The 69,354-nt window shown below is 58.0% G+C and overlaps 2 protein-coding genes across 2 annotated transcripts; both read left to right on the plus strand.

Annotated features, from left to right (window-relative positions):
* The first annotated feature begins 2,362 nt into the window (after positions 1-2,362).
* Positions 2,363-26,310, plus strand: LAPTM5 (lysosomal protein transmembrane 5). The gene is made up of 8 exons (XM_079778404.1): positions 2,363-2,539; positions 17,489-17,582; positions 18,279-18,355; positions 19,640-19,768; positions 20,478-20,600; positions 22,583-22,678; positions 24,321-24,413; positions 25,825-26,310. The coding sequence occupies exons 1-8, from the start codon at positions 2,456-2,458 to the stop codon at positions 25,912-25,914; spliced, it is 786 nt and encodes a 261-aa protein (XP_079634530.1). The 5' UTR covers positions 2,363-2,455; the 3' UTR covers positions 25,915-26,310.
* A 12,733-nt stretch (positions 26,311-39,043) lies between these two features.
* On the plus strand, positions 39,044-48,769 carry MATN1 (matrilin 1; the record flags this gene model as incomplete). The annotated part of the gene is made up of 8 exons (XM_079777867.1): positions 39,044-39,137; positions 40,835-41,181; positions 43,541-43,763; positions 44,939-45,064; positions 45,482-45,898; positions 47,015-47,167; positions 48,027-48,122; positions 48,726-48,769. 8 exons carry the CDS (start codon positions 39,044-39,046, stop codon positions 48,767-48,769), a joined length of 1,500 nt encoding a protein of 499 aa, XP_079633993.1.
* Between the last annotated feature and the right edge of the window lie 20,585 nt (positions 48,770-69,354).

The following is a 69,354-nucleotide window of genomic DNA, read 5'->3' on the forward strand; positions in this document are numbered from 1 at the left end:
CAAGGGCCTGGCCTTTGGGATAACAGCGATTCCTTTCTCAGGAGGTTTGGAAGAGGTGAAAAAAAGAGGACTGGGCCTCCGTCCTTAGAAAGCGATGGAGGTCGCCATCAAGGGACCAGCTGTTCTGGAGGCTGGTGACCCAGCAAGGAACAAGTGATCTGTCAGAACTGTGCTTCTGGGAGGGAGCCGGCCTGGGAGATGCCGCTTGCTCAGGAAGAGGCTGTCCTCAAGGTCACTGGCCCCTCCTGGAGGCGTGGCCTGGGACTGCATCAGGCCAATCTGGGTTTCAATTCCAGCTCTACCTCCCGCAGCCTGAGGGGGGTTGGTGGGAGGGCAGGGAGGGGAGCCGGGTGGGCCAGGAAGGGAGGAAACAAACAAGCTGAGTTTGCACATGACCTCATTTCATTGTCACCAAGGTGGAGCTTCTGCCTCTGTTTTGCAGATGTGGAAACAACAGCTCAGAGACATCAAGCATCTTGTCTGAGATCACACAGCGACTGCGAGGTTTCTCACCCACCGGGATCCCTACACCCGTGATGCCCACTCCCCCTCCATGGCTGCTTGCCGCACCTGCCTGCCTCCTGGCCTACGGTGGCTGTGATGTTTTTCTTTAAATCAATTTATTGCCCTTTTTTTTTTTTTTAACTTAAATGCATCTATTTTAAAATGAGATCTTATATCACTCCCATACATGGAAAATCACAGAAATCATGAACTGGGTATGTGTATTTTTAAGATGCCCATTTAAACGAATCTGCCATCCGTAGACCACATAAAACAATCTCACAGGCCAGCAGTGGGTGTCAGCCTTCTCTTGGGGAATTGGCTCCAAACCTGTCTGGTTTCACCAAATCCTAACATTACCAACAGCTATCATTTATGATGGCGTCCCACTGTCAAGGGGCTCTCTAGCACAAGGAATCCAGGCTTCTCAGCACGCCCTCTTTCCTCACTTCCAGGCACTCTGGTCCCGGCTCTTGGGCAAAGTGGAACTTTCCTTGCTGCATTGGCTGCGCAGCCAGAAGGAGCCAGGATGTGAACCTAGGCCGTGAACCTTGGAGTCCAAGCGCTTAACCATTACACTGCACCACCTTCCTACAATATCTCGTTTCAGCAGAGCCTACGATGAAAAATGTGCATCAAGTAGGGAAGGGATCTGCGGGAGCCCCGTGCTGGCCTCAGGGGCAAGCAGAACGTTTTGATCAAGTGCACCAGACAAGTTTTGTGGATCCAGCAGAGAAACTCCTGTCCAGGGAGGGAAGCTTAGAGATCTTTTATGACCTCTCCTGAGGCAGAAATGATGGGCGGCCGTAGTGGCCAATCCCAACTCCACAATCTCATGTGTGGGCGGGACTTCATGGTAGGCCCTGCAGGGTTCTCTGCCAGAAGCCTTACTTTGCAAGTGAGCTCAGCATCTGGGCAGAGCAGACTTCCTACAGGCATTTTGCAAGCGCCTCACATTCCCCTCCCTTATTGTAATATGGATCATTTATCACCCGAGAGGGAGTATAAATCCCAGTGCTGCTTGCCTAAAGTCATGCTTTATTAATTTCAACCTTTTCAAAGAGTCAGGTGGAAAAAAAAGCCCTGATTGCATGTGATCACTGGGGGCTTTGAGCCCACAAGGGAGGGGGGGTTCCCAAATTGCTGTGAGGCATTAATAACCCAGCGTAGGAAGAGCCCAGCTCCAGGGCCTGACACACAGCGGGTAGATTTGCTTAGTGATTATTCTTCTGTTGGGGCTTGGACATACATGGCTCAGGGAGAACATGGCTCTCTCTGAGGGTGCAGGGAGGCTGGAGGGGCGGCCTCTGGAACCGTGAGCTCTGGTCCAAGTCTCCATTCTGCCACGGGCTCCTGTGTGACTTTGGACAAATCCCTCCCCATCTCTGTGCCCCCGGTTCTTCATCTGTAAACCAGGGACAATGAGAGTACCTCCTTCAAAGCGTCGAGGTGAGGATGAAAGGGTTAATCCGGACGCATGCTTAGAGCAGGCAGGAGTGAGTAGATAATAGTTATTTTTGCAGCCTTCCAGCCCTGGGTGTGGATTCTGCCACCAGCATGACCTGCTGTGTGACTTTAGGTGAATGCCTTGATCTCTTTGGACCCGTTTCTCTCTCTGGAAATGGGCTTGGTTACAATTCCTGCTTCTAAGGGTGGCGCTGAGCATCCAGCCTGCAGGCCGGGTGAAGCTGCTTAAACAAGGTAGGCAGGTGCCGACGGTGCAGGGTCTGCCCTTCCCGGGAAGCCCCCTCTGGGAGGGGCAGGGGCCAGCGGCCTCCCAGGCGGGCGGGGGCCCTCCTCAGCGGCCCCGCCCCATTGTGACGGCCTTGCCCCTGCCTGTCTGAGGGGCAGGAAGGAAGTGAGGAGGGCAGCGGCAGCTTCCCCTTTTCTGTCCTGCTCCCGGAGCTGGGCTCTTCCCCCTCAGTGCCTCGGCGGAGGGGACAGCGGCACCATGGCCCCCAGCACGGCCGTCCGCCAGACTTGCTGCTGCTTCAACGTCCGCATCGCCACCACCGCCCTGGCCATCTACCATGTGGTGAGTGTGGGCAGGCCCGGGGGGCCCGAGGGAGTGTGTGTGTGAGCGAGAGAGGGGGGACCCCTGGTCTCCTGAGCCCCTCCAGCTGGACGGCCGCTGCTCCCCACCTTTCTGTCGGCTCCTGCTGGGGTGTCAGCCTCCCTCCCTGTCCACTGGGGGGAAGGGGACCTTGTAGCAGCCGCCTGAGCAGAACAATGGTGGAAGGAGGGGTCCTTGTTGGCAAGATAACGTAGCTCACGTTCCCTCTGAAGCTCAGTGTCTCCCTCTGTAAAATGGGACAAGAAAGCAGCCACAAGGTCAACCGGATGCGCACGGAACCCCAGAAGGGAAAGTGCTCTGGGAGCCAGGACGCTTGGGCGAAGGGGGGCTGGGACGGCTGCCCGGAGGTGGGGCCAGGCACAGGCTTGGCCCCCCTCTTCCCCGCCACCGGCGGCTACCACGGGGCATCTCCCTGTGCTCCTCCGGGAGGAAGGAAGGAGTCCTCTAGTTTACAGTCAGCCAACCACTGCCTTCTCCGCAGGAAACCTTGAGGCTAAAGAACAGGGGGCTTGCCTGGCTCCGTCTCTTGGGGGGCATCCCGAGGGGGGAGCAGGCCCAGCGGTTCCACTTTGGAGGCTGGTGTGCACCTGCCCGGTGTGGAGCCTTGACTCGGGGGGAGTCACAGCCCCTGGGGCCAGTGCTAAGGTCTGGGGCTCCCCCTCCCCCTCCCCACAACTCCGAGCCAGGCCCGGCCCCCCAGGCCCAGGCGCCTTCCCCCCAGGGTGACTCATGGCCGGTGGGGGGCAGTTCTCTCAGGAGCCTTGGAAGGGCTTCCTCAAAACCAGCCCGAACCCGCAGGCTGCGGTGGCTGCGCTGAGCTCAGGCCTGGTTGCCCCCGCTTCCTGTCGAGGCTGCAGGCCGGGCGGGTGCGGGAGCCCAGCCTGCGAGGGGTGATGATGCTCTTCGGTGAGCACGGCCTCTGGATCCAGCGTCCTGGGTGCACGTCCTGCCCCCGCCCTCCGCCCTCCCCCCTTCCCCCACTTCCTAGCTGTGCAGCCTTGGGCTTCTTGCTTAACCTCGTGGACCTTCAGCTTCCTCCCCTAAGGAAGGGCCATCACTTGTGAGGGGCACAGGCGTTACCTCCGGGCAGTGCCTGACGCAGGCCGTGCCTCCTTGTGAGCAGGGTGTCGGACGGGGAGTGTGCTGGCTTGGGGAGGCGCTCGGAGGTCGCCCTGCCTGGCTTCTGCCGACGCAAGAGTGATTCTGAGAGGAGTGCCAGGCAGCGTGGCTGTCCCCACACCAAGTCCCATGGCCCCAACGTTCTCGGCAGATCAGTGTGGTTCCGCAGAGTGGGCCCCGTGGGGAGCAGGCCCCCCGGACCCTTACCCCCGCTCTGCCACCAGCCGGCTGTGTGACTTGGACAAGCTTCACTCCTGGGCCTCAGCTTCCCTTTGTAAAATGAAGCCGGGGGCGGGGGGTAGGGGGTGTGGACCGGCTCAGAGGTCTCAGACTCCAGCACCTCCGGGGACCGGGCAGTCATGGGAGTGAGTGTCGTGGGGCAGCCGGACCTGCGGGGCCTGGGGGCCTGTTCCGGGTCCGCTCTGGCAGCTGCTCTCCGTTTCCGCCGATTGTTGCCGTGAAGGAATGTGGCCCTGGCAGGGGCTCTCCTGATGTTTAGAGAAGCAGGGAGCACGGGCTTTGATGTCTTATCTTCTGATGTTTCCACGTCGGTGACTGCTTCGAGGTAAAAAAACACAACAACCGTGTGCAGGCCAAGCCGAACCCACCTGCCGGCCGCCTGGGCGGGAGGCTGCCCGACAAACTCTGGACTCTGTGATCTCAAGGTTTCTTCTGAGGTCCTCACCTGTACGCGACGTCAGTGCCACGACACACATGACAAGTAATATCAGTGCCTGCCCACAGAGCAGGACCATCTGTGGGCAAACGATCAAGGGAGACCTCTTGGAGGTGGTGTCCTGGGCAGGGGTATAGAGTTCCGTTGTGGGGGGTGTGGGTGGGGGAGAAGGGGTGTGCCGGGGTGTGGAGGCCGAAGGACAGAGGCTTGTGCAGGTGACACTACACAGACCCACCTCGAAGCTTCAGGTTGGGGAGCAGGAGGTAGGAGGGGCTGGGAGTGACAAGCGAAAGAGCCTGGACTTTCACTGTTGATGTTTTGGGCTGGAGAACTCGTGGTTGTGGGGACTGAGCTGTCTGTTGTCAGATGTTTGGCAGTATCCATGGCCACTACCCACAGGATGCCGATAGCACCCTCCGGTTGTTAACCAAAAACATTTCCAGACATTGCCAACGTCCTCTCTGTTGAGAAACACTTTATGGTGTGAGACGCGGGAGACATGGATGCTCGAGAGGAGGAGGTATGAGCAGAAGCCTGGAAACCATCTGTCAGGCTCGAGCAGCTGTCTCTGGGCTTCGGTCCTTAGTTGATTCCAGTGTGCGTGTGGGGTCATCCTCCTGCCCCCTCTGTGACAGGGACTGGGGCGTCTCCTGTGGCAGATGTGCTGTCAGGGCCTTGAACATCTGGATGGAAAAAGAGAAGTCACCGCCCAGATGTGTCAACCACCAAGCTCGTCTTCATCTGGAGCCAGTCAAGGGTGACCGCCCTGCATATTGAGAGCTATTCGTGGACTTGGGCCTCTGGGGAGGGTTAAATCGGGCCCTTGGTGCCTTGGGTCGGCGTTCCACCCTGGGGAGTCACAGGGAGCATTATCCCTGGAGGGACCCTCTGGTGTCCGATGGCTGGAGGCCCTTCCTCAGGGTTTCGCTGGGTTTGGGTAGAAGATTCGCTGGGTCACAGATGATTTCTAACCCAAATTTGCGCAGGTAGGGGAGTGAGAGGACTTTCTTAAAGTGGCCACGTTGGTCCTGGCTTGTCTGGCAACCCCATGTACGCCCTAAGTCAATGGTAGGAGGTGGGGAGCCCTAGAAGGTCCTTCTGCCCAGATGTAGTTCCCTCCGTGACCTTGAATTCCATTAGAAGTGCATTGCCTGGGGGAGAGCTCACACCTGCTGTGATTCCAACCCTGGAGCAACAGGATACGGGCGAGGAGGGGAGGTCCCGCTGGTCCTAGTCGTCTCTGGGTGATAGGATTGTGAGCTGATTGTTCTCTGCTTTTCTCTATTCTCCACCTGGTTCCGTGGGCATGACTGCTTTTAAAAAGAACCTCTTTATTTGGAATGGTTTGGGTTTACAGAGCAGTTTTGAACAGAGTATCGAGTTTGTGTCCACTCCACACCAGGTTTCCCTTATCGCCAACATCTTGCATTGAGAAGGCACATTGGTCACAGTTGCTGAGTTGGTATCGTCCCCTATTATTAACTGAAGTCCGTCCTTCATTCAGATTCCCCCGCTGTCCCCCGATGCCCCTTTTCTGTCCCGGGAGCTCCTCAGGCTCCCTTGTCACATTGAGTCCTTAGGTTCCTCTCGGCTGAGGCTGTTTCTCAGGTTTTCCTCGTTAGCGATGACCTTGACAGTGGTGAGGGTACCGGTGATGCACTGTGTCAAATATCCCTCAAAGGGGCTTGCCTGACAGTTTCCGCGTGGCTGGACTTGAGGGACGTGTTTTTGGGAGGAAGACCGCAGAGGTAAAGCACTGTTCTCAGCTCATCATCACATCACATCACATCTCTGTTGACCTTGATCCCCTGAGTGAGTGCTGTCAACAGCCTTTTCCACAGTGCAGTTACTGTACCGCCCCTCCCCCCCCCCTGTTCTCGTGGGAAGGAAGTCACTGTGCACAGCCCACACGTAAGGAAGGGGGAGGTGTGCTCCCTTCTTGAGGGCAGCGTCGCTACATAAATTATTTTATTTTTATTTTTTTTTAAATATATTTTATTGATTTTTTACAGAGAGGAAGGGAGAGGGAGAGAGAGTTAGAAACATTGATGAGAGAGAAACATCAGTCAGCTGCCTCCTGCACACCTCCTACTGGGGATGTGCCCGCAACCAAGGTACATGCCCTTGACCGGAATCGAACCTGGGACCCTTGAGTCCGGAGGCCGACGCTCTATCCACTGAGCCAAACCAGTTAGGGCTACATAAATTATTTTAAATTCCTCATGGGACATTTGTTAGTTCTCCTCATTTATTATATAAATAAAGGGCTGATTTATGTTTTTATCAGCCCGGCCTCCTGCATATTTATTTTATACTTTGGGTTCTAATCCAATGCTGCTTTGTTTATTTGGCCGCTTGAGTGTACTACTTTTTAAATTGGAAAAAAAAATAAAGCAAAGCGGCCTCTGTGATGTCAAGAGTCTCTAGTGAGTACAGATACATGTCTTCCTTTCTCACGCTCGGCCCCAGGCCAGGGCCCAGGCCTGACTCATTCCTGGCCTCTGCCCTCCAGGGGTTCTAGTCCGTAACTGTGACCGTGACTTCGATGGATGACAGCGCTGGTTACCGGGTGCAGAGGAGGGGTCTTAACCCAGCCCCTGGTGGAGGGTGGGGCTTCAGGAAAGGCTTCTCGGAGGAGGCCTGAGGGCTCACTCTGAGCAGGACTTCGCTTGGGTCAGTTGGGGAAGAAAGGCCGTGCCAGGCGAGGGAACAGCATGAGCAAAGGCTTGGAGGTGGGGAGACCCTGTGACACTGGGACGTTATCAAGCTGGGCTGGAGGAAGGGGGGGGGGGCTGTGAGGAGGGTGGGGGAAACCGGAGAGGTGACCAGCGGTGGGACTGGACCAAGGCGCTCGCTTCTTCCAGGCTTCATAGCTAAAAGGGTGGACCTCTGGCCCAATTCTCACATTTTACAGAGGAGAAAACAGAGGTCCAGGAGGGTCCCCAACTTGTACCAGCCCCCCCGGGGGTGGAGGGGGTGTGAGCAGGGCCTTGCTCCAGGCTGTCACGACTGGCACACAGGTGTGGGGAATAAGCCGACAGTGAACAAATGAATTCTTTCCCTGGCTCACGGGCCGGGGGCGGCCAGGTATTTGGATGCCCTTCATTTCTTCTTGATGGTCCAGCTCACATGAAGCTTCCGCCTCCAGGAAGCCGCGCCCCCCCCCCCCCCCACCCCCAGGTTTTTTTCTTCTTTGAATTCCAGGGGCTCCTCTCTCTGTTCCACTTTGAGACAGAAGAGATCACAGAGGTGTCTCCATCACTTACTCTCGATGTGACCTTGAGCAGGCAGGCATCTTTGCTGGCCGGGCCTCAGTTTCCTCATCCATTAAATGGGGCCAGTCGTCCCTGTCCCGAGGGTCACCGTTTCCAGGTGTTGCGCGGATGTGGCCCCAGGGGAGTGGGCGGCGGGAGCTGGCAGGCGAGCGCCCAGAGTTGGTCGTCAGAGCGGACCACAGAGGCCGCGTCCTTTTCAAATCTCAGCTGTTTGGGGCCTTAAAATAGGCCCCAACGGTCAGACGGTGAAAGCCCCAGATGAGAAGCTGTTAGATTCTTTACCTTCACGCCCGATGCCCCCGTGTGGGGCAGAGAAGCCTTCACGCCCGATGCCCCCCGTGTGGGGCGAGAGGCCTGGCTCTGTGGGCCCTTCCTGCAGGGGTGGGGAGGCGGGGGGGGGGGGAGGGTAGGGAGGGTGTCTGCCTCTCCCCAGCACCGTGGCTGAGGGGATGAGTTGTGCTCCTCACCTCAGGGGTGTGCGTCCCACCGTCTAGCCCAGTGGTCGGCAAACTCATTCGTCAACAGAGCCAAACATCAACAGCACAACCATTGAAATTTCTTCGGAGAGCCACATTTTTAAAACGTAAACCTCTTCTAACGCCACTTCTTCAAAATAGACTCGCCCAGGCCGCGGTATTTTGTGGAAGAGCCACACTCAAGGGGCCAAAGAGCCGCATGTGGCTCGAGAGCCGCGGTTTGCCGACCACGGGCCCAGCTTATAAAACGTTGGAGGCCCACGAGGTGGCTGGACCCACGAGGCCAATGGGAGAGGCACGCGGGGCCCACTGTGGGAAAAGGGGGCTCTCCGTGCCGCGCCAGGTCTGCCGGGCTGAGCGACGACGGTCAGTCACCTGTGTGAGGTGAGCCAGGGTGCCCAGCCCCCAGCCTGGGCCTCCTCCTCTCCCCGGCGACCTGGATCTCAGGCCCCAAGAAGGGCAGGAAGAGCTTCTGGGAATGGCAGGCAGTGGTGGTCCCGGTCGTCGGGGTCGCCTTGGCTGGAGGGCCTCACGGCTGTCAGAGGGCCTCAGCTGGGGGAGGCCCCAGCCTGGGGGAGGGCCCTCCTGATGCAGGGGCTGGGGCCTGCTCAGACTGGCCTGCGGCTGGAGGGCAGGGCCTGGGGGCCGAGGTTTCTCAGTCACCACCCTGTCCCCGAGCTCCCAGGAAGTGAGGCTGTCATTTGCAGCCAGGGCAGTGGTCTGGAACTAGGACTTGGCTCTGAGGTCACAGTGAGGCCTGTGCTGGTCTCCCAGGGGACCCTGCCTTGACAGAGGGGGAAGCGGGGTACAGAAGGCCTAATGAGGCGTGCAGCTGAAGAAGGAGCCGTGCAGAGTGGGCCTGCTGGCTCCCTGCCCTTCCAGTCCTCAGCCCGCGGTGAGGCCAGTGTGTCCCTTCCAGCCTCAGTGTCCTCCCCTGTCAAATGGGGGTCAGCGACCATGACCTGCAGAGCTGCTCGGAGACTCCAAAAAAAGCAGGTGGCCGACACACCTGGCACCTAGTGAGCGCCCCACGAATGGCAGCTGCCACCGGAGCCCCCACTCGACAGAGGAGGAAACTGAGGCTCAGAGCGGCTGGGCTCTCCTGCTGCTCCAGTCTGTGGTGGTGGAGGGGTCAGCGGGGGGGAGCGTCGGCTGTAATATCCGGGAGCCTCGTCCCAATCGCTTTTTTGTTTTAAACAATCTTTATTGAAGTGCAGCTGACATGCGCATTACATCGGCTTCAGGCCTTGGGCGCAGTGATTCTGCGGGCTGTGCCTCAGGATGGGGCCACCGCGATGTGTCTCGCACCAGCGCTGTCACCGAGCCAAGTGATGCTGATGGTGCCGACTGCGTTCCCTGTGCCCCACCACATCCCCCCGGCTCGCTCCGTTTACAGCTGGGAGTTTGCACCTCTTGTTCGGGGAGCCTGGCTCTTATTAACACGGAGCCCTCATGGGAAGACAGGTCTCCATGTCCCCTGCAAAATGGGGCAGGTAGTCCTGATAGCAGAACCTGCCCCCCAGGACGAGGCGAGGGTGGAAGGTGGGAGTCGGCGTTCCGAGGAGGACCTGTCCTCCCCGAAATGCTCAGCTGTAAGAGCAATGCTTATCATCATGGGGGCGGGGGGAGGGGGGGTGGGTTTGCTCTGAATGGGAATAGGGAAGTCATGGTTCACCGGGACAGATTGCGGGGTGCGGGCCATTTCCCCAGAACCCGAAGGGGAAGAGGACAGGGGCTTAGGTCAGGCCCCTGAGTGGTGCCCATAGAAGGAGGTTTGATGACGTACTCTCTGCCCCCCCCCGCGTCCCCCCAGCAAGCGGAGGCCCCTGGAAGTCATTGGGCAGGAACTTGATCCTCCACGCCTGTTCCTTGCCATTTTGCCTTCTTTCATCGGGGCAGGGCCGGAAGGGCAGAGGCCAGAGGGCAGAGGGCATGCCTCGCTGACCTGCAGCAGGCCCCGCACAGGCTGTTCCAGGAGGCCCTGGGCCAGAGCTGGCCGCTCCCTGTCCGGGTGCTCCTGTCCCTGTTCCCGGCTGCAGGTGGTGCACAGTGGTGAGCGTTGTCCACACTGTGAGCTCTGCGGTCGGCGGGCCTTTGCACGAGCTGGCCTGCCGCCCGAGCGCTTCCCTCCTGTCCCTGCCTGCCCCGGAGTCACGCCTTCGGAAAACCCTGTGCCCCCCAGCATCTCCCACATCCTTCCACCGGCCCAGCCACACAGCAGCTACCATTTCCTGGCCTACTGTGTGCCAGGCACATGGATCACCCCCAGTCACAGCTCCCCGAGGGAAACTTCTTGCAGTTTCCTGAACGCATCTCATCCACGTTTGCTTTTCCTCCTGTCATGCCCTCTGCCTGGAGCACCTTCCCACGCCCTGTGGGAGAATCGTTAAGACTTACCACCTCTCAGAAGCTGAAGGCCCCGCTGTCCCTCGGATCCCTCTCAGAAGCTGAAGGCCCCGCTGTCCCTCGGATCCGAGCTCCCTGCACCCACCCCCTCCCAGGGCGGCTTGTGGCTGGAGGCTCGGCCCCAGGGTCTGACCCAGAGGAGGGGCCAGCCACTCTCTATTTTATTTTACTTTTGTAGACTTTTTATTGATGTGTAATTGACATATCATCAGCACACATCTGGATGAACTTCAACAGAGTGAGCACACCCGTGCAACCTCTTCCCAGATAAAGAAATAGGATAGGACCAGCACCCAGAGACCCCTAATTCCGCCGCCCCCCCTACCCTGCCCCACTGACTCCCCCCAACATGCGAGGCTCTAGGCTACACAGGGATGAGATCGCACACATGTGCAGCTCTTTTTCTCAGCAGTGTGTCTGCGAGCTTCCCCCGTGTTGCTGTGTGCAGCGAGCGGCTCATACCCCTGCTCTTGCCCATCAAGTACTTTGCTTCACGGACATAGAACAGTGCATTTGCCTGTTCTGTTGGGGGTGGGGGATATGGGTTGTTGCCAGCTTGGGGCAGTTACCAATGGAGCGGCCACTGCACGAGGACCTGGGGCTTGATTTCTACACACAAGTGCTTTTGCGGGCCAGTCCGTCCTCTGAATCTTTAACTTTGGGAACAGACCTATGTCACCTCACCCACCCTCACCACCGGTCTACTAGCAGGTGGAGCCTTCTCTCTGTTCTGCAGACGCGGCGACTGGGGCCCAGGGAAGTAAAGCGGCAGGCGGCGGGGACAGAGATGGGAGGACAGTAGGCGGCAGCCCCAGCGAGGAGCGGGCTCTGGGCAGGTGGGGTGGCCTGGCTGGGGCTGCAGCTGAGCCGCGGCTCTGGGAGGGGGCGTCGCGATGGTATCTGGGCTGCTGGGGATGTGGTTGCGGAGATAATGCTGCAGGGGAATGGCCCCCACCGGTGCCCCCTGATTAGCTGCGACAGGAAGTGTGGGGTGGGGGCGGGGAGCTTCCTCTTGCCGCTGATGCGTCTGGTTGTCTTCTCCTCCTTCCAGAAAACTTGGGGGGTGGGGTGCACAGGGAAAACAGGGCGAGCCTGGGAGGTCGAGAAGACTGAGCTGCAGGCTGAGGTTGACAGTAGCAATGACGGTGGCCTCCGTGGGCCGGAGCCCTGCAGCCCCAGGCCCCCCAGCGGAGGGTCAGGCTGAGGACAGGAAAGGGTGTGCCCTGGGGGCCCGGTTTGCAGCCTGCGTTATCTGTGGGGGACAAGCCCCGCCTGACTCCAGCTCGACCTCTGAGAAGTCACACACAGGCCCCGCTCTCTTCGTGGGAAAGTGGGGGGCCATCGACCTCACAGACTTGTTAGGAGGCGGCAGAGAAGTTCACGGACGGATTTGTGCCCTCGCACCGCGGGCACATGGCGGGGGCCCCCTGAGGGCTGTCTCTGTCAAGTGTAGCCCCTGAAATCTCAGAGCGGGGTGTCTCTGCCGGCTTCTGAAAGGCTGGATCCTGCGCCCCAGGAGATCCAAGAGAGTGGGCCCACCTTCTGGAGAGGGAAGTGGCATTTGAACCCCAAATGAAGGGGTCCAGTATCCCCATCGTCTTCATCACCACCCCCATATCCTGATGTCACCACCCCCAGCAGCAGCAAGGCCGTGTGTGATCACGGCAGTTAATCGCCACTCTCCGGCATCACCTTTATCGCCACCAGCGTGGCCACATCCACTGTCACCTCTGTAATCACCGCTCACATGATCATAGCTGTTACTGCCACACCAAACCCAGCGACACGCAAGCCGTCCCCACCTCCCAGCCCGGTCACCACGGTCGGCCTCACCCGACCAGACTTCCTCCACTACATTCAGCGGTGGCATCGCGTCCCCACGGCCGAGGCCAGGTTCAGGAGTGCCCCGTCCCCCCGCAGCCCGATTTCCCTCTCCTCCCACGAGCGCCTGCCCCTGTTTTTCAGCTGAAGCTCTCGGTTGCTTCTCAGAGCCACCAGGAAGACAGACAAGCGTGCCCACTGGCCACGGGCCCGCTGCTCAGCTTGGGGAAGTTGTGCTGGCGATTGAGAAAGAAGGAGCAGGGTGGGGGTGGGAGTGGGAACAGAAACCAGGGAGAAGCAGAGAGAAGAGCTGAAAAGGGGAATGGAGAGCGGGGGTGGCAGGGAGGGCGGTTGGCCAAGGCCAGGACTGACTCAGTCTTGCAGCCTGATCCCTGACGTGGCCCGGGGGGAGGGAGGCTGGTCCTGGCTCTGCAGCAGACTTCCCTGCGACCGTGGGCTGCTTACTACTTATCTCTGAGCTCCGTCTCCCCACGGGGACCACCTCAGGGAAGAGGCATTCCGCCCCAGTCCCTGGACCTGCACTGCCAGGCGCCAGGCCTTCGCACATGATATTCCCTCCTCCGGGAGTGCGTTTCTCTTTCCCTGTTGGGAAACTGCTCTTTGTCCGGCAGAAGCATCTCAAGCTTTTCCCGTTTGTGAAATCCTCCCTGAGGCTTCCAGACAGCGGGGATCGCTCCTTCATCAGGGACCCTAACGCCCTGTGTGTTCCTTGTCATGGCTCTGAACACACTGGTCACTTAATCAGTTTCCCCTGGGGACTGTGACACCTGCCCTCCAGGGTCGTGGCTTACCCAGGGCCTGGGCGTGGTCTGTGCTCAGAGAGTATTTACTGGAAGGGGAAGAATGAACACCCACACGGTTCACGAACACTGCCCCACAGTGCTGGTTTAGGGCGTGCTGGCTGTCTGTCTGACTCTGCGCCACCTGCCATTCGACCGGATAGTAACCTTACGGGGCAGGTCCGGTTATTGCACCCATTTCCCAGATGAGGGGACTGAGGCTCAGAGAGGTTAGTGGTTCACTTAAGGGCCTAGAGCTCAGCTTAGGCCCAGGACCATCTGATTCTAGCACCCTGTTCTTAACCACACGATTTCACCATGTAGAATTAGGGACTAGTGAGAGGGAAGACGCTGTAATGGAGGAACAGTGGGTGCGTGAGTGCTGTCTGCCTGGGCTTTGCAGGGGAGAAGCCCTGTTCCAGGAGGGTGTGGGTCACGGCCCAGCCAGGCCCTCAGAGCTCAGGGAGAGGGCAGTGCTGTGTCCTGGTGGAAACCGGGTGAGGGTAGCAGGCATGGAGGGAGGTGAGCGGAACGGAGGGCCTGGGAAATCGGGGCTCCTGGGTTTTCCAGGCCTCTCCCAGCAAATGCTGTAGGTAAGCCAGGTACTTTTCCGAAACTGCAAATGACTTGGTTCCAGGCTTGGGTGGAGCAGCGAGGGCGGTCGGATGAGCAGGGTGCAGCTCGGGGCTGGAGCCTGGGTGCGATACACCACAATTTGCAGAAGTTCCACTCCCCTGACTCTCCTGTGCTCCATCGTCCCAGTGGCCTGGGTGCAAACGGGGTGACTCTGCTCGTTGACTCGGGGGGAACACTGAGGCCAGGGAGGAGCCAGGACCTGGCTAGGCTAGGACAGCAGTGGGACTGTGGGGGAGGCCCCCCCATCATGCTGTAGCTGCTATGTCCTGAACTCTGAGTCTCTGGGGCTGGGCAAGGATGGGCAGAGAGTTGGTGGGACCTGGGGCTGGGCCCCGGAGCAGCCACTTGGCCCTGAGTGGAGCCCCGGGCCCTGGGAGCACAGGTACCAGGGTTCAAATCCCAGCTGGGCTGCCTGACCCAGAGCATGCGATTTCTCTCCTCTGAGCCTCCACTTCCTCATCTGTAACACTGGGAACACGTTGCCCTTCTTGTAGCGTTTGGCAGTTTGTGGTGCAAACCTGTGAGTACTGATCTGAGCACACAGTCGTTGCTCCATAAATGTCGCTTTCTCGCTATCCCATCTAGGTTGCGGGGTCTCCTCTCTTCCTCCTGGACTGGGGACGGGTGCCTTTGTGGAGGGTTAGGGGTCCACGGAGGGTCTGAGTCAGGCCCTGAGGTTGCCTGGGGCTGTGACCTGGGGCTGGTTCTTGCTCTTTGGAGCCTCAGGGTTTTCATCTGGTGAAAGGAGACGGAATCATCTCCTCCCCGTACAGGAATGCCGAGGAGGTGAAATGGGTGAAGTTGGGGGGCTCACAGGGTGCCCCGCTCTGGTGCTCGCTGCTGCGTCTTACGCAAGCTGCGGGAGGGACAGGGGACTCCAGAAGGAAGAGGACACGGGCATCCCTCTCTGACTCCACTGAGGCGCTGACATGAGAGAGGGGCCGGGGAGCAGGCCTCACGGAGCCGGAGGCTGGGGGATGCTGGGAGGACCGTGAGAGGGGGTGGGAGGATTAAGCATAGCCCCTTCGCTGGGCTGTGGGAGGACCATTGGGATGGTGTGGGTGGCCCACAGGGCCCACAGTGGAGTCAGGTTGTACAAATGCCCCTCCCCTTCCTTCAGGAGGGGTGATGGGCTGCTCATGGCAGGACTGAGGCATGGTGGGAAGGCACCAGGACAGCACCGGGAGACTTGGACTTCAGTTCCATCTGTACCCAACTTGCTGTGTGTCCTTGGGCAAGCCGCCTAGCCTCTCTGAGTTCATAAAACAAGCAGAGGGAGCTTATAAAATAAGGGGACAAAGGCTCTTTCCCGCAACGGGAGGTTGAGATCGTCTGACTCTGAGCTTCGTCCCAGATCTCGGACAAGCCTGGATTCTCGGGACTTCAAAAGGCGTCTTGTGCCACGCCTGGATGGGGGACGGGCGTCTCCGTGGACAGTTAGGGGCCTTTCTGAGCCCGGCTGTGACTCATCTGTGCCCTGCCTGCACACTCCCGGGGACGGGGAGCCCCGCTGGCACCTCACCCCGCTGGCACCTCACCCCGCAGGGCCCTGTTCCCGGTTCGGTCCTGACCGAGCTGTCCGCCTCCCTTTCTCTTTCTTTCACTGAAGGTGAAACTGGGAGGAGAGGGGTGAGGAAGCAGCGTTTCTCTCTCAGGGCTGTTTCTTATGGGTGCCAGCCGCCGGCCCCACCACGTCTGCCTTCCGCTCTGGGCTGCTCTCACCTTCCTGGTGAGACAAAGCCCATTTGGTTACCCAGGTGGAGGGGGCAGCGAGAGCAAGCTCACGGCCAGCCCCTGGCACCGGCCCCTGGTGCTGCCTGACCAGCCCTTGTCAGCTCGCATGCATCTCAGAAATGAGCCCAAAGCAGGTGATGCTTGCTGAGCCCCCATTGGCAGGCCCCAAGCTCAGTTCTTGGCAAACACAACCCAGTGCTTTCCTTCCTGGATCCGGTGATTGCCATGTGCCGATGAGAAAACGGAGAGGCGAAGTGACTTGCCCAAGGTCACTCAGTGACCCAGGTTCAAACCCGTCTCTGCCTCACTCTGGAGGCCAGCCCTGCGTTACTCCTCTGTGTTGCCCCTTTCTGCCCCACTGAACAGGAGGTAACGTGGCAGGAAGACCCGCCGAGACCTGCGTCGGAGCTAAAATAACCACACAGTCTGCAGGGGGGAAGCAGATGGTGGTGTCGGGCTGCCTGTCAGCTGAGCATGAGTTACCAGGGCAGGGCTGCCTAGAAGCCAATCTAAACATAAGCCGTATTAATAGAGGTAGGGCACCTACTGCGAGGGAGGAGATAGTCTTGTTCTCAGCGTGGGTGGATGGTGCCCAGAGAATTGTGTGTGTGACGGAGGAAGGGCAGAGGCCTGTGCAAGGACACAGACAGAATATTCTGAGTTCCCGTGGCTGGAAGCGTTTGAATAGAGGCTGCATGACCAGGATTCCTGCATTGGAAGGCGGAGGGCATGGACAAGGTGCCCCCAAGTCCTTTCAGACTGCAGTTTTGTGGCTGGACTTCGTCAGTTGCTTGGGCCACCTCAACACTCACGCCCATCAGATGTGCCCCTTCTCCATTATTCTCTGCCGGGGTCCCCTGAGGGGATGGGGTTCATTAGTCCCTCCCTCCCTCCCTCCCTCCCTCCCTCCCTCCCTCCCTCCCTCCCTCTCTCCCTCCCTCCCTCCCTCTCTCCATCCATCCATCCATCCATCCATCCATCCATCCCTCCCTCCCTCCCTCCCTCCCTCCCTCCATCCCTCCCTCCCTCCCTCTCTCCATCCATCCATCCATCCATCCCTCCCTCCCTCCCTCCATCCCTCCCTCCCTCCCTCTCTCCATCCATCCATCCATCCATCCATCCATCCATCCATCCCTCTATTCCTCCATTCCTCCCTCCTTCCCTCTCTCCATTTATCCCTCCCTCCATCCATCCATCCATCCATCCAGTCATCCATCCATTTATTCACCAAGTAAAACCGCCAGAGCAGTGAACAAGAGAGACACAGAAGCCGATAGTCCAATGGGGATAACCGTAGTAATGACAGAAAACAGACTGAGTGCTTGCGATCCACAGCACTGTGAGTGAATTCCATCCCACTGGCCCCCTGCAGCCCTGGGGGGCAGGGGTTGTTATTGTCCTCATCTGGCAGGTGGGCCAGGAGGGGCGGGTTGTGGAGGGCACCCCAGGGGGCTCGTGGGTCAGATGCTCCCAGGCCTGTGCTGACGACTCCGTGAACTTGAAGCTCTCTCCTGCTCAGATGCTGTGACTAAGATCCCATGATGACCAGGGCCTGTCGTTAGAAAAGACCCAGTCTCAGCGCGCCCCCCCTCCCCCACCTTCTCTCCAAGGCTGCCCTTCAGCAGTCCCAGTTACCCCTTTAATGAGAACATGGGTCTGAGGGCTCTGCGGGGATGTTCTCATTTACTCCTCATAAGAGCCTCCTAAGGTGTCTGCTCCAGTACCCTCCTTTTCCAGAGGGGGAAACTGAGGCCCAGAGAGGTCACTAACTTGCCCAAGTCACTCAAGAGGAAGAACCTGGATCATGAGCTTGCACAGGCCGCACTTTTAGTCAGGATGCTCTACTGACCTGCCCTTCCACCTCCTCCGGGACCCTCCTCACAGGCCCCGGCTGGCCCTTGGGGAGGGAGAGGGCTGGTGGGGGAGCGTGCAGACCCCGGCTGACTCCTGCTCTGTTCTGCCCCCAGATCATGAGTGTCTTGCTGTTCATCGAGCACTCCGTGGAGGTGGCCCACGGCAAAGCCTCTTGCAAACTCTCCCAGACAGGCTACCTCAGGATTGGTAGGTCCCGGGGACAAGAAGGGGAGCAGGGAAGGAGAGGGGATGGGGCCCTGGCTGGGGGCAGACTGGCTGAGGTTTGAGGCCCTGCCACTTCCCCTCTATGAGCCTCAGATCTTTCATCTGCAAATGGGACGATTCCACCTGCCTGGCCCAGGTGTGGGAGCGGACAGGATGGCGCTTTGCAAACCTAACCAGCTTAGAAAGGTGAAGCAGGACTCCCCTGCCTACACCGCCGATGGCTGCCCATCGCACTAGAAGAAAATTGTGAAACGCAGCCCCTGCCGACCTGCTGGCCACAGGGGTCCTCGAATCTCCCTCTCGGCTTCCTCCGGGCTGCCCTGGCTGCCCGAGCGCCAGCTGCCCTGACCACACCTTGTCTCAGGCCCCTGCCTGGACGCCTTGTCACTCAGCTCGCAGGCTGCCCCCTAGAGGCCTTCCCAGTCCTCAACCTGGTGAAGGCAGACCCCAGCCTGCCCTCCCCCACCTCAGCCGGGACCCCGTGCCGTACCCTCTGTGTCACCCGAAATGCTATGTTTGCACCGTGGTAGCCTCTTCAGACTGAGAACTACTGAGGGTAGGGCCTGGGCTTTCTTGTTCCCTGGGATCCCACACCACTGGTTCCCAAAGTGTGGCCCTTGGAGCCCGGCGGGGTTCCCCGGGCACCTCTGGTCCCTCACTGCTCTCCTTGCCTTTCAGCTGACCTGATTTCCAGCTTCCTGCTCATCACCATGCTCTTTGTCATCAGTGTGAGCCTGCTGGTCGGTGTGGTCAAGGTGAGAGCCCTGAGGGGGAAGAGGCATGGGGGGGGGGCAGGACTTGGGGAGCCCCAGCTGCCCTCCTACCCCCTCCTACTCACACCCACTGGGTGGGCAGAACTGGCTGCTGAGATGGTGGAAGGTGGGTATTTTGGGAGACCCCACCTATACCCTAGAAATCATCCCTGGTGACCCACACCCTTTTATAATGCCAATGGAGGCAGGGCGTTTCGGTGGAGGAAGAACGGTTTGGAGGAGTGAGGAGGGGGGAGAATGCAGCCGCTGTGTAAACCAGAGAGGAGCCAAGGCGGAGGGGCGAGTGTAGACGGGCCAGCTCAGTTCCATCAGTGAGCAGATGAGACAGCGAGGCTGTGGCTCAACCTCCTGCAAAGAGGAACCACCTGCCCCTCGGCCCCAGGGAGGCGGAAGCCAGGACCGGAAGCAGGGCCTTCCTGGGCAGACAGTGGCCCGGCACCCTCAGGGCCGGGACAGGGAGCCCCGGGTGTGGTGCCAGGTTGGAATGCTTCCACCTTGCACGAAATGTCACCCTCGCCCCCTGGCTAATGCCAGCTCCCAGCCCTGCCCCTCAGGGACGGGCTCCCCCTGGCTCAGGGTGGCGCCCAGGTGCTTAAGCAGAAACGCAAAGGGCCCGGCGACAAAAAGGAACCAGGCTGTCCCCGGAGGCTCTGAGACCAGCCTGGGTTGTTCTGGCCACCTCCTGAGTGATTTCAGACAACCACACGAGAAACCAAAAACCACCCTTTCTGTGACCTGGTCCCACCTGTGCTTCCGAGGCGGTCCAGGCCCCACAGAGGTCACTGCTGTCAGCTGAAGGAGAGGGAGCTCAGCGCCAGCCTCGCCCCGCTCAGGGCCTTCTCCCCGCTCAGGGCCTTCGCACTGCTGGCTCGTCTGCCTCCAGTACCCTCCCCCTTCCCATCCTTCCACATCTCCCCGGTGCCCCCACCTCCAGGAAGTCCTCTCGGATCCCTTCTCATCTGTACAATGGCCCATCCTGGTTGAGTTCCTGAAAGGGAATCGAGTCGAACCTGCTCCTCGAGCACTTCCCTCTGTAGATGGGGACTGTTCTGTGTCTCCCGGACCCCAAGGCTCCTGGCATTCAGGGCCAGGGTCTTGCCGTCTCCCCGTCCCCAGAGCCTCACTCAGGGGACGGCATGTGGAGTCATGTGGGATGGGGGAACTTGGGCTGGGAGGGAGCTGCCGGCGAGTGGGCGCAGGGGGACATCAGGCTGCACGGGGGACGTGTGCCAGGGACGCCCTGACCGTGCCGGGCCTGCCTTTCAGAACCGAGAGAAGTACCTGCTGCCCTTCATGTCCCTGCAAATCATGGACTACCTGCTGTGCCTGTTCACCCTGCTGGGCTCCTACGTGGAGCTGCCCGCCTACCTCAAGTTTGTTTCCCGGAGCAGGGCTGTGAGTACCCCGCCCCAGCCTCGGCCCACCCAGCCTGGGGAGGTGGGAAGGGCTCAGGCAGAGCCAGGGAGCCCCCGGAGCCCCTTCCTAGTTGGTGACCTTCAGCAAGTCCCTGGGTAAAGCGTCCCAGAGTTCCTTGTTCTGTGAAATGGACCTGGGATTCCCACCTGCTCACTGAGCCCGGCAGCACTGACCGAGGACAGGGCACAGAGGTGCTCACACGCGGGAAGCACGCAGCGCATGCCCGCTGGGGTGAGTCCACAGCAGGGGGAAGGGCGCAGGCCCCCCTCCAGCCCGCCCTGCCTCGTCCCTCCTTGTAACCGAGTTCTAAAGAGAGAGGAAGACGGGTAAAGCCACGCTGAGCACACACCGTGGGATGCCCTTGATGGCTGGCACCACTCGCTGACGTGGCTCCCCAAAGCTGCTTTCCACACTTTCCCCACAACACGGGGGAGCTGGACTGTGGAAGGGCCCTGGAAAGGGGGTCAGGACCCTGGCTCTGGTCCCAGGGTCTGCCACCCGCCCTTGGCACGAACCTCTGAGCCCTGGGCATCCATTTTTTTCTGGGTACAGCGGACTAGAGGGCTGCTGGACTCGGTAGCCGAGACAGTCTCCCAGGCTGAGGGCCCTCCAGGTGCCCCATAGTCCCGGGGCCGCTGGTTGGGGGTTAATTGTGGTCTGTCTTCCTCCTTGTCTCTGTCCTCCTAAGCACTCCTCCAAGGTCCCAGTGATAACCCTGCAGCTGCTGGACTTCTGCCTGAGCATCCTGACCCTCTGCAGCTCCTACATGGAAGTGCCCACCTATCTCAACTTCAACTCCATGAACCACATGGTAAGTCTGGGCCCAGGGCCCACTCCGGTCGCTGGCTGTGTGGCCGTGGGCACGTTGCTTCCCCTCTCTGTGCCTCAGTGCTTAGGCTGGGCTGGAGTGGAGCGTGGGAGGAGGATTCTTTTAGGAGTGAGTTACTGAGGGGTAGTGCTCAGGAAGAACCTAGAAAACGGGGAGGGAGGCCGGTTAGACACAGGGAAGCAGCCAGGCAGACATGTGGCTTTCGGAGTAGCCCTGCCCCGTCCCAGAGGGAGCCCTGCCGCGGGAATTGCACCACAGAAATAATACTGTCTTCTTATTATTGCCTGGCCAATTCTCCCAAACAGAGTGACTTAAAGCCATAGCCGATCGTTACCTCACACAGCTGCTGGAGATCAGGACTTTGGGAGCGGCTTAGCTGGGTTGTTCAGATTCAGGGTCTCTCATGAGGTCCCAACCGAGATGGGGTGGGGCTGCGGACGAGGAGGGCTTGGCTAGGTCTGAAGGACCCCCCCAAAGATGGCTTACTCATGGGTCTGTCAGCCCTTTACCTCAATCCCGCAGCCTGTGTACCGTTGATAAGGTGCTTGAGCATCCTCATGGCATGGCTGCTGGCTCTCTCTCCCCAGTGAGTGTCTGAGGGGCGAGCAAGGAGAAAACCGCTGTCTCGGAGGTCACATTCACCTCCGCCACCTCTGTTATCCAAGAGACGCGAGGCCTAGGTCTGGCCCACACTCGAGGGAGGGAAGTGAGCTCCGTGTTTTGAAGGGGGGAGTGTCAATGAATGTGAGCTCACGTGTGCACATGCCAGAGAGCAAGCATGTCAAACTCAAAGGCTAACAGGGTCAGATAAACAAGGTGTAAGTTTAGGTGGGCCCCCAAAAAACAAAGGCTTCAATTTTCATAGAAACGTAGGTTTATTTCGATGGAGACATGCTGAACACAAAGGGCTGAAATAAATGAGTAATCATTAACATAAAACAATAGAACATTTAAAAAAATATATTTTTATTGGTTTCAGAAAGGAAAGGAGAGGAAGAGAGAGATAGAAACATCAATGATGAGAGAGAATCATTGATCGGCTGCCTCCTGTACACCCCCTACTGGGGATCAAGCCCGAAACCCAGGCATGTGCCCTTGACCGGAATCAAACCTGGGACCCTTCCGTCCACAGGCCAATGCTCTATCCACTGAGCCAAACCAGCTAGGGCAAAACAATAGAACATTTTAATAAAAATCAGTATTTTTTCTTGGACATTAACTTACCAGACATTGAATAACGGCACAAATTAATAAATGTAACGCAAACAAACCTATTTTTCTTGTTCTCCGAAAGGGAAATATTTCCTGTTGCGCACCCCAAACACAAGTCAGTACAAGACTAACGACGTGGCAATCGGCTGCTAAAATATTCACCCTAGTGTTAATGGAGAGAAATGGTGCGCCTTTGTGGGAAGGCGAGGAAGGGAAATAAATGCAGCACGATTACAGCAATCAGTCATTAGCGAACGTTGTAGTTCGTTATTAATAATTATGTATAACAGGATGTTGTAAAAATTAAGTTATGGCATTTTTATTAAAACGTTTCTTACATACCGTTATATTGGCTGGGCCTCGAAAATACTCGTTGTGGGCCGCGGGTTTGACATGCTCGCCGTAGAGCAGTGACCTGGCACCCCTTAGCCCTTCTGTGAGCTGCCCCTGGGGGAGGGGCCATTCCCAAGTGTTCAGGACCAGGTGGTTCTATCAGCCAAGCCTGCCCACCGCCAGCAGGGGTGGGGCCCCGCCAGGTAAGGGCCATCGGGCCGGCAGGGGCCGCATCTGCTTCTCTTGGTTTGCTCCCCGTCACAGGGGGCTGATGGTAAGTAGCACCTGCCTGCCGGGGCCCTTGCAGGATCAGCCAGGGTAATGGCTGTGCCACACGTGTTCCTGCATGTGCGCAAGCAGGTATGTCGTTCTTCCACGTGTGGCCAGAGGCACTGACATGGCCCCCGAATCTGTTGCAGAATTACCTCCCCAGCCAGGAGGAAATGGCTTACAACCAGTTCGTCAAGATGATGATCATCTTCTCCATCGCCTTCATCACCGTCCTCGTCCTGAAGGTGAGCGGCGCCTGCTCCGGGGCTCTGGGAGGGGCGGTGAGGCGGGTGGACTGTTTGGAGGCGGGAGGGAAGTTGTCTTATTCTTCTCTGGGGTGGTCAGACCCAGGGGACAGAGTCCAGTTCAGGTCCCAGTCCCTAGAGAGATGGTGACACACAGGAGGATGGAGAGGCAAGAAAACTCTGCCATCCGAGGGGGTCGCGGGAACCAGGGCGAGTTCCTGGGAGAAGAGGTGGCTCCAGGGGCACACGATCCCAGTCCCCGGATTCTGAAAGGACCCCGCACTGTGGCCCGAAGCCCCGGGGAGGCTGACGTTGGCTCAGCGGAAGAAAGGGCTTTCAGAAAGCGTTCTGATCGGACGGTGAAAGCAGCACACGCTCAGTGAAGGAACCTGGAAGCTGCAGAGGAGCAGGAAGAAGGCGGGCGGCCTTCCTCCCTGCGTTTGCTGCGGGCGGGTGTGAGCAGGCGCCGCTGCCTCCTGTCATCAGAGGCCCTGAGCGTCTCGGGCCTCACCTAACCCACCTGGAGACAGAACCGCTCTCCTCGTCACCTTTCCTCAAAGTCCACGCGCGTTAGTGAGTTGCACCGAGAACCTTCCAGAAGGCTCGGAGGAACCAGTGTGGGGGTTTACAACTTCCCAGCCCCCACCATACAACCCCGTCCCCCGCCGCCCCTCTCCTCCTTGGATGGGGGTTCTCTCTGGGCCCCCTCACTCTGCCTCACTGGCCACCCTCCACCTACGTGATTTTTCCCTGGTCCTTCATACTTCCTTTTTTTTTTTTTTTTTTTTGCCATTGATATTTTTTAAGAGAGAGTGGAAGGGAGGGAGGGAGGCGGGTAGAGAGAAGCATCGAGGTGAGAGAGGTACATTGATTGGTTGCCTCCCGCACACTCTCTGACCAGGACCAGGGCTTACATACTTCATTCTTTTAGAACTCATTTCATTGATTTGTGCCTCCTCTAAGTCCCCATCATGAGACTCCAGGAAGCGAGCGACCTCCCAGCGGACAGGACCCGCTCTTGTTCCTCACGAGGCAGAGAGGGAACTGCGGGCGACTGTGCCTTGCGTATGCCCCTGGGACTTCACGCCCCACCCCGGGAATCATCTCCCCAGTTCTTACTTCAACTGCCAAGAGGAAGCAGCTGCTTACAACACCTGACAGGGTACACATCTGTACATAGAGGTTCTTGGCACTCACAAACATGGGATACTGCTGCTTCCACTGGTTTGTCATCTGCTTTAAAAAACAACATGTCATTAGCAATGTTCAAACAGACCTTTCCCGTGTGAGCTCTGTCTCAAGACGAGCGAGGCCGTCTCAGGAGGTAGTGAGCTCCCCGGCCCCCGGGGTGAACAAGTGGGATCTGCAGGACTATTGGCAGGGGGCTGGAGGGTGGCTCAGCAGCTTCCAACAGCCCCTTCCTGTGCTGAGTCTGTGGGGTGGTAACAAGGGGGATACCTGGAGTGCGTAGGACTGGCAGGTGAGGCCCCCCTCAACCAGAAGAGGGGTCTGAGCAGCAGCAGCAGGATGCTGCCTTCCTGGGGTGAGCTGGGGCTCCCCAGGAAGCGCCGGCACCTGTCTCAGGGCTGCTGGGGCAGTGAGGAGGGTCAGCATCGCACAGCCTGACCTGGGCCTTTTCCAGGTCTACATGTTCAAGTGCGTGTGGAGATGCTACAGACTCATCAAGTGCATGAACTCAGCCGAGGAGAAGAGCAGCTCCAAGATGCTGCAGAAGGTGAGCCTGGGGGGTTTCGGGGAGCGTTGGCTCTGCCACTCACTATGTCCTTTGGGGAAGTCTCTCTCCCTTGCCGTGCCTCAGTTTCTCCACTTGTAAGATGAGGGCTGGACCAGAAAAACTCTGAAGATCTCTGAGAATCTAGGGTTCTTTCATGTAGGCATGCATCCAGTACTCCCTGCCTCTCACTCTCTGTTGGCCTCATATCCAACCCTGGGGGTGTAAAGAAAACGAAGATGCCACCCCGTTCTAGAGGAGGGTGTAGTCCAGAGTGAATCAGACACAGACATCTGATTACAGCTCAGTGTGCTGTGCAGGGGCAGTGGGAGCAGAGGAGGTGGCTGGTCTCATCTGGGGTGTCTGGGAAGCTTCCTGGAGGAGGTGACATTTGACCAAGTCTCACCCTGTAGCTGGTCCAGGTTAGCTGGGAAAGGTGCACTTACAACAGCTGGTGGGCGAAGGGATGAGGAAAGGGCTTAAATGGCTTGTGGCTCACTGGCCTCATCGGTGAGATGGGCATTGTATTAGTCATGACTTTCCTGGTTGCCAGTGGCAGAAAGCCAGCATAATCCGACTTAAAAAAGAAAACGGATTGGTTCACAGAACTCGAAAGCCCGGCATATGTCTGGCCCCGGCCTGGCTGCGTCCCGACATCCAGATGCGACCGCATCCTTTCCCTGTTTTGAACCCCCTTTCCTCAGTGCGGGCTCCATTTCCAGCAGCCCTTTCCTCATGGTGGCAAAATCGCTGCCAAAACCCCGGGGCTGACATCCACCCGTCAGCAGCCCCAACAGAAAGGCAGTCCCAGAAGCAGGTTCGATGGGACCCGGTTGGGTCACCAGCCTCTGCCCAAACCAATGATTATGGATAGCCGGGGGGGATGGAATTCTACTCTGAGGGGCCCCGTCCAGGTCATCTGTCTACCCCAGTGCTCGGCAAACCGCGGCTCGCGAGCCACTTGCGGCTCTTTGGCCCTTTGCGTGTGGCTCTTCCACAAAATACCACGGCCTGGGCGAGTCTATTTTGAAGAAGTGGCGTTAGAAGAAGTTTCAGTTTAAAAAATTTGGCTCTCAAAAGAAATTTCAATCGTTGTACTGTTGATATTTGGCTCTGTTGACTAATGAGTTTGCCGACCACTGGTCTACCCCCTCCATCTGAGGGATGGGACCAATTCTTCCGGAAGCCGATGGATTGAGAATGTTTTCCCAGGGAAAATGTGTGCTGTTGTCAAACACGCAGGGGGCTTGATGCAGAGACAAGCCTGTTCACTACAGGAGCAGAAACCGCACCTGTGTGGTGCATGCCATGCGCGGCACATAGTAGGTACACAGGTGTGCCAGCCATGGCATCCTTTTGTCAGAGGTGCGGTTCCTTCTGGCCGGTCCTCAGCCCTCATCTTTGTCCCTCCCAGGTGGTCCTGCCGTCCTATGAGGAAGCTGTGTCTCTGCCATCCAAGACGCCGGAGGGGGACCCAGCGCCTCCCCCATACTCCGAGGTGTGACAGCGCCAGGCCCCAGTCCCGGTGCCGGGAGGGGCAGGGCTGCCTCGCAACCCACTTCTTCTTCGCTTTGGTGGCCCCTGTGGCCTGGGAGAGCCACCCAGCCGACGTCAGGACAATCTGCTTGTGTACCCCTTGCTGGCCTGCTTTTCCTGTGGGGCCCGGGAGACGCTCACCGTTGGGTCAACCCTTTAGGCTAAAGGACTCCTTGGGTCTCTCGAAGATTCGCTCTAACAACACGTGGCTTATTTTGATCAGCTTTGATGTTTGTTTAAACAATTGGTCATTCTCAATTCGTTGAGTTTGGTTAAATAACTTTCAGCTTGGCCAGCTTAACCAAGTGGCTGACAAATTAAAACACACACTCACTTGTCAGTTCAGTAAAATAATTTGGTCAAACAACAACAGTCCGTCGCACTGATTTGTAAGTAGTTGTCAGTTCACACAGCCATTTCTTGAAGTAATCATCAATGAGTCCCCCCCCAAAAAAAAAAAATCCATATATTCAATTTCTTCAAATAGCTTGCTTAAATAATGATTGAGTCAGCTAACCCAGTCAATTTAGAATAGGGAATAACTTCAATAATAAGATGTCAGGTAATTCAATCCAATCCAATAACTGGCTGCCCACTCTGGCCAATTCAGTACTTCCGAGTGGCTGAATAATTGTTAATTCAAATGAAAATTCAGGCAGTTGCCAAACCATCACTCAGTAGCTAGTTCCAGGGAACAGCAGTCACTTTGGTCATCAGACAGTCCTTCGAACACACGTTGTTTTGCTTAAGAGTTGTCATCGTCAACGCTCAGTCACACGTGGCTGGAACAGTCACGCGTGGTCAGGGCAGTCACACAGCAGTGGACTCCGTGAAATGGGTCGCCTCGACCACGGTCTCCTCGAGTAACCAGCCACCAGTCCATTCCTCAGCTCAGTCCCTCCCACGCCAATTTGTTTGTAAGTGACCCGGTTCTGCCCGATGCTTGTGGTCAAGCAGAAATTCAGCCTTGAAATCAGGCAAATCCGTTTGTTGGACTAAATCCACAGGTTAGTTCAGTCAAAACGGGCAAACCCTTGTGGGTGCAGACCGTGGCCTGGGGGCTGGTGTTGGTGGTGCTGTACGGAAGGTTTTGGCCCCAACACCCCTTCTTTTGCTTGCTTCCCTGAGGACGGGGGTTCCCGAGGGAGCTGACCCAAAGGTGGAGATAGGGCCACAGGGGCAGGCTCTCGGGGAGTGTTGGGGGGTACAGAAGGAGAGGGCTGTGCAAGAGGTTCCGCGCTAACACCTCACCAAATTGCTTTGTGTGTGACAGGGAAGAAGTTCCTGTAAAGCAGCAACATGCTTCTCTTGGGCTGATGTGCTTCCTCAAATATGGAGTAGGCGGGGCTCCATCACCCTCAACACACACACACACACACACACACACACACACACACACACACACCCCTGTTTGTTCCAGGGGAGCATGTCCAGCTGGGGAGTGTCATGACTTGGCACTGTTTCTGATTACAAATCATGGACCATGTAAACACCATGATGTCTCCCAGGTAAGGTGGGGACTCCACTCACCTGGAGAGCACCCACCCCAATCCAGATGCTCACTGGGGGTGTTGCGATGGGTCAGACTTGCCTCTAGTTACGCACAGTGTAGGGTAGATGACGACAGACCCATAACTAATTATAATCGTTCGAGGAACAGCCAACACCATGACAGGGAAAGTCTGAGGGGCGTCAGGCAGTCAGAGAAGGCTTCCTGGAGGAAGTGTCACCAAGTTGAGTGAAGAATGAGTGGGCAGCAGTAAGCAAAGTGGGGCAGGATGTTCTAGGCAAAAGTAGCAGGATACGGACGGCCTCTGTGGATGTGGGGGAGGGGAGCTGGGGTCCGGAGCCCAGTTTGGCTGCTAGTGAGGAGGGCTGGAGGGGAGGCCGGTGGCCTCTGGGGCCTGGATCAGCTGGATCAGGAGGAGCCTTTGGGGACCTTAGGGTTCTTTGGCTGCAAGCCCACCTTGTCTAACTTTAGCCAAGAAGGACATTATAGGAAGGAGATGGTTGCAGAAACCTTAGTGAGCTATGTTTATTTTTTAGGAAAAGGTGGTCACGGTACTTCTTGGTTCACATAGAAAAAGCCCAGGCACTCCTGGCTTTAGGAGTGGTCGGACCGAGGAATCAAATTCTTCCATCATGCTTTTCTCTCTCGCCACCTCTTGCCTTCTTCCTCCCGGCCGAGCCGCTTCGGGCCTACCTGAGCGTGAAGTCGGCAGGGAGCCCAAGGCAGTGTGAGTTGGGCACCCTCACTGGTATCCAGAGACCTGACAGAGCCTTGAATGTCACACCCAGAAGTGTGGACTTATCCCAGGACAGGGGGTCTTTGAGGGGTTTGGGGCAGTGGAGTCCCAGGGTCAGGTTTGGGTTTGGGTTTTAGGAAGGAAGAGCCCCACTGCAGGGACCCGTAGGAGGCTGGTGGAGGTGACCTTGGGGAAGAAGGGAAGGGGATGGACTTGAGAGGCCTGTCAGCTCTCCTCGGGGGTAGCAGGTTTCTTCAAGGGTTTCAAATGCTCTATCAGATCCCCAAGCAACTGACAAAGCGAGGCTGTGATAGAGGTGGACAGCGAGCTCCCATCCACTCGTGAGGGCACTGGGGCCCAGAGACATCAAGTAACTTTCCTGAGGTCACACAGCAGTCAGGGATTAGACCAAGTGTCCCCCTCTTCTTCCCTTCTCTGTCCAGGCCCTGCAGGTCCTGCCTCCCAAATGCCTCTTGAATGTACCCAGCCCCACGGTCACTCCTCCACTGGGCCACCTCCTTCTGGAGGCTGTTAAGAGGGGTTGGGGTCCCAGCCTGTGTGAGCTCTTGCTTCTTGTGCAGGTCCATATGAAGAGCCCCCCCCCCAAGCCCCCACCAAGTGGGGACTAGGGGCAGAGGTTACAGGAGGAAGGGACTGGCTTGTCCCCAGCCTCGCCTCCTCATCAAGAGGACACCACTCGGCCGCGGCTGTGTGCCCCAGGAATAGCTGAGGTGATGCCGCCACCCCCATCCCCGGCCTGGAGCCAAGAACCGGGCGGGATGTGTAGTTGGATTGTGCCTGTGGGCAGGCGGCTGGGAGGGGGCGGCCCGAGGAACAGGAAATAGCTGGGTTTGGGGAAGTCGCGTGGACCGGCCAAGCCAAGCCAGCCCGCGATCCGCTGGGCAGCTCTCACCACGGCCATCAATGCCCTGTTTGAGGCGCACACAGGGGTCCTTTGACGGGCCAGGCGGGACCACTGTTTCAGCCACTGAGAGGGCCTGTTTGAGCTCGCGGCCTGGAGGGGGCTGGCCCAGGACAGCGGGGCTGCGCAGGCTGGGCAGGTGAGGGCCACCCGGGCGGCTGTCTCTTGGGGAGAAGGAGAGCCTGCAGAATCCAACCCGGGTGCCAAGCACGAGCACCTCGGTCCTCAGGCGGGGATGGTGGCAGGAATGGTCCCCGCAATTGAGTGGACTCTTCAGTGTCATCTCCCACTGGCCCCACGCGGCAGGTGCCGAGTGATGGTTATTCCTGGGCTTGGGGTTGGCCAGCCATTGCCCAAGGTCACAGTCAGTTGAGGGGCAGAGCTGGCAGAGCTGTGATGGGGGGCGGGGTCTAGTGTGGGTGCCGGGTCCAGACAGAAGGAGGTGGCCCAGCGGAGGAGTGACCGTGGGGCTGGGTACATTCAAGAGGCATTTGGGAGGCAGGACCTGCAGGGCCTGGACAGAGAAGGGAAGAAGAGGGGGGTCAAGGCTGGTGCCCAGGTGTGGAGAACATTTGGGGTGGTGGTGCCCAGCTCTGAACTAGGGGCACAGGGCGGGAACAAAAGATGCGTTCAGCTTTGCTTACACTTGAGCTACCGTGGGGGACACACGCTCAGGAGACGGCTGTGTCTATAGGTCTGGCGTTCAGGACAGTGAGCAAGGAGGGAGGGGGATGTGAGTGTCCTCCGAGGACACGAGGGGGTGATGTCACCAAGGTTCATGGAGGATAACACATCAGCCGGACATGAAGCCCACATGCCCTGTGATCAAAGCACAGGCCTCCGTGCCCTGTCCGGCCTCTGGCTTCCCGCGCCTGACCACCTCCAGGGCCTGAGACCAACACAGCACCTGTGAGGTGTGACGAACCACATGAGACACACACATGGGGGCTGTGGCCACAGGGCCCTGTGCAGACGGCCGGCCCGGGGACACAGCAACAGCCTGGCTGTGGGGCGTGTGCCCACTGCGCAGATGAGGAAACCTGCGCTGAAGGGCAGGTTCTCCACTTGTGGGGTCTCTGCTGACTGTTGGGGAGACCGGAGACTCATACGCAAGCAGGCACCCTGGGACTGCCTCCAGTTTGCAATGAAATCATTGTAAGTGCGAGGAGAGCAGTTCCCAGGTTAAAGGCCGTGGTGGGGGACCCACCCTGGGCCCACCTGGGGTTTCTGGGTGGCATCTGAGAAGCAGCTACTGTGGGTGTCTGTGGCCACAGGCCCCTGCCCACCACCTGCCCGATGCCCTGTGGGAGCCAGTGTGCACAGCCCGGTCTCTCTCCTGGGGCGCCCGGAGGAAGCCTGGCTAATTAGCCACCGAGTGCCCGGCAGGCAGTGGGCTTGGCAGAGAGCGGTCGGCACAGGGAGCTACCGCCCTCAATAAACAGAGTCCGCCCGGTAAACAGTTCTGCACCTCAGGGGCCCCGGTGCTCAAGCAGGGCCCCGGCCTTGCAGCTCCCTCTGCCCACCTGCTGGGGGCACAGTCCAGGCCGGGAGACAGCCCGGGCAAAGGCCTGGGGACGGACCGCCTGTCACAGGGCCACTGCAGCCTGGGAGCCTCCCTGCTGGTGACTCACAACTTCCAATTCCAAAGCGTGTTCAGCCTTGACCTTGACGGGGCCACGCTGCTGGAAGTTCACACGTCGGAGGAGCTGAATTCCCACCTGAGGCTTTGGGAGAGAGGAAGGTGCTCATTCTGCAGCACTTCAGGAGGGACAGTGGAAGGAACGGACGTGCCAGGCGTGTGGGAGGGAAGGTGTAAGTGTTTCTGGGGTTGGACATCCGCATGGACACGCTAACAGTCAACAGGGCCAGGCCTTGCTCCCCAGTCACCAAACTCCACGGGCTGCGTTCCCACCCCGCTTCATGGCGGAAGGCACCGGAGGGAAGGGCCTGCAGACTGGGCCAGAGAGCATCCCGAGAGCTGGAGTTCGGTACGTTATTTAGCAACTCCTCCTTCCCATCTGACCTTGAGGCAACTTCCCCCCAAACTGAAAAAGGCTTTATTTCCTTGTCAATCCCCTGCCCTCTTCCCCCCTTCCCTTGTTCTATGCCCAGACATACCACCCGAGGTAGGCAGGATTCTAAGATGCTCTCCAATGACCTATGACCTTGTCTGGTCTTCTCCCTTCTTGAGTGGGGGTGGGGCTGGTGACTCGGACAGGACAGTCGCTCTTGGGACCGGGTTATGTTACATGGCACAGTTAACCTTAAGAGAGGGACATGGTCTGGGGTGAGCCTGGCCTAATCAGGTGGTCCCTTAAAAGGGACCCGGCTCTTCCTGAAGAGGGGGGCTCAGCATAGGAGAGAGGTGAAGCACGAGGAGGCCTCGGAACAGACCACATGGCAGGGAACTGTGGGTGGCCTCCAGGAACGAGGGAGGCCTGGCTAACAGCCAGCAAGGGGATGGGGGCGGGGAGGAACTGAATTCTGCCCAGCACTGTGTGAGCTTGAAAGCGGATCTGAGCCCCAGAAAAGAACACAGCCCAGCCAACATCTGTATTTCAGCCTGAGAGGCGCCGAGCAGAGAGCCCGTTTAGTTGTACCCAGACTTCAGACCTGTTACATACCGATAGAAAGCGAGAGTAACACCTCCTCCCAATTGGGAGGAAGTTTTGTTTTACTTATATATTTTTAAAATATGTTTTTATTAATTTTTTTAGAGAGAGAGGAAGGAAGAGGGACACAGAGAGAGGAACATCGAAGTGGCTGCCTCCTGCATGTGTCCTGACCGGGAATCGAACCAGCGGTCTCTTGGTTCCCGGGTCGACGCTCAACCACTGAGCTACACCAGCCGGGCAGGAAGTTTTCTTTCTTTCCTCCTTAAACTTCTAAGTGGCGGCAATAGCAATCATCCTGAAGGTCTGAAATCTTGGTGGGTGTAGATCCAACATTTTGAAATTGAAGGATGAAAGAGGCAAGCGGAATGCTGTTCACATATCGTCATGGCTGTCTCAGGTCTCCAGAGGCTCTGTTTTGAGGCGGAGGGGACACAGCAGGGATTTTAGGCAGCACGAGTTGGGGTTAGGTAATTTGGAAAATGGGGGAGGAAATGTATTCTGTCCCGCTAACTGGAGGATTACATTAAATTCAGAGCCCGAATCTTTCAGAAGGAAAGAGACAAATTGAACTGCCACCGGGAGCTGGCACCAGGCTGCTGAAAAGGATGTTTGTAAGAAACAAGGATGTTTTCATTAGGGAGGAATCAGCTCAGTGGAGACGTGAGCGTGACCTTCAGGTCACTGAACATGGTACACCAGCAGGCGTGCTCGCTTCCGAGTTGATGGAATACTCGTTGGGGGATAGCAAGCTCCCTGTCCAAGAGGTCTTCCCAAGACAGAGAGAGAATTTGTTTCATTTGGGAGGCTGGACGAAATGGGTGGTTTAGTTACTTCAGAACCACCTGGAGAGCTTAGAAATACAGATTTGCTGGGTCTGGGATGGGGCCGGAGAACCTGCTTTTTTAAAACTGATGAACAAAAATAGATCCAGAGACTAAGAAACACTGATCAGACTGTCCAACCTCGGAGAGAAGCGGGGAGGGAGGTAAGAGATCAACCAAAGGACTTGTGTGCATGCATATTAGCATCACCAGTGGACACGGACACTGGGGCGGTGGGGGCTTGTCCTGGAGGGCCGGAGTGGTGGTGGTGATGGGGGTGGTTAATTGGAGGAAAAGGAGACATATGTAATATTTTAAACAATAAAAAAAAACACCAAAACAACAAAAACCAAACCTTTACCAAACTTGTTGCCGGGTTGGGGTAACTGAAGGAGAGATAAAACAGAGAATAATGCAGCTGGTCTAGGTGAGGATGCTTATGCTGCTTAGCATGAGTGACCGTGGGAGTCCTTCCCCACAGGAGCCTCTGACAGCTGCCCCCCGCTGGCCACAGGGTCCTGTGCAGACACCTCCCTTTCTTGCCTTCACCTGTCAGGGCTGATCTCCCCTAGGAGACCCCTAAACACGGCCTGTCGGGGACTCCCACCTGGAGAGAGCTTTGCCTTAGCTTCGTTTAAATGCCTCCAAAGCTGATCCCGAGACAAAGGCTTGGGCGCAGGTCATTTATTTGGGAGGCGGTCCCAGGAAACACAGTGGGAGGGGAGGGGAGGCCGGGAAGGGATAAAAGCCAGTAATAAGTGCATTAACAGGTCCCTCCTGTGGGCAATTGGGGCTCACTCTCGTTGGGGACCCTCCGAGGGACCGTGAGGAGCACATCTCAGCACTGTCCAGCAGGGGGCAGTGGGAAGCTGGGGTATTGGTTCACAGTGCCCATCCCCCGCTGGTTGAGGGTTGCCCTCCAGATGGGAAATGCCCAGGCTGCCTTGCTCACTGTCAGGGTGATGGGCGCTGCCTGCGGCAGCTGTAGGTGGACCCAGAGGTGGGCTGAAGGGCCATGGGGAGGGGGGGTCAACTGGGCCCAGGGCTGCTGCAGTTCCCAGTGCTAACCCGAAGCCCTCCCTCCACACGACTGACTGACAGCAGGAGTCCTTCCCCACCGGAACCTCGGACAGCTGCCCCCAGGGCTGTGGGCTGACCCTCTGGCCACAGAAGGCATCCGGCACGGGTGGACTCTGTGTTTTTAACCAGCTCTCCAGAAGGAGCATGATGGGTGGCAGGCTGTCTGAGTTTCCTTCGGAGCCTGCGATTCAAGGTTTTATGTTTCCCCCAGACAAGATGAGTCACTGAGGGCAACTTCTGAAAATGGCTGGTGCAAAAGGCAGTCTCTGCCTTCGCGGCTCTCAGGGCTCCTGGGGTGCGAGTCCCTAAACCCAGTAAGTCAAATCTTAAAAAACATCTGCTGCAATTACGGCAAAAAAAAAAAAAGGTGCAAAAACCAAGGAGAGTGTGACTCACTGTGTGGCAGAGAACAGAGGGCAATGGGGGAGGGGAGCGAGAGAGGCTGGCATGGCCGGGGAAAGCTTGTGAAGTGCCCTAAATGCCAGCTAAGCTTGAATGTTCAGGGAGAGGGAATACAGTGCCCACAGCAGCTTTTTTTCACTGGGGAGCGGTCACTGCCCACTCAATACCCACGTCCCACCCCTGGACTTGCAGGCAGTCAGGTGATGTGCACTCCATGTCTGAGGCGGTAAGAGAGGCACTTGCTGTTCCTCTCTCATCCATGTGGCTGGAGATGAAGGACTTGGACACGATGGGACAGAGAGACAGAGGCAGCCTGGAGAGCCTGTGCAGAGAGCTGACTGTCTAATGTCGACCCGTGTCACGAGACAGAAACACGCCCTTGTGTTAAAGCCGTTGTGACTGAGGGCTTGTTTGTTACTGCAGCTTAACCTGTTCTCCCCTGACTACCACAGAAGACACGGTGAAAACAACACGGACGCAGCGTTCACTACATTTCCTTCTCAACCACCGGTGCCACTGCCATAGGGACCCCAACTTACAGACGGGACACCCAAGAGCAGAAAAGTGAAGGGAGTCACCTGACGTCAACGCCGCTGGCAGGTGGCAGAATCAAACCCAGCTCTGCCTGGTCCCAAAGTGGTTTCGCCTCACAGGATGCCTCCGAGTCTGGACTGCGTGCCACTGGCAGGACGCAAGATAATTTTTGGCACTAAGTGGATGAAAAGGTTACATTGAACTTGTTTCTAATTTGTTTAAGGGCATATCAGAACAAACATATCTATATATATAAAAGCCTAAGCAACGGAATGGCTGAACGACTGGTCGACCAGTTGCTATGACACACACTGACCACCAGGGGGCAGACGCTCAATGCAGGAGCTGCCCCCTGGTGGTCAGTGCACTCCCACAGCCAACCTCTCGTGGTCCCTCCCCGCAGCCGACTGGCCCCCGCATCAGCCCTGATGGGGGAGGCCGGCCAGCCAACCTCCCGCAGGTCCTCCCCCTGGCTGGCCCCCGCAATCGGCCCCGATCGCTGGCCAGGCCGAAGGACCCCACCTGTGCACGAATTTGTGCACTGGGCCTCTAGTAAACAATATCAAACCAGTGATTTCATGGCTGTTACTTCTTAGGAGGAGGAGACATTTTTTCACCCAGTAAGTGGATTTGGATTTCAAGAGGAAGATGAAATAAACTGTTCTCTTAACCTGGGGCAAAGGGGACGGTCAAGGTTTGTGTGGATGCAGCCACCCTGTGACGACGGTGGGGGGAGGGGGAAGGGGACATGCTGCCCTAGACAGGGTTGCATTCTTGACTTGGGAGCTCGGGGTGACCAGGTTTGCTCTTTCGGAGAGAAACTGGGCCTCGGGGGCGGAGCGGAAGCCCTGTGCGCTTTCCACTGAGCCACACTGCCGAGGAGCCCCTCACTTGATCACAAATGCGCTCTCTCTCCGGGATAAAACACTAAAGGCTTTAAGTTTCTGGCAGCCCGAGGTGTGTGAAAACAGGGAGCAGGAACAGCAGGAGTCCTGACCGGGGAGCAGCCTGGAGGACGGCCCCTCGACACGTTTTTTTCCTCCGGCCAATACCAGACCCACTGTTCCCAGTTTTGATTCCTGGGGAGAAACGTTTCACATTTTTAAAACACAAATATTTATTTTCTTTCCTCAATGTATATGCTGAACTTCCAGGTCTCCTTCCCCGCAGCCCTGCTCTCGCTCTGGAATGTAAAGCTGCCCCCTTTCTGGGGCGGCCCCATCTCTGCTCCTGAAGGCTTACCTGTCGCATATTTCTGTGGCTCCGCTAATGAGCGGGAGGTGACCCAGAGAAGGCGCCTGTGTTCCTCCCAGGCGTCCATAGACCGGCCATTCAGAGCCCGAGCTGAAAGGGCCGTTTCATGGGCCCAGCTGCCACCCCGCCAACAGCGCTGTACCCTGGGCCCTGGACACAGCCCTGTCCACGGGGGGAGGGGGCTCTGGGCGAGGGGCCCCAGCTCACGTTCTCCTCGTCCACCTTCCCGGGGCCGTGCGGGGAGCGCTCTGCCTCTGTCACCGCCGGTCCCTTTGCTGACTCAAGTCTGACCCTTCATCATTAGTTTTTTCTTAAAAAAAAAAAAAATAAATAAATAAAAAAAAAATATATATATATATATATATATTTCTTTTTTTCATTGATTTCAGGGAGGAAGGGAAAGGGAGAGAGAGATAGAAACATCAATGATGAGAGCGAATCATTGATCGCTGCCTCCTGCATGTCCCCCCACGTGTATTGAGCCCACAACCCGGGCATGTGCCCTAACTGGGAATCGAACCCTGATCTCCTGGTTCATAGGTTGATGCTCAACCACTGAGCCACGCCAGTCGGGCAGTTCTTTCTTTTCTTTCTTTCTTTCTTTTTTTTTTTTTTTTAATATATTTTTATTGATTTCAGAGAGGAAGGGAGAGGGAGAGATAGATAGAAACATCAATGATGAGAGAGAATCATTGATTGGCTGCCTCCTGCACACCCCACACTGGGGATCAAGCCCGCAACCCAGGCATGTGCCCTTGGCCGGAATCGAACCCAGGACCCTTCAGTCCACAGGCTGATGCTCTACTCATTGAGCCAAACCGGCTAGGGCACAGTTCTTTCTTTTAATGCATTTCTTCATTTGTACACCAGATACCCTGCTCCAGGCACCATGCTGAGTCCTGGAGATTCAGTGGTGAGTGAGACAGGCCAGACCCCTGCTCCGGGGGAGCTGACACACTCGGGGCGGGGACAGTAACACATTCATAACACAATTGGGGGAAGTGATAAGTACACGGCCATCATGCCTGCACTGTCTCTGGAGAAGACAATTAGGCTTACAAGTTGCAGAGGGAAAAGAAACCAGCAGCATCCCGGTTTTGGAAATTGGGGAGGGCTATGAATTATATGAATAAATGAAACTTAAATGGAAAAAGTCAGAGGGAAATGCTTTTAACTTCCTAGTTCCAGGCTTGATTCTGCCTCTCACTGGCTGGGTGGCTTCAGGCAAGTCATGAACTTCTCTGGGCCTCAGTTTCCTCATCTGACAAATGGGCTAATATACTCGGACCTGCTGTCATCGAAGGTTTGCTGGGAGAACAAAGAAGTACAGTGACAGAGTGAGCGACTGTACATTATTGATGAAGATGGTGAGAATGTCGGTTGGGTCAGCTGTGCCCGGCAATCATTGTAAGGATAATGTCTGTACATTTCCTTTTATGAAGGTACAATTTACATGGAGTGACGTGCACAGGTCTTAAGTGTTAATGATTCTACCGCCGGGGAAGATAATACTTCTTGGCCCCATCTCCATTCTGTCCTCTCACTCCTCCTCCCATGGTCCCGTGAGGCGGGCAGGCCAAGTACTGCCATCCCCACTGCATGATAACAAGCCAAGGCTCAGAGAGGTTAAGGCAGCAGCTCCAGGGCACACAGGACAACAGCAGAGGTGGATTTGAATCTGGGTCTCTCCGGTGGCCAAGCCCATGCTCTTTCACTTTACCCCATCGACTACTGGCCCTGGGTGCAATGGTAGGGACCGTTCCTGATTATGTTCCTTTATTTTTTAATTTCTAAAAATTCTTTTTGATTTTTAGAGAGAGAGAAAGGGAGCGGGAGCGAGAAGAGAATCATCGATGTGAGAGTGAAACACTGACTGGCTGCTTCCTGCATGCACCCCAACTAGGGATGGAACCTGCAACCCAGGCACGTGATCTGAGAATCAACTGGCGACCCTTCGAGGCACGGGGCGACCAACCGAGCCACACCGGCCAGGGTTATGTTCCTTTATTTACAAACCTTTATTTTTGCCTCCTCCATGCAGACCCTGGGCTGGGCCTGGCTGCAGAAATGAATCAACCAGACTCTCACCTACTCATGGATGAGACAGACAATGCGCAGAAGCCCAGGGAGGGGGCCTAACGCAGGGGAGTGGGGAGGAGGTGGGCATGGAGAGGGCACCTCCACCACACTACACCTGAGAAAGCAGGCGGCTGAGAACACCGGCCTGGGCACTGTCCTGGCAGGGACACTTCTCAGCTGTGTGACTTCAGACAAGTTACTTCACCTCTCTGTTTTTCAGTTCCTCTTCTGGGAAATGAGGGTCATAATAGTAGCTGCCTCACAGGATTGTCAAGAGAATGAAATGAGATCGTTCATATAACTCTGCTCCTCTAATCAACTCTAGGAGGTAGGCACTGTTCGCATCCCGTTTCCAGGCGAGGAATTGGAGGCACAGAGAGGGGAAGCAATTTGCCCACGGTCACACAGGTAGTATATCGCAAATCCAGCTCATCTGCCCCCAAGTCTGTGCTCTTGGCCGTCTTCTCTGCGGCCTGGCACATACCGAGTACGGATGTACACGTGAGTCCGGTTATGATCTTGGGAGAGCCTGTCTGGCAGGGGGGGTGGGAGGAAGGACGGTCTGGGCAGATTGCCCTGCGAGTGCCAAGCCTTGGAGAGAGCTCCGAGAACCCAGGTGCAGCTGGAGAGCAGGGCTCACGTGGAGAGGCAGGGGCTAGTCGAGGCCGGAGAGGGGAGGTGTGTTTAACGAGAAAGTTGGGGTTGAAATGGCAGGTGAGAGAAGCATCGGGGTGTGGGGTAGGCCGCAGGGCCGGGCTGGGGTGTGAGGCCCAGGACTCGGGTCTCCCTGGCCTTGGAGTCGCAGCCTCAGGTCAGCGCAGGCTCCAGCCCCCGGAGGAGACGAGGGGACGCCCTCCACCCACCTGAGATTTCCTGCCCTGCAGCTGCAGCGCTGGTTGCTCCTGGAGGCAAAGGAGGCCTTGTGGTTACGGGGGCCTCTCCAGCCCTCTCCCGGCTTCCTCCCTTCCCTCTCTGGAGGGAGGGAAGCACACCACACACAGCCCCTTTTAGCCGGCCCCACCCCTCCGGGAGGCAAGGGGCAGGGCAGGGCCTCCTGGCGGGGAGGCTGGGCGGCGAGGTTGATAAGACCCGGAGCCTCCTGGCCTCCACAGCTGTGCTGGCTGCTGCCCGCGCTGCCAGGACCATGAGGGTCATCTCCGGCGCCGTCCTCGTGCCCTGCCTCCTGCTGCTGCTGCACCTGGCCCCACGCACGCATGGCCTCGCCCCCCAACCCAGAGGTGAGGGGGCCTATGTGAGGTGGGGGGCATTGGACGACTGGCCCCTGACCAACAGCCTGGGACTGGGCACTGAGATGGGCAGAGAGCAAATGGGATCCAAGATGAGGAGAGGGCGGGGAGGCAGGGTGGCCGGCCCGGGAGCAGACAGAGATGGGGACGCGCCTGAGGGCCAGGGCTGGAGTGACCCTCCGCCTGTCCTGTCAGGGGCCACGAGTGGGCTTCTCCCCGGAGCCCTTTGTCTTTCCTGGTTCATGCTGCAGGGACTGCTGTCTCTTGAGTCACTGAGGGCAGAAGCACGCAGAGAGCAGCCGCGGACGCCTGGGGCCGCGCCGTGCCCAGGGCCGAGCGCATGGCTCTGTGAGGAGTGCACCTCTGGGGGTGGGGGTGGGGGGCTCCATTTCCGGTCACCAGCCCTTTCAGCACATCCTGGATTGGGCTCCATGCATGCTGTACCCTTTCCAGAGTTTCAGCCGTGGCCCCCGAATCCTCGAATACCCAACTCTTCCATTACAGATGGGGAAACTGAGGCTGCCCAGGGGAGGACCCACGACCACACAGTGAGAGAGCCCCAGAGCCTTCTGGGTCTTGATCCACTGCTCTATGCTGTGGCCATTTCCCTCTCCCTCTCCGCCTCAGTTTACCCATTGTTGTGCCTCAGTTTACCCATTAGCTAGAGGGGACCAGGGAGGGGCTGCGAGGCCATTTCTAAGGCCCTTGGGGAACGCTGATGCCTGGGCAGGGTACTGGGGCTGGGAGCTGGGGCCTGGGGCCGCCGAGAGCATGCTCCCATTCCTGAACCTTCCTGCAACCTTATGTGGGAGAAGCTGGGCTCCGTCTGGACTCCTTGTGGGTGGAGAGGGAACAGCCTTTGCCCTGAGCCCCGCTGGCTGCAGGCCGCGGCCAGTGACCTCATCGAGCGGTAGCCGTTCTCCCCACGGCAGAGGAAACAGCAGCTCCTAGAGCGGCCTCCCGGGGGGGCTGGAGAGACATCCCTCCTTGGGGGGGGGGGGGGTGTCCTGGGGGCCCACCTGGTCAGGCCGCCAAGGCGGCTACTAGACATTTCTGCCCCTTCCCCTGCCCTTGGACACCAGCCAGCAGGCCGCGCCAGGGCGGGAAACTGGGTCCGCTTGGTGATTTGCTCTGATGTTCAGATGAAAGAGCCCATGTTGACAGGCGCTGCGTTGGGCCTCAAGGCCGCGTCCACCCCGGAGGGCCCACCCTCGGTGTCCTGCGGCCCAGCTCCGAGAAACAGCTGCGCCTTGTTTGTGGAGCCTCTCTGGGCACAAACCTGGGCAGCAGGTTTTAAAGGGCAGCCAGCTTTCGCGGCTCCCTGAACACGCACTGCAGGCCCAGCCCTGGGCTGGCACCCGATGTGCACTTTTGCTCGTCCTCAAAGGATCCTGTAAGGGAGGGATTATCAGCCCATTGCACAGATGAGGAAACGGAGGCTCAGAGAGGTGACGTGAGTTACCAAGGCCAGAATCTGAGCCGCTTTCCCAGGAGCTGAGCTGTGAGGCAAAGTGTCCACATGCTGGTCAAGGCTCAAGTCAGCCTGGCTCCAGGGCATTCCCCGCTGCCTGCGGCCTCCGGTCAGGGTCTAAGTAGCCCCCGATGCTCTGCCCCGTTGCCTGAGTGTCTCGTCCAGCCTTCTGACCTCTGCCCCTTGCTCTTTGCCACCTCCCTCCTCCTCCTCCCAGGGCACCTCTGCCGGACCCGGCCCACGGACCTGGTGTTTGTTGTCGATAGCTCGCGCAGCGTAAGGCCCGTGGAGTTTGAGAAGGTGAAGGTGTTCCTGTCCCAGGTCATCGAGTCACTAAACGTGGGGCCCAATGCCACCCGAGTGGGCGTGGTCAACTATGCCAGCTCCGTGAAGCAGGAGTTCCCGCTGCGGGCCCACCTGTCCAAGGCCGCGCTGCTCCAGGCCGTGGGCCGCATCCGGCCGCTGTCCACGGGCACCATGACCGGCCTGGCCATCCAGTTCGCCATCACCCAGGCCCTGAGTGATGCGGAGGGCGGTCGCGCCAAGTCCCCGGGTATCAGCAAGGTACACGCCCCCTGCCCCCCCCCCCCCCCCCGCTGGGGCCCCCCAGTTTGCAGGCTGAGAGCTTTGCCTGCGGACACTTGAATTCTCCCAACACCCCTGCGAGGTGGCCATTTGCAGTTGGGGAGCAGGCCCAACCAAGAGAAGTGGCAGAGCTGAACCCACCTTTCCCACCCTTCGGACCCCAGGGATGTACTCGATTATTTCCGTTTAGTTGACCTTGGCTTCCCAGCCAGTCTGGGCTCCTGGAAGGCAGAGTGAGGCAGTTCAGATGTTTATGTGATGGTCAAGGGCATGGACATCACCACCAGCCTGCCTGGGTTCAAGTCCCTGCTCCACCACACTAGCCTCTGAGCGAGTTACTTCATCTCACGTGCCTCAGTTTCCTCACCTGTAAAATGGGAGTCACATACGCCTTCTCAGGGGGCTCCTAGGAGGACTAAATGAGTTCATAAGCACCAAGTGCTCAGAATAGCGCTTGGCACCTAATGAGCCCCATTATGCGTTAGCTAATTGTTTATTTAATACACCTTATCGGGCAGGGGCTCAGACACACGAGGCGATGTCCTCCAGGTCGCACAGTCAGCGAGGGCTCCGGGCACAGTGCTGGGTGTTCCATAGACCTTGGAAATGGTGTGATTTTTTTCAGGACTCAGCCCAGGGCCTGCGAGTCCAGTCAGGTGTCCTCCCCCCCCCCCCGCCCCGGTCCTGCCCAGGCTCCCGAACCTCCCCATCGCTGTCCTGTTGGACGGAAGACTTGCCATTTACCTGCCCAGGGCCCTAGCCCAGGGAAGCATTCTTTCTCACCCCCTTCTGTACCCCACTCTCCGGGACGCAGTGCACGCCTGAGACATGCGTGTCGAGTGAATACAGTCCTGCCTGGAGGTGGTGTCTCCATTTTACGGATGAGGAAGCTGAGACACAGGGAGCTTACGCAGCTTGCCCAGCTCCAAAGTGGTAGAAATATTCCCAGACAGCAGCATAGAGCCCCAAAGAAACGACACCTCGGGCAGCCTGTTGGTCTTATTTTGTGGGGGCCGCTGACAAGTTCCGACATGAGGCTGATGGGCAAGGTGCTGGGAGGATGTGGTAGCCCGGGCGATCCTGATGGAGAGAGGTGAAGGGGAGGGTGGTGACATCTGTAGTTGTCACATCTCCAGAGTGAACCGCTTCACCCCGGCTCAGGCCAGCGGCCTGGGGTGGGCACGTGAGGAGAGGCCCTCCATTAGTTGAGACAGAGACACAGTTCCGGGGAGCCGGCACCAGAATTAGACGTTCTGCCTGGAATTCACCTGTGGGAAGTCCTACAAGGTGGATGGAAAGTCCCAAAACTGGATGGAAGGGGACTCAAGGGGACAGTGGGCCTCCGAGGAAGGCCTGCGGTTGTGAATAGTCTCGGCTAGGTTTTCAGAGCCAGGAGCCCAGGCCTCCGGCCGGGAGGAGATCGTGCAAGCTCACTCCCCACGGGACCCAGGGCAGTGATGCTACAAATAACAGCCCCCCTTCCTGGCTTCTGACCCAGAATCTGCTCACCACAACCTCCTTTTGCAGATGAAGAAACGGAGGCTCAGAGGTGAGCTGTGATGTGTGGGGTGGGGGAGCTGCATTTCTGACCCCTGTCCAAACCACTCTACTACAGGTCACAAGGCGGGGGGTGGGCACCCGGGCCACGGGTGGGGACCCAGGAATCAGGAGCAGATCCAGGTCAGAAGCTGAGAAGCAGCAAAGGGGGCTGGATGCCCAGTCCCAGACTCTGGCAGAGCTGTGAGGACCCAGCTTCAGGGCAGGCTCTGGCAGGGGGAGGTGAGGGCCTGCCTGGCTCGACGCCAGGGTCCCCTCTGTCTCCCTTGCCAGGTGCAGAACAGAGGAGCCTCGTGGGAGGACAGCAGACAGCCTTGCCCTCTGTGGAAAGGACATCTAGCACCTGGGAAGGGGGGGAGAAAAGGTGGCATCCTCCTTTTCTCTGATGGGCATCTAGGTGGGACAGGCCCCTCCCTCTGCCGCCCTCTGGTGGCCAAACGGCAGAACGGCGCGCTGTTGGGCACACTTGTTGGGCCTCCTGAGAGGCCCCAGTCTGGGCGGTGGGGGTGGGGAGACCCGGTCCCGACCTCTGTCTGCCTGATGCGGGAGACATCAGACACCCCAGTCAGACGGGAGGAACCTCAGCCTGGTCTCTTTCCGTCAGAGGACACCCGTCTTGTCCTCTAGCCTCGTTCTCTTCCCCGGGGCAGAGCCCTGGAGGGGAACTGGATCCACCTGCAACCGGCTAGGCTCCGTCTCCTCTCCGCCAGCGGCCCGGGGTTTGCAGGGGGGCCAAGCGCCCAGCCCGGCCTAGCGCCTCACAATGTCCCGCGTGTCGCAGGTGGTCATCGTGGTGACGGACGGGAGGCCCCAGGACAGCGTGCGGGACGTGGCTGCGCGAGCCCGGGCCAGCGGCGTTGAGCTTTTCGCCATTGGCGTGGGCCGCGTGGACAAGGCCACGCTGCGCCAGATCGCCAGCGAGCCGCAGGAGGAGCACGTGGACTACGTGGAGAGCTACAACGTCATCGAGAAGCTGTCCAAGAAGTTCCAGGAGGCCTTCTGCAGTGCGTGCGGCGGGGCGGGGAGCGGGGGCTCTATGAGGGCAGGACTGAGATGGAGCCAGCCTCTGGGGCGGGGCCAGGGCTGGGGCGGAGCCAGCCTCTGGGGCGGGGCCAGGGCTGGGGCGGAGCCAGCCTCTGGGGCGGAGCCAGGGCTGGGGCCAGGGCTGGGGCGGAGCCAGCCTCTGGGGCGGGGCCAGGGCTGGGGCGGAGCCAGCCTCTGGGGCGGGGCCAGGGCTGGGGCGGAGCCAGCCTCTGGGGCGGGGCCAGGGCTGGGGCGGAGCCAGCCTCTGGGGCGGGGCCAGGGCTGGGGCGGAGCCAGCCTCTGGGGCGGAGCCAGCCATTGGGGCGGGGCCAGGGCTGGGGCGGAGCCAGCCTCTGGGGCGGGGCCAGCCTCTGGGGCGGGGCCAGCCTCTGGGGCGGGGCCAGGGCGGAGGTGCTGATCTGGGGGCGGGTCCTCAGCCCCGGCAGAAGGTTAGCTGGGGAGAGGCCTTCCAAGAACCCTTTTATGTGGCAGGTCCTGGTGGGGACAAGGAGGGGCGGGGATCCAGTGAAGAGAGGGCCTCAAAAGCCTGTGCGTGATGCCGGCGGGGTTTGGGTGCCCGTGCTCTGCGATGCGGGAGGACCGGAGCGGCGTGGGCACTGGGCAGGAGAAGGTTTAGTCCTGCAAAGAGGGGAGGTGGGTTTGGGACGTGACCCGTCGTAAGGGGCGGGGCCTCGAGTAGGATGGGCGGGGCCAGGGCGAGGACCTCCCCATTTGGAAAATGAGTCCAGGAAAAAACATGCACCTGAGTGTGAGGAGCCAATGAGAGGACGCCTGGTGCAGCGCTCCCTGGTGGCGTGTGACCAGTGTGGGTCGGGCGTCTTGTCCACGCTGCGTTCTCCGCTGCGTGTGCTCTTCTCGGCACGTGGGATACAGCGGCGAGCAAAACAGGGCAAAGCGCACCCTGGTCCCTGTGGCCTTTACCTTTTCAGCAGGAAGTTTTGGTTTTATAATCAGCACGATCACCTTCTTCCGGGATGTCAGCCCTGGTGCAGTGATTCCGGCCCTGGGCTGAGCTCTGGGGCTGGACCCCACCCGGCAGGGGCCTCAGTTTCCCTGAGTGTGTGAGGGCCCACCCCTGGCTGAGATATTCAGGCCCCGTGACCGTGAGATTCCGAGTCCCCTCTTGTCCCCGCAGTGGTGTCAGACCTGTGCGCCACGGGAGACCATGACTGTGAGCAGGTGTGCGTCAGCTCCCCCGGCTCCTACACCTGCGCCTGCCGCGAGGGCTTCACCCTGAACAGCGACGGCAAGACCTGCAATGGTCAGTGGGCTGGCCCCGGGCAGCCCTGGGGAGGGGGCTAAGGAAGGGACGGGGTCTCGGCCACTTCTCAGTCCACCTGAGCCTTCCCACACGTTGCCTCTGGACCAATCTGCAGAGGTGATAGGTTCCTTCTAGAGTTTGCTGTCCGCCGGACATTCCCTCCTGAGGCCCTCTTTTTCACACCATGGCTGGTGGTTTGGTGTGGTGGAAGGAGTCACTCATCTTGAGTTCATGTCTTGGTGCTACTACCTCTGAGCTTATGATGTTCCAGCTGTAAACTTTGGCTTTAGAGAGAGAATGAGAGAACAAGAGGGGATGACCCTCAGCACAGAGCATGATGGGTGTTGGGTGCCCGGCCAGCGGTCGGATGGATGACGGCCTTTCAGCTTCATCTCCTTGCCTGTCCACACTCCCCAGTCTGCAGTGGCGGCGGAGGCAGTTCGGCCATTGACCTGGTCTTCCTCATCGATGGGTCCAAGAGTGTGCGGCCGGAGAATTTCGAGCTGGTGAAGAAGTTCATCAACCAGATCGTGGACACGCTGGACGTGTCAGACAAGCTGGCCCAGGTGGGGCTGGTGCAGTACTCGAGCTCCGTGCGCCAGGAGTTCCCGCTGGGCCGCTACCGCACCAAGAAGGACATCAAGGCAGCCGTGCGCAACATGTCCTACATGGAAAAGGGCACCATGACCGGGGCCGCCCTCAAGTACCTCATCGACAACTCCTTCACTGTGTCCAGTGGCGCCAGGCCCGGGGCCCAGAAGGTGGGCATCGTCTTCACCGATGGCCGGAGCCAGGACTACATCAACGATGCCGCCAAGAAGGCCAAGGACCTTGGTAGGTGCGCCCGCCTGGGCCCCGAACACCATGATGGCCGGGGGTGCAGGGCACAACCCACCTGTCATTTATCTCAGTGTCTATTCTGATGCGTGCTCAAACCCCGGTTCTACGTGAATGAGGAAGGACTGGTTCATCCATGTCTTTCTTACACTGCTGACAGGACCGAGGCCCCAGAGAGTAAGTGGCTGCTTCTGACGGTCCTTCAGTGGGAGGGGGTTGGAACTGTTCCAGTTGAATGTTCCCAAGAACATAGCCATGGCTGAACGGCAGCCCACTGTGGGACAACCCTGAGCCTTGTTCTGTTGCCTATGGAGTGAGGATAATGACAACCACCAGACGATGGTTATGAGAGTTAAATGAGGTTACAAAGCCCCCAGGGCAGGGGGTCAGGACAGGCCTGGCATACAGTTGAATCTCAGTAAATGTTTATTTCCTCCACTAGGGGCCCAGTGCACAAATTCGTGCACCTTGAAAGGAACTGTGGGCCTCAAGGCTGCAGTAGGCACAGGGGCATGTCTCGGCCCATCCTCTGTGCCCCCACCTGGCCCCTCCCTCCATGGCCCCTGGTCCCGTCTGCTGGCAGCCCCACCCAGCACGGAGCAATTGGGGCCGGCACCAGCAGCGGGTGCAAGCAGTGGCTCCGGTGCCGGCTGTTGGTGTGAGCGGGGCCAGCACTGGCAGTGGGTGCAAGTGGTGGCTTCGGTGCCAGCAGCAGGTGGGAGTGCCGGGCAGGACCGCGGTGCATGGGAGCAAAGAATTTTCAGTAACCACCAGAGGCTCGCCCTGATGACAGCAACCTGTGCCCCACCTTGGTCTGGCGCCCCTGCTCACCTGCTCTACCATCCTGCCACCCACCATGTTCTGCATATGCCCCCTGGTGGTCAGCGCATGTCATAGCGACTGTTTGTTTGGTTGTTCCTGTTGTTTTGCAGTTCAGTCGATTTGCATATTAGCCTTTTATTATATTGGATGTCTTTGTCCCAGGCATCGTGCCTGCACTTCCAGCAGCTGCCACCAGGAGGTGTCTGGAGTTGATTCCCTAGGCATCCTCCAAGAGGCTCAGCCCCCGCTGCCGCCCCATGGCCACCCTTACCGGTCGTGTCCCTCTTGCAGGCTTTAAGATGTTTGCCGTGGGCGTGGGCAACGCCGTGGAGGACGAGCTGAGGGAGATCGCCTCAGAGCCCGTGGCAGAGCACTACTTCTACACGGCGGACTTCAGGACCATCAGCCAGATCGGCATGAAGCTGCAGAAGAAGATCTGCGTGGGTGAGTGAGGCCAGCATGCCCCTGGCATGGATGGGAGGAGCAGGTGGGCTCAGGGGTGGCCATGGAGCCACCCTGCAGCTGGATGTGGGTGGGGAGAAGCAGGAGATGGGGTGGCACCAAGAGCTGGCAGACCCAGGAGGTGGGCTGGCCAGTCTAACTCTTGCTACCAGCAACCATTCACTTACTGAATGCTCATCACATGAGTGACACTGTCCTCGGTGCCCTGCAGATATTAAATCATTCACTGCTATTCGGTAGGGATATTTTTGTCCCCACTTTACTGGTAGGAAAACCAAGGCCAGAGGGCTCAAACAATTGTTAATAACCGGAGGAGCCGGGATTTGAATCCTGCCGCCTCCCCCGACCCTGCCTGGTGACCTTGCCGGCTGGTCCCCAGGGCCAGAGTGTGGACTCCAGGGCCAGACGTGCCTGCGTTTGCATCTTTGCTTTGACACTGACTACCTGTTGACCATGGACAAGCGGTTTCACTTCTCAGGTTCTTCCTTTGTACACGGGGTTAATGATTTTAAACACAAAGGATGGGGGTGAGGAGTCACCGTGGTGACAGAAAGGCTCCTGACAGCAGTGCCCTGCACACAGTAGGTGCTCAGTGCAGTGATGCTGTTACTGGAGTTCTTTGTCAGGGCTCTGGGCGGTCAGGAAGACATTCAGGGTTCACCCTCCATCACTCCTGGGGGCTCTGTCTCAAGAATTCTACGTATCTCTGCCCCCTCAGAAGTCTTGGGCCACCATTCCCCCCAAGACTCCCTAGTCCTGGCCCTGGGCAGTGACTACCCCACCTCCCTGCCTGGCAACCCCTCACATCCCCTTGTCTTTCTCTACTTCCTGTCCATTCCAGAGGAAGATCCCTGCGAATGTGAGTCCATTGTGAAATTCCAGGCCAAAGTGGAGGGGATGCTGCAGGCCTTGACCAGGAAACATATCCTTCCCAGAGGCTGGTGCGGGGGTGGAGGGGGGGTGGGGGGGTGGGGGGGTGGGGAGGGGAAGGGGAGGGGCGGGGTAGGGGGGTGGGGGAGCAGGGGCCAGGCATGGTGGGGAGGGGAGCTGTGATGGGGTTGGGGCGGGCTCCTCCTTGCCTGCTCCCTGCTGAAGGCAGGCTCCATTCTGGCCAGATAGGCGGACACCAGCTTTGATACTGACCCTATCTATCAGAAGCAGAGGGTCCTAGAGGGTAGACAGAGAAACTGAGGCACAGGTCAGGATCTAGAGATGGACACACACAGAGCCCTGGGCACACTCAGGAAAGCATGGTGCCCGGGACTCCCGCTTCTCAGGCTCCTGGTGGCATGACCAACACCAGCTCCCACTCAGATGGGCTGGGCCTCGAGCAGCTCCCCTGGCTGGGCATGCGGGGCTCATGGTTGGCTGTGTTTGGAGAACGCCATTCTGAGGTCAGTGGATGGTAAATTTCGGGGGGTGAAAGTGCTGGAAGAGGGGTACTCTGCAGGACCAGGAAGTGGGGGTCCGGAGTTTGGGTCCCACGTGACTGCCCCACGCTGGTCCACATGCACCTCTCCTTGACTCCGCCCACTGGAAGCTGTGAGTAAGCGGCTGGCCATCATGGAGAACAGGATCGTCTAAGGCCCTTGTCCCTGCTGTGGCTTCTCCATCTCCCCGCCCCGACTCGGCCCACAGAGTCCGGAGTGTCCCCTAGAGCCCCGAGTTTAGTCTAGCTTTGTCACTTAGCGAGGGGATTTGGGAGGGGGGATGGCAGCAGGCCTCTCCCTCGTCCACCAGCCTTGGAGCCCTGCCAGGGGGTGTGTGTGTGAGTGGGAGTGCTGGAGCGCAGGAGTTTGGGGCGTGCGTGTGTGTGTGTGTGTGTGTGTGTATGTGCGTGTGTGTGTGTGTGTGTATGTGCGTATGTGTGTGTGTGTGTCTGGGAGCAATGCATGAGTGAGAACACAAGGGCAAGTGTAACTGGGACTGCGTTTGCATTTTTTAACCGAAAGCCTAATATATTCCTGTTGTTAGTTCCCCTCCCTGACTGTGAGTGCTGTGAATCTCTTCTGACTTCTCCTTTCCTGTTCGAAAAACAATTAAATGTGATTTAACTTAAGGGCTGAACAGGCCCGAGGCAGTGTGGTTATTTGGGGAGCGGGAGGAAGGATGGCTGGTGATAGGGCGATGGCGGACGGTGACAGAGGTGGTAACAGTGATGACAGCGACTGCGCTAAAGCCCGTCACCCGCTCACATTTGTCTTGCCTTTTCAGTTTCACATTCATTTCCATGATCTCATCTCGTCCTCCCAGTGACTCTACCCGGAACAGACTCGAGTCATCCCATTTCACAGCTGGGAAAGCCGATGTCTGAGGGTGAAGTGACCGGCTCAGCACAGGGTCTGTTGGAGGGACAGGACTTGCACCCAGGACTCCAGGACAGCAAAAGAAGGGCACAGAGAAGGGCAGTGGCTCCCGATCAAACTCGTTCGTTCGTTCATTCATTCACTCATTCATTCATGCAGACAAAACACTTACAGAGCATAGGCCCCATGTCAGACAGTGGGGAGATGTGGCCTATGAAATAGTCCCTGCTCTTAAGGGACTTACCATGGATCAGGGTGCCCTGCCACCCCCATATCGCTGGAGGAAAGAGAGTGGGTTCAGGTTGTACATGAGGTGAGTGTGTGTGTGAGAGAGGTGATGGGGAGGGTCCCGGCCTGAGCCTGGCTGGCCCAGGTGCCCCTGGGTGTCCTCTCTGTTGGTTCCTTGTGCTTTAGAAGCTTCACCCCGACCCTCAACACAGACAGCTGCACCCCACCTCAGGGGCAGCACAAGGGAAAGACTGTTGACTCCCAAACCCCCCGACCCCACCCGGGGCCTGCCGGCCTCCCCCAGGCCCCCCTGGATCAGTGTCCCTCTGAAAAGTCAACTCCTCGCCTCCCAGAGGGAGCTGAGCTGATGTTCTGAACTCATTCTTGTTTAATGGAGCGTTTTTAGTGCTGCTACCAGATTCACAGGAAGCTCAGAGCATCCTGGAAGGTCTTCCTTAGAGGCCGTTCAGGAGGCAGAATAACCCCCAGCAGCACCCAGGAGCCACATCACACAGCACCCCACCTCACGGCCGCCCTGGGGCAGGGCCCGGCCACCCAGGCTGAGCCCTTGCTTTGTGCCTGGCCCCGGGCTAGGGGGTTTCTGCTGTCCAAGGAGGTTCCTCGTCACACACCCTCAGCCCACACTTCCCTTCTGAGATTTCCCCTCTTCCCCACCCCACAGCTCCTGCCTCGGGACCCAGCTGATTGGTCAATGGGTTTGGACACAGGGATACCAGCTACCTGGCCGCTGGCCCTGGAGCTGGGAGGCCTATATCTTTTTCGGGTGCACAGAGACTGGGGCCACCGTCCTCAGGAAAGAGAAAAGCAGCATTTGCTGGGCTGCCGATAGCTCTCCAGTCCAGGGGTGTCTCAGTTATCTGCTGCTGGGTCACCCACCGCCCCAAACTCGGTGACTCAAAGCACCCCTCTGTTATTGTCGCGGTTCTGTGGGTTGGCTGGGCCCAGCGCCCACCCACTGGCAATTGTTTGGGTCTCAGCCAGGTGGGAGCCTCCAGCATGGCCCCCTCAGGTGACTGTGGCTTTCAGAGAGCCGGCTGCAAAGCGCTCTCCTCTCCTCTCCTCTCCTCTCCTCTCCTCTCCTCTCCTCTCCTCTCCTCTCCTCTCCTCTCCTCTCCTCTCCTCTCCTCTCCTCTCCTCTCCTCTCCTCTCCTCTCTCTTTCTCTCATCAATAAATAGAAATTAAGAAAAAAATAAATGGGGCTCATGTTTTCCCACAAACACTCGGATGGGGTGTGAGGCAGGCTGTGCAGAGGCCTCGGCTGCGATGGGCAGGGGTCCCCCATCCATGTCACAGCTGAGGAAGGTGTGGTGACTTGGAGGCTGGCCCTGCTGGGTCCTGCGCAGGATGGCCGGCCTGCTGTTGGGGTGGAGCAGCGAGTCCCTGGCTGGGATCACGTCCTCGTTTGCAGGGAGAGTTGAGAAACCGATGGTGGCGCTGAGGCCCTGGCGAATCCTGCCAGGGACCCTCGGCACCAGCAGCGGTGTCACCCATTTGCGAGTGCTGGGACTGCCCGAGTGAGTGAGAGGCTGGATTCCCAGTTTACCTAACGCCAAGGCCTTCCTCAACAGCAGCAGGAAGCCAGCATTGCTGCCTGTGGTCATGAATGTCCAGCCCCGGGCACACAGTAGGTGCTCAGCAGGTCCCAGTGGCCTCTCTCTTCCCCCTCCTCCCGGCAGTCAGCAGGCTCACAGCTCAGCAGAGGGCGGACCAGGTCCTGGAGAAGCCTGGAGCTGCATCCAGGTGCCCGAGGGCAGAGGGGCAGGGTTGGACCCCAAAGGGAGGCAGGTGGGGGCCGGGCAGGGAGTGAGGGCCCCACCCAGCAAGCGGGGGGCCAGGGAGGGGCCCACGGAGCAAAGGCTGCCAGAGGCCACAGCCCAGAAGCTTAGAACTGGTGGACCCTGACCTGCTGCTGTGTCCCCTGACCTGGTCAGGCCCAGCTCAGGCCCCCGTCCAGGCTGAGCTGAGGTGAGTGGGGACCTGGAGTCTCTGGGGCTGAGCCTCAGGATGGTCCATGAGAGCAACACATGGAGGGGGCCTGGGCCCAGGATTGTCATGTGGTGAGCGGAGGGCTGCTTCCTGCCTGCAATGTTCCTGCTCCAGCAGGGAGAGTGCATGGCAGCTGGTGGGAGACGCAGGGAAAGCAGCCAGGCGGGGACTGGACCCCAGGCACCTGGGCCAGAACGGCGAGTTAGGGCTCCTGGTTAAAGTGACAGAAAGTCCACACCAACCAGCTCAAGCACAAGAAGGTGCCGGAGGCGGTGCAGGCTCAGCAGTGTTGTCAGCCCTCGGTCTCTCTGTCCTCTTGCCTCTGATCCCCACCAGGACCTCACACCCAGGCAGGCCCCCTGGACGGCCCCCAGCCCCACGCTCAGCCCCGCCAGCTCCGAGTTCACAGAATTCAGCCTCCTGGGCTCAGCGGGTCCTGTGCCCGGCCAGGCTGAGATCAGGCACAGGGCCCTGAGGATGGAGAAGGTCAGCAGGGGTTCCTCAAGGAGGAGGAGGGGTTGTTACCAGATGCCAGCGCCTGGGCGCTGGTGGACAGGACCCACAGGTGTCCCCAAGGGTGGGGTCGGGGTCGGGCAGGTAGCCCTGCCTGGACTAGATCCCAGCATCTCCCTGGTCCCTGTGTCTGGAGTGGGGAGCCAGCTCTTCCAGGGTCATGTCGCCAGGTTCCGAGGAAGGTGGAGCCCGCATCTGAGGGTCTTTCAGGCCCAGACGCCTGCCCCTAACTCATCATAATTCTCCCCACAGCTACTCCGGGTCCCCCCCGCAATCCACCCTCTCCACCCCATTCCCTTGTCTCCCTGCTCTCGGCTAAATTAACAGACGGTCATAAGCAAATCCCAGCAAGCTGGAGAGCCGGCATCTCCCAGGGCAGCCAGTTTATCGCAGACGGTGCGTTACTTTGTAACCAATATTTTTTGTTGGTTTTTATTTCTTATTTTAAAAAATATAGATAAATAGGACTAGACTAATTAGGATTTTTTTTCTTTCCTTACGTCTTGGATAACAATGGGAGTCCCTTGGCCCCCCAGGGAATTGGTTACCAGGTTTCAATAAGAGGTTTGTCTTTGCAATTATAGTTCATTAATGGATTTACAAGCAAGGGAAGATGGCGAAGTCCACTAAGGGAATTGTTCTGCATTCTCCTCTTTTAATTACACGATTTTCTCGTAGACCAGTGCTCTGTGAAAAATGGGGTGCAGGGGGAGGCCCAGCATGCCTTCTGTTCCAGGTGCAAATGCAATCGATAGGGGAGAGATAGGAGCTGCTGGAGGCCTCCTGCTGCCTGGGGCTGGGCCTGTCTCCTCTCAGAGCTGCTGCGGGCTGGAGGCTCGGCCACCAGAGCTCCGGTGGGCATATTGACATGGGACAGACCAGCTCTGCTCATGGGGACGTGGCAACCTTTGAGTATTTGGGGTCAGAATCAGAGTGAGGTCCCTGCTGTGTTACCGTTTTTGGACCATCCTTTAGGTGCTAGGGAGTAGGTACCATTTCTAAGTCAGACTTCTCAGTGATGCATTTGACAAGTTGGTTTCACAAAAGGGGAAACCAAGGCTGCCAGTGGTGAAGGGTCACACAGCCAGCAAGTGGCAGGCAGGGCTGGGATTCGAACCCTGGAATCCTGGCTCTGAAGTCAGGCTTCTTTCCAGACATGGCCTCTCTGAGCTTCAGTCATTATGTTGAAAGGAATTCTAGCCCTTTTCCCACAGGTGGGGCGACAGCAGGTTCACCGGCCTTCCTTGCCGTTCTTTAATCCATTGTGCACATTGGTCCCAGAGCGATGGCCCCACGGGGAGCCTCGGACCAGGTCACACCCCTGCTCAAGAACCTTCTCTGGCTCCCTATCGTCACGGAGATAAAATTCAAACTTAGTTGGACACCCTAGGTTGTATGGTCTGGCTATTGCCCTGGCCTGTTAGACTCCAAATCCCTACTCTCCCTGTTCACCCATTGCCGCTACCTGGGTGACGCAGTTTCTCTCTCCGGGAAATGGTCTTCGGACTCTGGAATCGATGCTCCCAAGGACTTCCTTGGACCTCAGAGTTAAGCCATCTTTCGTAGTGGGGCTGGAGTCGCAGGCCTGAGCTGCTATGGAGGCATCTGGCCACACGATGGCACCATTGGCCCAGGAATGGGGTGGCTGAGCCAGCTGGGGGATGGGGTTCAGCCATTGTCACTGAGCTGGGTTAATTTCCTTTCCTTGTAGCACCTAATCTAATCCCTTTAAATTGTCCCCTCCCTCCCACCCACAAAGACTCCCAAGGGGGGCAGCGACCTCTCTCCAAGGGCAGGCCAGGGTGTGGGTCTCTGCAGAGGTGGTTGTTATCTCCCCACCCCAACCACACTCTCCTTCCCTCCTCAGGTGCCTGGGAGGGGCCTGCGCTGGATGCAGGGCTGGTGTCCCAGGACCAACGGCCTTGTGGGATAGGGGACGGCTGTCAGACCTGAATGTTGGGGATGGGGTGGGGGGCTAAGTAGGAGTGCCCCAGGAAAGTAGTATCTTACTGTCCCCTTCCTCTCTTGTTTCTCTGGGCAAATGGCTGAGTCCCTTGTCTCCAAATTAGGATAGAATTGTTTCTGAGTCCAGATAAGTGCAGCCTGGTGAGGCATGGAGGCTTTGGGGACTCCAAAGTAGAGGTGACTTGGGGGCCCCAGGAAGGCCCCTCAGACACCCTGGAGAGAAGACAAACTCCACAGTCCAAAGGGCGGGGGCGCGTCCCGGCACTGTCCCTGACGCGCTGTGTGACCGCGGGCACCTGACTGCCCCTCTGGGTCTCAGTTTGCTCACCTAGGAAATGGGGAGAACAAATCCCTCCTCGCTGGGGCGTGGAGACCGAAAGGAGACAGTGTAAGTGCCCAGTGCAGGGCGAGTGCCCATCGGTGCCCAAGATGGGACAGCACCTTCCTCGGGGTTCGGGCCCAGGTGCCACCTCAGTCACAGGTCTCCCACCAGGGCTCAAGGAGGAGGCAGCAGCTCCTCCAGATCAAGAGCCCTCCTCTCCTCCCTCATGGAAACCTGCAAACAGGTCAGAACGTGCCCCTCCCTTGTCCCCCAGCCCACACTGTAGAGGGGACATAGAGGAATGTGGCCGCTGGAGGGTCTACAGGCAGGGCCAGAACACTAACTTATGAACCCCAAGAGCACCAGGGCAACAAGGGTTCTTCCCCAGCGGAAGGAAAGATCTGGGGCCATGTGGGGCACACAGGCCTGGGTTCAAGTCCCAGAGCCTTGACTTGTCTCTTCAAAGCCCTTCTGCTGAGCCTCACTCTATCCAGCCTTTAAAATGGGGATAGTCCTTTCTCCCAAAGTGGGTGTGAAGAATGAATGAGGCTAGCACTCTGAGGATGATGCCATACTCATAGCAAGCACTGATATATGTTAGCCATTCATAGGTTTATATTTATAAAGTACTACTTACAGTTTATAATATACTATAAATATATCCTTATATAATAACTAGAGGGCTGGTGCATGAATTCATGCACCAGTGGGGTCCCTCGGCCTGGCCTGTGGGATTGGCTGGAACCGGCTCTCCAACATCCCCTGAGGGGTCCCAGATTGTGAGAGGGTGCAGGCCAGGCTGAGGGACCCACCAGTGCATGATCGGGCCAGGGAGGGACATGGGAGGTTGGCCAGCTGGAGAGGGACCGTGGGAGGGCTCCAGGGTGTGTCCAGCCCATCTCGCTCAGTCCCTATCAGCCAGACTCCAGCAGCAAGCTAACCTACCGGTCGACTGTCTGCCCCCTGGTGGTCAGGGCACGTCATAGTGAGCGGTTGTGCGGCCTTAGCATATCATTAGCATATTACAATTTGATTGGTTGAATGGCTGACCGGTCAACCGGACACTTAGCATATTAGGCTTTTATTATATAGGATATATTTACATTTATTATTTATCTGGTTATATTGTTATATTTTTATATATCATAATACTTATATGGCATATAAGTATTATATGTAAGTATGTATAATAAACTACATGTACTGTGTACTAGTATATACTATAAACTGTCTCCCTACCTCCCCCGACGGTTGGCATGGCTGCTGCGTGGGCATGTGGCCACAACAGAAAACATTATTTTTCCCTCTTCTTGGTATCAGATTTTCCCTTGCAGTTTCCTGCCTTCATTCCTGGCAGGAGCCCTTGGCCCGAGGACAGCAAGTGCCTCCCAGCCTCTCTCCTGTGGGCGGTACAGAGCCCAGAATACTGCCCAAGCCTACGCTTCCTCCAGGAGCCAGGAGGGGTGGGGAGAGCATGCGGTGTGCACCCCAACATGCACCCGCTGCTCAGGGGCCATGGGGCCATCATGGCCTTTTGATCCCTTCCCCACAGGGCCTGCGCTCACAGGGTCTGGGACAAGCCCCGCCCCTCCTGCTGCCACAGTTTCCTTGGCCGAGGCCCGGCCTGGGGGCAGCAGACAGGGTGGGGTCTCCCCAGGAAGAGAAACCCCACCGTCCTGGGCTGGGCTGGGCTAGGCCACATCCACCCCCAGATGCCACTGCCTCCCCGTCCCCTGCCTCCCCAGCAGCAGGCCCGGGCCTCTCAGGGGAGTGGGACGTCCTTACTGGGGTCTGAGAGGTGACTGCGCTGGTGCACGAACAGACATTAATATTTCCTGTTTTACCAGTGGGGTATGTATTTTAATGGGCATCAGAAGACCCCACAGCAGGTTGTGCGTTGAACCCTGGATTTCATGGAAATTCTTGCTCAGGGTGAGGGAGCCCATCTCAGGTCAATGTCAAAATCGTGCAGGTGGAGGGTGGCGATGGCGAGAAACAGGGGAGGACCCGGGGAGGGGCTGGAGCTGGGGAGACGCTGACGAGGCCCGAGAGCCCCAAGAGCCCCAATGAGGTCCCCGGGGTGCAGCCTGGCTCTGCCTGCGGCTGAGGGACCCTGGGCAGGTCAGTGCACCCCCAGAGCAGTCCTTTTCTCCTCAGATGAGCAAGCGGAAGGTGAGAGAGGCCAAGGTCACACAGCCGGGAGTGAGCATGCCAGGGTTTGAGCCTGTCTCCAGGCGCTCCTGGGCTCGGTGCCTGATGGAGCTGTAACTGGTGCTTATTTCCCATCAATGTTGGTTGTGGCTGAAGGAAAATCACATACTTTGGAGCCAGACAGATCTGGGGGACGGGTGTGTACATCACCCGTGACAGTCAGTGTTCTCATCTGGAAAGTGGAGAAATGAACAGAGGTTCCCTGGGCTGCTGTGAGATTGAAGTATGTGATGCACTAGTGCAGGGCCTGGGGAAGGGCAGGCTCCAAACACAACCTTCCTCTGCACCCCCTTCTCTCCCAGGCCCACCCTCAGGCCTCAGTCTCTCCCCGGTCCTGTCCCGGCTGCCTGTGTACCCTCTTCTGTCTGTGTGTCCTACAGCAGCCGCCTCAGCTCCGGGGCACGGAGTGGAAACCAGGCCAGAGGGGAATGGGGCTGCACAGCTCTGATCTGCCCCCTGGTGGCTCCGGCTTCACAAGGCGTCTTCCCAAATGGAGGCGGCGGGCACTGTCTGGTTCTTGAGCCAAAGGCCTGTCCTGCCTGGGCCTGGGGTGGGTGCGGGCTCCCCTCTGTTCACATGCGGCCAGGGGATCCGGGCAGCAGCTGCAGAGGTGGTCCAGCCGCTGGCCCTGAGGCCACAGGAAGCAGATTGGTGAGGCCCCTGCCTCCTGGCCCCAAGCGACCCCCTCCTCTCACACGTAGGCCTGGCTCCAGGCTGCCCAGGGCTGAGCCCCTCACCCTGTTCCTCTCTCCACGGCCAAGTGGCCCGGGCTCTGGGCTCTGGATTGTTCTCTGATGCAGGGGGCAGGGGTGTTGGGGACTCCAACCCTCCTGCTGGGACATCCTGGAGGCACGCCTCCTCTAGAATTCCAGCCCCTCCCTGCCTGGTCTCCATTTCTCCCCTCCCCGGGGACCCCGTTCCTTTCCAGAGAAACCAAACTGAGCCGGAAGGACAGCCTTTGCTCAGAGCCACCGAGAGCACGGATTAAACACTGAACGAAGGAGAGGACCTCCGTGATGAGCAGGGCGAATGGATCAGGAAGAACAAACAGGGCTGAAATGAAAGTGGGCTCCTGGCCTCCCGTCCCCAAGCCGCTTATGCTGAGGGAGACACACGAGAAAGTTCCACTCCATCCGCACTATTGTCATAGTTAACACTAAAGGGAAAAAGCACCCGAGTGTGCAGCTGGGACCACACCTCCGAAGGGCGTTTTCTAATGGTTTTCGTTACCTGGGCCTTCAAGACCCATTCCACTCACTCAAGACATTGGGGTGGTGCGGGCGTCCTTGTGGTGACCTTCCAACTGGTGGCCACCACCTCCCACCGAGCAGGTCCCAACGTGGAGCAGCCGGGGTGCAGCCCACACTCCCCTGCCTGGAGTCTGGGGGCTGAGGGTGCAGGAGGAGAGAAGGGGTGGGGTGGGGGATAGGATGGTTGTGTCCCAGCCCTGTTTCTCCAAGCCGGGGAATGGTCTACAGGAGAATCCAAAAAGAAGGCAGATTGGCAAGGGCCAGGGGCGAGTCCATCTCTGCAGGCAGATGAACCAGGGTCAAGTGAAGGGGGCAGGGGGTGGTGGGGGGGTTTGCAGGCTTCTGGAATGTTTGGTCAACCTCCTGACTCTGGATTCTTGAAGGGAGAGACTGGGGTGAGCCAGGTGAGGAGGAGAGAGAGGGGAGAATGGGATGGGAACTCCCAGGAACTCCGCTTTTTAATGCTGAGAGGTCCCTGGAGGTAAATGGATGAATAAACCTCCTTCTAAAGATGCCGAAAGGGAAGAAGCTCAGGGCCTCCAACCTTCACGCATCGCGCAGCTGGAGCAATTGTGACTAAGCCCGCACCGTTCACAGCATCTGAGATGCGCAGTCTTGGAAGTAGGGCAGCTTTTACCGACTCAAAGAGCATTTTATAGAATCTTCGAGTTTCAGGATCTGAGCATCTTGTCTTCGCACGGAATCCCAGAACGATGCCTCACAGGTGCAATCACGGGCTCGCAGGCCCACAGAATCTTAGGGTTTAGGAATCTCTGCAAAAGAGTTGAAATAGCAGAGACTCATTCAGAGAAACTCAGAGTTGAAATAGAAATCTTGGAATTTGAACATTAGCACAAGCAGTGACCTGAGTCCAACCTCTTCCTTCTCTTTGCTGTCCTATAATAACTTGAACACTTCTAGGGACAGAGAGCTCATCACCTGACAGGTCAACTTGTCTCACTGTTGAATAGATTTGGCTGCTGATGTTGAGCCTAAAACTGTCCCCAAGTGACCCTGTGACCCCTCTCTTCCTGGCCCCACTCCTTGTCTTCCCCATCCACCTCGAAGAGCTGAATGGGTAGAAAAAACAACATCATGGACCAAGACACACACTAAACTATCTCCTGGCTAAGACAATGACCTTTAAACTATCTCCTGGCTAAGACAATGACCTTTAGACTATCTCCTGGCTAAGACAATGACCTTTAAACTATCTCCTGGCTAAGACAATGACCTTTAGACTGTCTCCTGGCTAAGACAAAACCTTTGAAGGCTATGGGGCTGCAGAAGGTGTAGGCCATGACACCTTCCGGCAATGACACTGGCCCCTCCCTTTGGTGCCACCTGTCTGCCCAGCCCTCATGCTACCTCTCCAGCTCTGCAGGTGCAGAAATTTGGGCATCCACTGGAAACAATCACGGAAAGGGCAAGCTCTGCTTCCGGCCGATCCCGTCAACAAGGATGATGTGGGTTCTGGACTTTGTGAAGTTGTTTTCAGTGTCAGCTAGAGGTGGGGTGGGGTGAGTGGGAAGGTCCAGTTCTTCTGAGGAGCCTCGGCCATAGTACTCCCCCAGGGCAGAGCTGGAGGAGTAGGCCCTGTGGCCAGACGACCTAGGTGGAATCCCAGTGTTGCCTCACCCTAGCTGTGTGACCTTGGGCAAGTTGCTGACCTCTCTGTGCCTCAGTTTATTCTCCTATGAGGAAAGGATGATGGGACTAACCAGTATGATCTCTAACTCTGTTCACGCAGGCAGGCTCGCTTCCTTCCATCCAATCATTCATGTTGTCGTTTGCTTAGTGCATTCATTCATTCTTGCTCTCACTCATTCTCCACATTCATTCATTCATTCATTCAGGCATGGTTCCCTTGTTCCTCCACTCTTCAATACCTTAATTCCTTCAGGCATCCTGGCATGCCCAAGCCTGCTGCTGGCTGCCTTTCTCCAATTTGTGGGCAGACTGTCTGGGCCTCAGAGGTGACTCTGGCCCTAGCTCAGTGGATAGAGCGTCAGCCTGTGGACTGAAGTGTCCCAGGTTCGATTCCGGTCAAGGGCACATGCCTGGGTTGCAAGCTTGATTCCCAGTGTGGGGCGTGCAGTAGGTAGCCAATCAATGATTCTCTCTCATCATTGATGTTTCTATCTCTCTCTCCCTCTTTCTTCCTCTCTGAAATCAATAATAATAATAATAATAATAATAATAATAATAATAATAAGTGACTCTGGCCGTGGGGACCGCTGACCACTCCCATGTAACTGAAAGTTGCTGGGAACTGTAAGGATCTAGGGTGTGACTTCCTGTGGGTCTCGTGGCCTCAGGAGCTCTAGGTGGCCACCAGGGTCTTCTCTTCTGGCGGCTCAATTGGGAACCCCCCTTAGTGGGTCTGGAGGGGCCTGCACCTCTAGGTGGTTTCTCTGAGACCCGGGCCAGGCCACCTGCCCTCGCTCTGTCCCAGGACGGCCTCTCGCCTCTGGGGAGCATGTCTGAGCACCACGAGCTCTGGGCGGGAGGAGGCTCCGCCCCTGCGGCATTTGCAGAGAACAGAGGCCGCTGTCCATCCTGTTACTCACAGCCCTGGCTTTATTGAGGTGCATGATGGCCTAAGAACACAAAATAGCAGCCTCTTTATTCCAGAACGTTAAACAGTCTTTTCCCCTTGGGTGCCTCACTCTTAGACAAGGAGGAACTATTGCTGGGGCTGGGCCCAGTTCAGGGTGGACTCTGCTGACTCAGGAGGCAACGAGATGGATCACGTCCAAGATCAATCCCGTGTGTTACAGTGGCCTAAGGGTGTCCTGCAGCTAAGTGCCCGCTGGTTGGTTGCACTAATTAATTGATTTTATTACCTATACTTGAGGCCTCTGGAGCCACGATATGCAAATATATGCAAATGACCAGAGGAGTGAGTTGAACCCAAAGCCTGGTGAGCACCCACCTGGACTGGGCTGATTTCTCTGCTCACCTTTCCCATTGAGATCCTCTCAGGTTCCCTGGGAGCAGGAGGTGGGGGAGAGGAGCAGGGGCCCTAGCACCAGCCAGACCTGGGTTCAAATCCCAGCCCCTCCTCTTGCTGCTGTGCGGGAACTTGGGGAGTCCCTTCACCCCTCGTGCTGCGTGTCCCCATCTGTGCAGCAGAGATGATAGCACTGTGGACTGTGCAGGGCTGGGGTTAGAGGCAAGGAAGCAGGTGCTCAATAAACAGGACTCACATTGTTGCTGTCAGGAGCAGGCCCCCTCGAAGCGCTAAATCACGCATTTCTGAGGCGGTGGGAGAACAGGGCGTCGCTCTGGCTTTGCAGCCCCAGCAGCGCGTGTGCTCCTTGAAGGGGGAACTGCGATGTCCCCTCATCAGCGGCAGCTGCTCCTGACTCGAGCCCCCGCCTCCTCTTCCTGCCCGATAGGGGGGTTTTATGTGTGACCTTTACCGAACACAGCCAGTCCCCTGGGCGGGAGGGGGTAGTTACATAAAAGATGGGAGTTTAAACATCCTGAGAGATGTATGGTATGTAGTGGATGGAACAAGTCCCACCGAACCACACACGTTATGTCAGGAGAAGTGGGGTGAGGTGGGCTGGAGGCCGGGCTGGGCCTCGGAGGGAGGTGGGCTGGGGTTCTGAGGCTGCTGGATAAGGGATTCATTCAAAAGCTTCTTAGACTGTGAGCTCTGCGTCGGATGCAGCTGACAGAGTGTGCCACCTTTGCAGGGGAGGGGCTGGCATTTAGTGAGCGCCTACTGTGTGCAGGGCGAGTTCACGCTGAACCCCGGCAGCCCTCACTCTGCCCCAGGTGGCACTGCTGCTCCCACTTTCTGGAGGGGAGCCTGGGGCTCTGAGGGATGCAGTGACTTGTCCCAGGTCCCTGAGCTTGTCCGTGGCAGGAGGGGAGGGGAGCCCGGGCCTGGGGACCCACATCCCTCTCTTTCCCTGGGCCTGTGCAGGGGGGATGCGGGGATTTGTACATCGGGGAGCTGAGACCCTGACATGGGCGGGGGGCTTGTCACTGACCCACGTGGGGCTGAGTCCGCATTCAATCCAGCCGACGCGGAGCGTTTTCCTGTGAAGCTCCGGCGGGCACTTGGCGGGTCTGAGGGAGGCAGGTCCCGAGCCCCCGGGAACGTGTACCCCACTGGGGGCCAGGCTCCAAACAAGCAGCTGGGGAAAGAGGCCCAGGCCTCTGGGGACGCCCAAGGCTCCCTGAGGAGACGGCCAGTGGGGACGCAGAGGCCTGGGCCCGGCACAGCCCAGGGAGGGTGTCCAGGCGGGGGTCATGGCGGGCAAAGTCTGGGCGTGGGGAATGGATAGGCAGAAGCCAATCAAACTGGGGGCCTGGAGGGCAGTGACAGCGTCTCGGTCCCCATGGTGGCACAGGGCCAGCCCCATCAGTGCTGGGGCTGGATGGCTCTGTGCCCGCTCCGCCCTCACTAGCTGTGGGGCCTTGGACAAGTCGCCTGACCACTCAGAGCCTGAAAGGGGGTGACGCCCACCTTGTGAGGCCTTCCCCCCATGTCCTCATGGCTGAAAGGGGGTGACGCCCACCTCCCAGGATTGCTGGGGTGTGAAGTGAGGCGTGTGCGGACAGCCCCGGGCACAGTGACGGGCACAGTGACGGGCACCTGCACCAGTGCCTGCTCTCAGACCCCAGCCTCTCCCCTCCTCCCGCCTCACTCCTTTCCATTCTCACCTCCACCTCTGAGGGTGCCCCGGGCTCCACTCTCCTGCAGGGCCCCCCACCCACTTCTCCCTCCATTCAGAAGAAAGGTAATTTCCCCCACACACACTCCCCCCCCCCCCCCCCCCGCACTCACATACCTGGCTTCTCCCTGGCAGGGTTGCCCCTGGCTTCGCCCATCCAGGCTTCTCCCGCCCTGAATGGGGTTGTTTACCACGTTTGATATTTGGAACTCAGGGAGCGAATGACTCTGCTTTATAGAGGCGCCGACAAGGGGGGCGAGGCAGGCCCCGAGCTGCAGGTCACAGAGCTAATAACGGGCAGAGCCACAACTCAAGCCCGTTAATGAACTAACGCATGTAACAAACATTTATCAACGTCCAACTGTGAGCCACCGAGTGGAATGCTCCAAGTTGAGCAAAATCCAGCATCGCCCGGGGCACTGAGCAAGCCGGCGAAGCGCCTGCATGTGGAGCGGCGCCTGGCTGGGTCTGCGTGGGCTTTGTGCACGGATTACTCCCGTTCTCAGCGGTGTGGGCACAGCATACTGTCGCCCCATATCGCCGAGGAGGACACAGACGCTGAGAGGTGACGGGACTGGAAGGCAACCCTGAGAGCTAAGGCGAGTCCAGCCCTGGCCAATAGGCTCCAAGCCCAGTGCTCGGTCGGAGAGGCCGGAGATGGGGCCGGAGGTGGGCCGGCTGTCAGGAGTGGTGAGTCCGGTGGCAGCGAGGGCAGGGTTGGCCAAGAAGGCCCTGAGGCTGGGCTCCACAGGAGGAGGGCAGGGACTTCTCTTCCCTGCTCTCACCCCGTCCTAGACGGCCATGGAGACTGTGGACTCTGCTTCAGAAATGTCCCTTGAGCCATTTTGCATTTGGATGTGGGCCCCACCGCTTAGTAGGGGTGACTTTGGACACATCTTCAACCTCACCGGATCCCAGATGCCTCACTGGAGGTGCCCAAACGTACCCCCTGGGCCTGGGAGGACTCAATGTGACATGCCCCGCCCAGAGCCTGGCACATAGTAGGTGCTTGGTGACTGCTAATTCATGAGTCAATTCTCTCCTCCCTACTCCTCTACTGGGGAGCCTCTGGGGGTGCCGCAAGTGCCCCAGTTGGCCGTGCCCCAGTGGAGAAGCCAGTGTCCGTGCTGAGGGGCTGGGCCCTCAAGGTCCCAGAGCTGCTAGTGTGGGGGGCAGGGAGGCCCAGAGAGAAGTAAGACCTGGTTTAGTCCTTGCATCTCCTGAGCTTGGCCGCTCCCTGGCCCCCAACTTCCCAGGGAGAGAAAGTGTGTGTCCCAGCGGGTGCTGGTGATTCCGGCCCCGAGGACACCTGTTGGCCTCCCACCAGAGTTCTAGTCCTGCTGTTGAATCAGCGGTGGAGGCAGGAGGGAAGAGGGAGTGGGACGACCTCAGCCCACCTCCGTGCCGCTTCCCAGCTAGGGCCCCTGCACCCCGCTCAGGCCTGAGAGGGAGCAGGAGCAGGCGTGTGGCCGGATCAGACTGGGCCTTTCTGCGGCCAGCGGCCAGGGGCAGCGCTGCGGGATCCCCCTGGTGTGTCCGGGCAGCGGTGAGGTGGGCACAGCGGAAGGCAGGGTTGGGGGGAAATGACATCATTTCTGGGTGCGCCTCCATCTAGTTCAGCCCATCCAGTAGACTGGTTACGTATCTATTTTGTGTTTTTAGATGAGGCTGGGAGACTCCCATATGCCTCTCCCCCGAAGCTTCAGCCATAAATATATTTACCACTGGGCTGCTAACAATAGGGAAAAACAAAGAACAAAAAGAACAACCTTGACGAAACGGGTTTGGCTCAGTGGATAGAGCGTCGGCCTGCGGACTGAAAGGTCCCAGGTTCGATTCCGGTCAAGGGCATGTACCTTGGTTGCGGGCACATCCCCAGGAGGGGGTGTGCAAGAGGCAGCTGATCGATGTTTCTCTCTCATCGATGTTTCTAACTCTCTATCCCTCTCTCTTCCTTTCTGTAAAAAATCAATAAAATATATTTAAAAAAAAAGAAAAAAAAAGAACAACCTAAACACGTTAACCCACCAAGAGCGTTTGGGTAACTAACCATGCGGAATAGTCCACAGGCTGTGGGAACATCGTTCACGCTCATACTGGTGGGTCATGCTTCATGCTGTACTATTAGGCTTTTGAAAAGCCTGGGATGTGAAGTTATACATACAGACCCAAAACAGCTGTGCCTGAAAAACTGATTAAAAAATACTGAAAGACATGCAACCAAATGTTAAAAATACACCTTCGGGTATTGAGGATGCATATTAGAAAGAAAAACCACTTATTTTTTTTTATTACCAGTGTTCGCTGATTTAATTTAAAAAGGAGTATTGTTATTGTTGCTGCTTTCTTTTCTTCTGACTCAATGTGTCCTCCTGCCCCTGTAGCAAGTGAGACTCGTCCCCGCCTCCCCGCCTCCCCGAGAAGAGCTGGCAGCCTCATTTTCTGACTTCCGCCGTTCTTTTGTGCGATCATACTTTCCATACCGTCTCTCCACTTTCTTCCCCCTCTCATTTGTCTTGGAAATGTCTCTCTGACAGCGTTATAGATTTCCCTCATCTCAAAAAAACCCTGTATTTAATCCCATTGTGTGGACGAGCGTGATGTATTAGCCAGTCCCCCTGATGGACATCTGGGGGTTTCTGGTTTCTCCCGCACAAGCAGCGCTTCTAAGAACACTCCTGGGGGAACATCCCCGGTATTTTGTCTGTTTCTGCAGGATACATTCCTGGACGTGGGCTCGCTGGGTGCAAGGGTATCCGCATTTACATTTTGGTCAGCATTGCCTTCTAAAACACTGTCTTCGCTTATACTCCCACCGCTCTGTCTGAGGGGTCCTCGGCCTCCCCACCCCCATCCTCCTAAAGACCGGCATCCTGAGCGGCATTGCTGCCCGGGCCACCAGGTCTCAGGTCTGGTGCTGGCCTGTACACGCAACCATTTACTGAAGACACTTATAAAGACACCCTGCGTGTGGGGAGAGGGTGCACATTTTAATGCATATCTTTAACGTGGGTCAACATAACGTACTTGGTCACTTTCCTCTCGGTTATCATGTGCACACAAAGTCTGATCCTCTAGCTCTAAGCAGTCACCTCTTCCGCTGAACAGGACAGCACAGTGGCCTCATCTCACCCTGCGAAGGGGAGGGGACGAGGAGGTGCTTTGGCGACAGCGTTGAGAAGCCTGGCACGTCTGCTGTTCGTGTCTAATTACTCTGAGTGTTTACTGCCTCTTTAATTCCCTTGGCAAACATCCTCTCACTGGGAGTAATTTGCCGACGCCGGCGTGGGCTGTGAGGCATGGCGATTTCGCGATGGCCCCACCGGCTCCGCACCCTGGACGTGCTCACACAGCTGGCTCTGGAAGGCGCTGAGGGAGCCCAGGGCAGAGCTCCTGCCTTCCCTGGTGTCTTGGGACTGGGAGCTCTCAGGTTCCGCCTCCCTGTAGCCCCCCCTGACCTCTGTGGGGTGGACTTCCTAGTGATTAGGTCACGGACCCTGTACCCCAAAGGACCTGGGTTCAGGCTCCAGGAACGCCTCCTGCAGAAATAGACGCACAAGAATTCCCACGCAGGAGCAGCCCGCGTCTTGTTGAGGGTGGATCAGACCAGCGGTCGCCAACCTTTCGGACCTCACGGACCGGTTGGCGACTGCTGGATCAGCTGGTATTGGGAGGGACGGTGGAGGGTGAGGCTGGAACTGGGGAGAGATGGGGAATCCGGTTGGATGGATGAGCAGGAGGGCCAGGGAAGAATTGCTCTGTTTCTCTAGAGGCCCTGGATGGTGGGGTGAGTGTGCCCAGTGCACAGAGCGCTCCTAATCTTCAGCCCCCCACTGCCTGCTCCACACAGCTCTGCAGACGCCACCGGCAAGGGGAGCTGGAAATGAGCTCCACTCACCCACCTTCCTGCCCGCCCCCCCCCCCCCCCCGCCCCGCCCCGCCCCGCCCTCCGGAGAAGGCACAGCTTTAAGCCCTCTGGCTTTGCAAAGCGATGGGACTTGGAGGCAAAGTCCTGGGCAACCTCAGGACAGGGGTGCTCTCTGGAGCCCGTGCTTGAGGGGTGCTTGTTTCTGAGGAAAGAGACCTGCCTGAGGGTGAAGCTCTGGGACCGGCTGGCTTCTCTCCCTGCAGGCTCCCCTGGCATTTTCCTTGGCAGGCTGGTCACCTGGGTTGGGGTTTTCCCACTGCCGTAGATCTCTGGGCCTGTCCCCAGTGGGTCCTGCTGCTGCCCAGACCCCGCACAGAAACCAAGTCTGCCTGAGCCCAGAAGAGGCCTTTGATTCACGAGCCGCTGGATTTAGGCAGATTTAACAACCGGGTTTCCATTGATTTCCAGGGGGAGGGGACGGAGCCATCAGCTCCTAAAACAGCTTGCAGCCTGGCCGCCCACCTGCACCAGGCAGTGGGCAGGAAGTTATTGGCGTGGCCTGGGACCCTGAGAGGGAAAGATAATGAGGTTAAGAAAATCCATCTGTGTGGGGTTTGTCCGGGCCCTTGAAGATGTAGCTTCTCCTGATGCACATGCGCAGCTCTGCCGATGCCGGGGGAGGGACGGAGGGGGAGGGATGGAGGGAACGTGAGCTCCTCCTCCCCTCCCAGCTCTGGGCTCTCAGAGGAGGCTCTGGCTTTGCAAAGGATTGCAGTCTGCGATCCTGAACTTGGGAGATCTCCAGAGACCTGGGGGCTGGCTGTCCTGGCTGCTCTCCCTACAGGCGCCAGTTTGGCCCCTGTCCCTGCAGCCCCCTCCCCTCAGCGGGGCCTTTTGGTCCCAGTGCAGGCTCAGAACAAGGAAGGGAGGAGGAAGCCTCTTTCACTGTGGGTTTGGGAACAGGGAGCCCTGGGTGTGGATTCTACGGGATTTGTCTACTTACTGGCCTTGCTGCCCCCTAGGTCTTGCTCAGTCATTAGTGATGATTGTCACGACCTCAGAAGGTCACTGTCCAGCTCCCGCTCAGGGCCAGCTACTGCAGGGTCTGCCAGCCCCAACTTGAAAAGAAAGACAGACCTGAGCCAGGTGGGATGCCTGGGACAGGCATGTGGGGAAAAGCGTGCATGTTGTAGTCGGTCAGACTTGGTTTGTGACTTGGATCTGTTCCCTTACAGCTCTGTGACTTTTCATGTTACTCTCTGGGCCTCAGTGTCCTCACTTGTAAATTGGGACCAATAGCAGAGCCGATAGCAGACTCATATGGTAAGTGAGAGAGCGGGTGTGGAGAGCTTAGCACAGGGCCTGGTGGGGGCTCAGGAGGGTTGGTTACTGTTGTCAGACTGACTGGCGTACTGGAATCAGGGAAGGGAGGTGGCTGGTGGGGAGAGGGAATGAGGAAGGGACTAGAAGCAGACTGTTTTTCTGGGTACTGCTCACAGGTCAGGCGGTCTCTCGGCACGGTCTCTCACTCACTCCTCACCACAGCTCTGGGGGAGATGTGGTCTCAGCCTGTTTTACAGATGAGAAAGGGGAAGCTCAGAGACAGAACTAGTAACTCGCTGCAACCAGAACAGGGGCTCCGGTTTGCTTGGCTCCAAAGTTCTGTGGGTGGGCGGCCCCGGTCTGCCCAGAGGGTCCCAGGGAAAGGGCAGGGCCCTCCTATGGCCTGCGGGGTCCTCCCCGGCCCCCTGAGAGTGTTTATCCAGATGCACCATGCCCAGGGTGACAGTGTATTCAACAACTAATTCCTGCTAACGAGGACAGCAATTGATCAGGGGCAGAGTTTGTCACCGGCTGGGGTTTCCTCCTCTTGGCTTCTCCCTGGGACCCCTAAGCGCTTGCAGAAGGGACCAGGGCACCCAGCTCATTAGAGGCTACTCTGGTGACCAGAAAATGTGTCTGCCTCCCCATGCCCCCATCCCCGACACTCTCCCCAAACCTGTTCTGTCCCAGCTCTGTTCCTATTGAGTCTCCTGGGCCCTCAGCTCAAAGACCCCACCCACACTCCGCCTCTTTGCCCCCTCCCCTCCCCTAGCCTGCACCTTGTCTGCTCCTGGTCATGTCCCCTGGACACCCAGCAGCCTCCTGGGCCTCCCTGCCTGCACAGGCTCACCCCTGTCAATCCCCTCCCCGTACACGGTCATCTCCTCAGCGCCCTCCCCAGCCCCGCCTGGCCTCGCCCTGCCCCGCCCAGTGCATGCAGGCAGAGGGAAGGAAAGGGAAGAACCGGCCACTCACTCACTCACTCTGAGAAACAACTGCGTCCCTGCTAAGAGCACTCCTGGCGGAAGGGCTTTGGGTAAGGCCTCCATCTCTTGTCTGCTGGAGAAATGAAATCTGTCAAATCTCTCGAAACCAACTGTCAAAGTAAAGCGTTTTGGGGAAACATCTCTTACTCTGATGGCAAAATTCATTTGAAATGATCCTTTAATCCAGTCTCCTGACGGAACCTGGGTTGCTACTACTAGGATAAAGCCTGTTCCCCCCAATGGTTTCTCCCACTCCTCCCTCGAACTCCTCTCCTGGGGCCGCATCCTCCGTCTCTTACCAAACAACGCAGCAAAGAATTTCAGCTGGCGGAATGATAACCATTTGGTTTCTCACCACAGTTTTTTAGGGGGTAAATGGCAGAGCGCAAAGCCTTGTTGCTCAGTGTCCCTGGGGGAGGGAGAGAGGTGCTGGCTGTTCCAGGCTCTCAGCCCAGGGGATGGCTGCGCAGGGGTGGGCGGGGTCTGACACCTGACGTC

The sequence above is a fragment of the Cnephaeus nilssonii genome, assembly GCF_951640355.1.
Source record: "Cnephaeus nilssonii genome assembly, chromosome: 7".
NCBI classification, from domain to species: Eukaryota; Metazoa; Chordata; class Mammalia; order Chiroptera; family Vespertilionidae; genus Cnephaeus; species Cnephaeus nilssonii.

Coding starts and splice junctions, on each gene's coding strand:
- LAPTM5 (XM_079778404.1), top strand. CDS start 2,456: ATGGCCCCCAGCACGGCCGTCCGCCAGACTTGCTGCTGCTTCAACGTC. Junction 2,540..17,488: donor CCCTGGCCATCTACCATGTG/GTGAGTGTGGGC, acceptor TTCTGCCCCCAG/ATCATGAGTGTCTTGCTGTT. Junction 18,356..19,639: donor TGCTGGTCGGTGTGGTCAAG/GTGAGAGCCCTG, acceptor CCTGCCTTTCAG/AACCGAGAGAAGTACCTGCT.